This window comes from Pinus tabuliformis, chromosome 7 (assembly GCF_031772625.1).
Source record: "Pinus tabuliformis cultivar Carrire ecotype Pingquan chromosome 7, CPIR1, whole genome shotgun sequence".
Classification (NCBI taxonomy): domain Eukaryota; kingdom Viridiplantae; phylum Streptophyta; class Pinopsida; order Pinales; family Pinaceae; genus Pinus; species Pinus tabuliformis.
In genome coordinates, this window is record NC_142293.1 from 1,898,002,605 (window position 1) to 1,898,074,693 (window position 72,089).

The following is a 72,089-nucleotide window of genomic DNA, read 5'->3' on the forward strand; positions in this document are numbered from 1 at the left end:
ACAATCTAAACTATTTCTTCTATGATTTTAAATTCTTACAGTTTAATGTTTCATTTTCAATTTCTTCTATCTCGTAAAATTAATATAATTACTTTCTAATTTTTATATTTAATTTCTTTTTAACAAATGCAAGTTATAATTTTTTTTTACTATAATTTAAAAAATTATATTACATGAAAATGATTTAAAAATTATTAAAAATTTGTCTATGGATCTTGGATAGATAGTGGTAAGGTGTTTGTTAAAGTACTTTTTGATATGAAGTCACTGGTTCAATTCTCCACCTTAATCGGATAATATATTGGACATGATGAAGATGTAGTTCCACTATGCTTAAAAAAAATACAAAAATTAAAATACCCCACAAAACTATAAATTCAAAAATTTTAAAATTAATAAATAAAATTTTATTTTGTAAAATTTTATTTACAACATTTATTATTTTGAAAAAACACAATTTGAATTATTTAATTTTCTTTACTTTTATATTTATTTCTTCCCTTTAAAATCTAGTCAAGCTTTTTCTTTAGTATCAAAAGGAATATATATATATATATATATATATATATATATATACTTACTAAGTGTCAAAAGAAAACTAAATAAAATTATAATTATATATATAAAAATAAACTATATGTTTTTTTTTTCATTTTTTTTTTAATTTTAAATCAATTTTATTTATTAAAACTGTTGGAATTGTAAATCTTTATTGTTTAATCTGTATAATACATTTGTTTTGATAAATTTTCAAAATTCGAAATCCCTCGTATATTTAAAAATATTATGTAAATCACTAAAAACTTATACTTATATAACTAAATTTAAATAATAATTAAAAAAACTAATAAAAAAAACATAAAATATCTATATTTTTCAGCCATGTTGAGTGCAATTCCCCGATACCCCTTTTCTATATCAATATTGCACATGCTATGTAAACCACTTAAAACTTCTACTTTTTATTCTTTATTATTTCCAAAAACTGTCTAATAGTTTTCATTCCTTTATTTTATTTTATACTAATTCAATTCGACTTAATAAATTTTCTCAATATATTTTTCAAGCTCCCACTCATTTTTAAGATTTAAAAATTTGCCATAGATTACGATGTTTATACATTCTTCATACAACATTTTTTTTTAAATACTCTAGCCTCTTTATATTACAATCAATATATTATATAAATTATTTATTTTATTAGTAAATATTTTTAAAATATATTATACTAATTTTCTTTATATTATATAATAAATAAATAAAATTATTTTTACTATCATATGATTTTTATTTATTTATAAAATTTTCTTTTAAAATATACTTTTTTAAATCAAAGGTTTATTCATTTATTCATTTATCAAATAAGAGTATATTAGTTTTAATATGCAGGTAGTCTTACTTTAACCAGGTTTATTGACTAATGCGACCAACATATGAAAAAAACAAAAAAACTACTAAAGGCACAATGCACAACTTAAGAGGCCAAAAGCACCAGAAAACATATAAAACAAGTAAAACACTTGTAACCATGATCAGTCATCTGAAGTAATTGAAGCAGGATTGTCCGGAGCAGTCCTTGGAGGAGGAGGAGGGCGGAAGGAGCACTGTACATGCTCCTCGAAGTGCACCATCCATGACTCCAGCTTCTCCACCTTCTCTGTTAGCAAATTCTGAGCACGCCATACCACCACGACCCGTTCCCGAACATGACACTGGAAGTAATGCATCTTGTTCAACATAGTAATGAGCACTACATGTTCTTCTTGCCGCACCCTCTCCGGGGTTTGTAGGCGGTCTAATATAGACTTGATCAAATCTCGACTGTTATCCAAACAACAATGATGATCTACCATACCTCCACGCTTAGGCCGTCTCACTTTCCCCTGACTACTAGCACCCTTTGCCGCATCCCTCCTCCCCTCTTTGGAGTCCACAGGGTGCTCCCCCCATGACTAATCGACAAACCACGACGACCAGTCGACGAACCACCACGACCCCTGGAAGCCTCCCGACCCACTCTGCCAGCGATGTGACCACCTCGATTAGAGTTTGGAGACACTTTTTCCGCCATTGTCGCTTGCAAAGGAGACCCCCTCCCTCTCAGACTTGCTGAAATTCGCTTGGTCAAAGGGAGAGAATGAGCGTTGCATGACTCCAGACGCATCACAACAAGGTTACTGTCACCAGGGAAAGACAAAATGACAAAATGAGCAAGAAATTGCTAACCGGCACCCGAATTACGACTACAAGGAAGCCCCCCAACCACATTGGAAGAGCATTAACCAATCCGACCAGGGTAACTGCTAGACACCAAGAACCCAGACCAACTGTGAAACTATTAACCATCAATTCACCGACCCGAGCCCCTTGTAGGCATAACACTAACTAGAAGTCTTGAGAGAAGACACCCCAGCACCATGAGAGACTATTATAGATGCAGAACCCCAGGGGAAAGTCGCTCAGAAGAAGAAACCTGCTACCCTGAAGATACAGAAGAGAGCCAAAAGCTCGAATACCCAACCACCCACTACCCAAATTGCGGATCGACCCAATTACTATGTGTCAAGCCCTTATCCTACTTAGAGAAGCCAAAGGCCACCCACAAGAAAAGAAAACAACCAATTTAGTAACCCTGACGCTAAAGAGAGGACACCGACGACGAAAACGCCAATAGTCCAAGTCAAGATGCCAAACACAAAAGTTCACACTGCTATCTGAACTCAAGCCTCGACCAACAAACCACCACAATAACCAAATCACTTGTTATAACGGAGGTTCGCCACCTTCCATATACCTTTGACGATCGTCTGCTCCCTCTCCCAACAAAAATGATAGGCAATTCACACGCCTCGCATTAACGTTACTTGTACTGAAATCACCTTGAAAGGATAAGGAAGTTGGTCCCACACCATCGGCCAAGTATCTGCCATCATCATATACGCATAGGAGTGATTACCTATTTCTCACCCATGGGAGATCCTTAAAAATATTATTAAATAAATATTAAATTTTGTTTTTATCCAGTTAAGGATAAATATATTTATGTGTATCACTTCATTTCTTCTTCCATTTACTCAAATTCGTTGCATTTAGAAGCTAAATGGCAGGTCTCTAGATATGGCCTCCCTCATCTGTACCCTCGAAAGAAAGAAAAGACAACTTCTATTAAAAGAGGAAGCTACTTGGAGGTTAAAAAGTCGCGCTACTTGGCTCAGGGAGGGGGACAGGAATACCAGATTTTTCCATAATTATGCAAATGGCCGCAGATCAAAAAACGCCATATGGAAAATACAGAAGGATGACGGAGAATGTATCTTCTCCCACCAGGAAATTTCAGCAGAAGCAACTAGATTCTTCAAGGAGCAATACCAGAGGCAACACAGTGATATATCTGACTCGCTATGGGCTGTGGACCCTCTGCCGATCATGTTCGACGACGCTGCCAACGACGACTTCTTCAAACCGGTTACGGAGGAGGAGCTATCTGAAACCATCAGGGGTTTTAAAAAAGAAAAGAGCCCCGGTCCTGATGGTTTGCCGGTGGAATTTTTTTCCCACTTTTACGATCTATTTAAAACCGGTCTGCTGGGTATGGTCGATGCCTCTCGCCTCTCCGGAAGTATTAATAGTGCTCTCTCGGCCTCTTTCATTGCATTGATCCCGAAACAATCAAAGTCCACATCCTTTGGTGATTACAGGCCGATTGCTTTGTGCAACTCGCTATACAAGATCATTACTAAAATAATTGCCGAAAGACTGAAGAAAGTTCTCAACTCCTTCATTACAAAGGATCAACATGCTTTTCTAAAGGACAGACTCATTATGGATGCAGTCGCCATGGCACAGGAATGCCTCTACTCCATATACTCGAAGAACATCGACGCTGCAGCACTTAAAATTGATCTTAAAAAGGCTTTTGATTGCGTCGACTGGAGCTTCCTCAGAATTCTCCTTGCCAAAATTGGATTGAGGCCCTTGGCTGTCAGCTGGATCATGTCATGCGTCGAAACTGCCCACTTCTCAGTGATTATAAATGGGATCCCATCCTCTTTCTTTCAAGCAGAGAGAGGGCTCCGTCAGGGATGCCCTCTCTCTCCCCTCCTTTTTATTTTGGTGATGAACTGTCTTAGCGCACACATCAACCTTGCTGTAGCGGACGGTAGATGTAAGCCTGTTAAAATCTGCAGAGAAGTCCTCCTCTCCCACAACCTCTTCGTCGATGACATCTTAATTTTTGCAATTCTGTGTAAATCTTCTTGGATCTGCCTCTATATGCTTTTTAAGAGGTTTCAAGGCGCTACTGGACTCAAGATCAACTGTGGCAAATCTGTTTTATACCACAACGACTCAAACCCGGCTTTGGCTCTCTGGATCGCTGAACGTTTTCAGATCAATCTTCGTCAGATAAAGCAAGGTTTCTCTTATCTGGGGTTCCGATTAAAACCCACGAGATATAGATGCCAGGACTGGGCCTGGTTAGTTGACCGCTTCTATAGCAAGATCTCATCATGGGAATTTCGCTTTCTGTCCCTTGCTGGTCGATATATTTTGGTCCGAGCGGTTCTCTCCCAACTTGCGGTATATTGGTGCCACCTTTTTTTCCTCCCTGCTTCTGTTATCAAGAAAATGAAATCCATAGCTTCAAATTTTCTGTGGGGTGGACGATCCTTCCACTCAAAGCTTCACCTTGTCAGGATGGACACCATTACTCGTCCTAAAGAAAAGGGCGGCTGGGGACTTCTAAATATGTATCTTTTTGGAGAAGCGCTCATCTGCAAATCTCTGCACAGGGGCATTTTTGGGAACAGCCCGTGGAGTACCTTGATCAACAAAAAGTACCTGAAAGGAAGGAATCTGGCGTTCTGGCACAGAAGGTCCTCTCTCGGAATCAGGAGTGGTTCCCCTATCTGGCATAGCTTCAAAAAGATCCTTCCCTTCTTCCTTTCCAACTTAAAATGGACTCTTTCTACTGGCTCGGCTGTCTTCATTGGTATCGATCCTACCCTACACAACCTTGAGTCTATGATCCCTCCGCCTTTACTCTCCTTTTTTCACTCTAGGGGCCTCTTTACCTGGAACCATCTCATTCACTCTTGGTCCTCTCTTGAGCCAATCTGGAAATCTGACCTTCAGCTTGACATTCCCCCCCCCTCCGTCAATTATGGCTCTCCTTCATATCCAGATTCACTCACCGCGGGGTTCTCCAAATTGGCACCAAGGATGAACTAATCTGGTCCACCAGCAGCTCTATTCACCCCATCACTGTCCGGAACATTTACTCTGTTTTTTCTGCTGCTTTACCTTCTCTTCCTTCTGTCTTTCCTATCATTCTCTGGAAAGCCCCCTGCCCTCTCAAATCCATTCTCTTTTCTTGGCTCCTCTTCTCCAACAAGAATCTCTCCTGGGATGTTCTACAAAAGAAAGGATGGTCTGGGCCCGGTAGATGTCATCTTTGTCAAGTGGCTTTGGAATCGAACTTCCACATGTTCTTTCAGTGCTCAGCATCCACAGCTCTCTGGTATGAACTCTCCTGCATCTTCGGTTTTCCTCACAAGCTGTTTTCTTCTGTACAGGATGCTTTCTCCTGGTGGGGCACACAATGCCCAATCTGGCAGGCTCTTTTCATTACAACTTGTTGGAATATCTGGAAGTGGCGATGCCGGCGCATCTTTCAGGACTGCCCCCTTCCACTTTTCTCCATTCTTCCTATTATTCGGGGGTCTTTGCCTGATCCGTCCTAGGATGGGCTCTTTTGGCGTCTACTATTCTGCTACATTTCTCATACAGCCTTTTCTATATATATATCTGTTTGTTTTTGAATTTTCTCTGCCTCATCCTGGGCAGTTCTTTTAGTGCTATCGGACTTCTTCGGGGCACTATCTTCCTCTGCATGCACCTTTGGTTCAGCAGTTTTGGTCGACTATATATGCTTCTAATTCTCACGATTGTCATATTTTGGCTTTGTTCAAAATGCTTTGGTTCCTGGCTGAGGCTTTGCCTCCATTGTATATCTGGATCAATACTTCATCTTGCCTGTGGCATCTCGCCCTATGTATCCACGATCTTTATATCATCTTAATATAATACATACAACTTTTCCTTCTGGAAAAAAAAATATCCTATTAAAGCACTCGGATTCATTGCATTTAGAATTGGTTTATTGGAGATGGGGAGAATAAATAAACCAGTTATAAATATATCTGTAGGTATAAATTAGTTAATATGCATAGCGTTTACAATTAAATCCAAATGCACACCTTCCCAATTCATTGCTTACCATTAATATTCAAATTTAAAATGAATGCACACCTTCCCAATTCATTGCTTACCATTAATATTCAAATTTAAAATGAATGCACACCTTCCCAATTCATTGCTTACCATTAATATTCAAATTTAAAATTAAGGATGACCCAACTCCGGGGAAAAATACAAGAATTGAGGCAGCAACATCTCTCACATGTGTAATTATTTGGCTCAAGCGAGTGCCTTGAGCTTCAATGACATGCGTAATTTATGTGGAGCCAGGCAATTCCGTCGGCTTCAAAGACTTTCATGGTTATTCTACCGTCTCATCTGGTGCTTGGACGAAGTGAGTACCATGCATTATACTTCGAAGATATTTCTTTTTATAATAAAAGATTTTTTAGAATGATTAAACTAGCATTTGCACCTAATGTTGCAAAGGAAACGCCGTAAGGCATAGTGTGTGGAAGAATATTGAAATGTGAATGGGCTTTTTTGAAAGCAAGTGTCGATGATAATGAGTTTGAATTGAGGAATCCATGCCGAAAACCCTATTCAGGGGTTAAAGTGGCTATGAAATAGAATAAAAGTAGTCATAAATATCCATTGAACTTGTTTAGACACCTTAAAGATTGCCTAGTTGAAGGTGAAGTTAAACAAATGAATTCATTTGAACAACAACTAGGTATCCATATCGATATACAAGGCCACCAGACATGCTTTGAAACATGGGGATAAACAATGGGACCAGGTAAAACTTTCTATTTCCCTTTTCCTTTTAGTTTCATTGTTTAATATAGCCTCTCCTCTGGATATGTAGAGAAGTCTTATTCACTGAAATGCTATAAACCACCTTACCTCAGGGTTTCGGAATGCCAAACATGCTCTGAAACACGGGGATAAAGAATGGGACCAGGTAAAACTTTCTATTTCCCTTTTCCTTTTAGTTTCATTGTTTAATATAGCCTCTCCTCTGGATATGTAGAGAAGTCTTATTCACTGCAATGCTATAAACCACCTTAACTCAGGGTTTCGGAATGCCAGGGTCTTGGGCATTATGGGTTGCAACAGAGTTGTTTACAACGGTGGTCCCCTAATCCATAGTTTTTGTTGAATGTTTTTGAACAGATATACTTGGCAGATTATAATCATGACAAGGCAGAGCAGTCTGTTCTGTGGACCTTAAGTGCAGATGTTGGAAATAGGTATCAATGTCTGAGGCCTATGAACAACATTAATTTGAATATGGATGCGAAAGCTGCAGATAGCCATGTTGGAGGAATACGTGATGGAAATGAACTCATCCTCTTTGAGTGGAAGAAACAGAGCAACTAGAAATGGAAGCTCCAGCCCATCTATTGTAAGCAATCTAACAATAACAAGTTGTCTTTCAAGCTCTTTATTGAAATTAGCATCATTTCTGTAAGTTTATCAATAGAAAGGACGGAGGGTTCATGCTACTTGAAATTTTATCATTTCTGACATTTTCTGTAAGTTTTTCTGGCATCATTTTCCACATTCTTTTGTTTGCAGGTTTGGGTGTTCATCATAAGTTTGCTTGGCCTTGCACCTCTTGCTGAACGTATAGCCTTTGTCACCGAGTAAGTGAAAAATTGCATGGTATATGTATATAGGTTATGTGTAATCTATACCTTGTACTACAATTGTTTATACACTTGGAATGGTCACTGCAGTGCAGTGACTTCATAAAATATTATGTTTGTTGGTTTTACAATCTGATGTTTTGTTGTAAATTGCTGCAGACAAATTGCATTCTACACTGGACCAACAAGTGAGATTCTTATATGTATATGGACTATGTACTCATATTTGTGGATACAAGATATCAGCTAATTGATATATATGAGAAAGTGTTTGACATTTCAAAGTAACTGATGCAAATATATTGTTAATTAATTCTCCTATAGTTGGCGGGCTGCTCAAAGCCACATGTGGAAATGCAACAGAGATGCTCATTGCAGTGTTCGCACTTTACCATGGCAAGACCAATGTGGTCAAGTATTCTCTACTAGGCTCTGTGCTTTCCAACTTACTTTTTGTGCTTGGCACATCTCTATTTTGTGGAGGAATTGCCAACATGAAAAAAGAACAACGGTTTGACAAGGCATGTGATATATTTTTAGTTTTTCTTTAACAACCTAGGCCACCAAAACAAGTCCGACCTGCTCATGATATTCATTCATTAGGGCCTAACCATGGGTGTTTTATTGCTACATGACGTAGGTTATTTCTGGAATCGACTCCAGTCTTCTCATGATGGCTTCACTGTGTCTCATGCACCCTTGGCCCTTCAACAATCTATGGCATATAGTGAAGAAGCTGTATCAACATTACAACTGTCTAGAGTCAGTAGCATCATCATGCTGATAGCTTATGCTGCATATTTGTTCTTCCAATTAAGGACACAGACAATTGTTTGAAGAAGGCCCAGAAACAAAGGAGCTTTTTCTCTGAATCCTCAGCAGCAATAATTCTTTGTCTTGGGTGGTTCCACTCCATCCCCATCTCCATATACATCCATAATATTAACTCTGTTGAGAGACAATTGAGACTTATAGGAATCTGAATTCAGCATTTTCTTGCTCACATTAGTGTAAATCTCCTTGACCACAATTTGGAATGCAGGCAATACATTTGTCTTATCCAGAGCCAATTCATAGTCAAATGAATCCATGCATGATTGACTACAAGCAATGGCTTATCTAATCATGATTCAGTGTTTGAAGGCTGCCAAATTTGACTCAGAGGAAGAGGTAAGTGACGCTCCAATGGTAATTGGGGATCTCCTTCTAGATTTGCATGACACTGGCTTGGAGCTTGCAGCTCTGGATGAATCTATGTCAAATGGCAAAATTTTGTATTGTCTCATATCGAAACTAGAATGTGTCTTGGAAAGGAGAGGCAAAAATGGTGATTTTTGGCACTCTAAATTTCTCGATTTCTTAGTGGCATTGTCTGATAGACGGCGTATCGTGTTGAAAAGTGGCTTCACTGCAACACTGCAGAATTTTTTGGGAATGCTAATGTACACAAGTTGCAACTGGAGGCAATTTTATCACTTGCAGAACTGAAACAGGGACTCTCTGTATGTGTTTGTAAATGTTCTGTATGTTTTTGGTAGTGTGTTCTAGAGAAGGGCCATTCCTCTGATCACTCTTGTATGGGTAACCATTGTTGTGATGAAAGGTGCACATATTGCTCTCTTGAATCACACCAAGGAAATGAATTGGAGGAATGCCGAAATTTGGCAGGTCATGATGGGAGTCATGATTGCAAAAAGAAAAATCATACATGTATGAAGCTCTGTTCTTTATTTGATAAATCATCTAATTGTAACAAATTTTGTTGCTTGAAGGTTGGCCATGAAGGTTACAAATTGCTACAAATTGGCAAATGCCTACAAATTGTTCATTCTAATAAAATGAAAAGTTATTTGCAGGTGGGATGTTGTCTTTTAACAAGTAGACTTCCAAGGATTGCCAAACTAAAGTCCCCATATGGATTATTAAGCAATGATGCATTTGAGATTAGGACAAATTCTATATCAGCGTATTATTATACAACCTTAACTAATGCATTGACTAGCTTTTCCACTAGGCAATCAACTAGTGTAACAGATTTCACTTCGAGTGGATCTTTTCCATATAATTGACTACAAGCAATGGCTTATCTAATCATTTGACTATGAATTCTCATGGTGAATCTAATACAAAAATTCCATCTATAAGGGACATTTGTCTTCTCCAATGGTTGACTAAGACATTGAAGTTGTCGATGTTAATGTAGGTATGATAAATGACTCAAGAAAGACTTGATAGAAATAGTGTGTTAGTGTTGCTTTCATGGCATGTATCCTAAAGGAATTGATCTCAATAGACATTCAGATGCACAAGTTTAATCTAAATGGGAGAATGATATGACTAAAGAGTGCAATTCCTTTGATGAAAAATAAAAGTTGACTTAGTTCCCCAGGCATAAAGAAAGAATGTGATGAAATGTCTAATGGTCTACAAGACTAAATTTACCATCTGCATAAAGAAAGAATGTGATGAAATGTCTAATGGTCTACAAGACTAAATTTACCATCTACAAATGTTATTGAGAAACATAAATTTACTTGTGACAAAAATCTTCTCTCAACAAGATCATATTCATATTGGCTACATTGAAATCTTTGCACCTATTGCAAATATGAACTCTTATCTACTTATTCTTTCACACATTATTCATTCTGTATAAGAGTTATAACATACATCCTACTAAAGAAATCCTTTTACACTTTGAAGCAAGCCTCCATAGTGTGGTATAAGAAGATTGATTGATTATTAGTTTTGGTTTCAAGCATCATGAATTTGATTGTAGTGTTTATATTTTTCAAATGATGATACTTACATGTTGGTGACTTAATCATAAATGTGCAAGCGATGATACTTACATGTTGGTGACTTAATCATAAATTGAAGTAGTGTCAACCTAATTTTGGGTTTGAAAAAACAATAAATAGAGATATTTAGAATTACAAACCTGAGTGTGTTGTATTTTTCCTTATGGAAGCCAAGTTTTGCAAATGGATAACAATATATTTATTTACCTAAATATAAATCGCCATTCATTAAACATTTTTAGGATGGAATAATATAAACCATTTTTGGCACCATATAAATCAAGAGAGACATTGACTGAGTGTGCCTTTGAAAATTCACTGAGTGTGCCTTTGAAAATTAATGGTACTCTCTACAAGAAGACTACTGGAGCCTCATTTACTTGATTCATAGCAGATTTGATATATTATTTGATGTTAGTGTGGTCTACAAATCCATGTAGGATATGAAAGAGAGCTGCTTAGAGGCCACAAAAAGGATTGTTTATGAAAGATACATATTAGCACAGTATGAAGTACTGCATTGAGAATATGAAACTAGTCAGTTACTTTGGTCTTGTAAGAAGCAGGCAGAACTATTGACCACTAAAATTGAATATAAGGGTGCATTTAATGTTGACAAAATCAATGAATCCACATAATGGATGAGGTTAGCTTCTCGTTTGAGCAATAGATTCCAATGTGTTATGCAATACAAAATCTTCTTGTTCATAGTAAAATAGTGTATGTGGAGTCTTCATGCCCATTATTTGACAAAATAAAGATATTGTGAATCTTCTTGTTCATAGTAAAATAGTGTATGTGGAGGCTTCATGCCCATTATTTGACAAAATAAAGATATTGTGAATCTTATTTATTGCAAGATAAGTGATCACATCATTAGTATTTTTGCAGAGTCATTAACAAAAGACAAGTTTACGAAACTTTGAACTATGTTTTGGATTTAAAAAATTGCAATCATGGTAGAGTGTACATAAGACAATTTCACCTCTAAAAAGTTTCAGATAGTTGTGTTGACAAATGAGCTTTGAAACATCAATTTCATCATACAATTTGACCTTTTATGGATATTGTTGATTCACAATGGAAGGTCAAATTACTAATTGGTTAGATTCATCCAAGGTCCCCAAGTTATGCAAGTCAAAGTATCTAAGATAGGTCCCCAAGCTTTGCAAGTCAAACTATCTAAGATAGGTCCCCAAGCTTTGCAAATCAAAGTATCTGAGATGAAGATCCAAATGCATTTAAGATGATTAACGTTTATTGTTTTTCCTATTTTAGATGAGTTACTTTTAATTTTAAACCATATATAAATCATACCGATTGTCTTATCATTAAAATTATTTAGTTATCCATTTTATGTCAGGCAATGCTTACTTGTACTTCAACACTGTAAAGATATCTTTGAACACAACATTTTCTTGAAATTCATTATTCTTCGTTCCTGTAAGTCCACGGCTCTCTAACAACCATTACCATTGACTTGAGTACATTTAAAGAACATTGTGATATACTTAAAACCCTAGTTTTAAAAATAAGACATAAATTCCTTGAGAATTCACTTTCTTTAGATCCTTTGAAAGCTCATTTACCATAGGAGTTCACAATTTATTGTTAACTATCCTCGGCTGCACTTGGAGATGATATAGCGCATAGCAACCTCCCGTGAAATAACAACAGAAATCTTATAAATCAGACAAAGCAAATCAACATTGCCAGGAAATACCTTAAGTATCATCATCGCGGTTACTTCATAAAAAGTGCCAAACATAATACAAAGAAAAATAGCACAAACAAGCACCACACACATTTGTAATAAACTTTTATTATTATGGGCTGATAAAGAAACAGAGGATACAGAGCTATACAGAGGCCAACCCCCAGTCAAGTCGATCACAAACAATGAACTATGATCATCCAAAGGCCAACTCCATTGAATTTGTTGTACAATTATTTACATATTTTACATCATCAATACAACGGTATAAGAAGTGCAAGTGATCAGAAGTGCCAGTGGATTCAAATGATTTAAGAAAGAAGGGGGAAGCACTGTATTAGCTGATCCAACGAAAACATACCACTGACCAGGAATCTCTAAACAGAAAGGTGGGGTGCAGTTCCTATTCGATGAAGGAAAGAAAAAAATACGAGAAATTTCCCCAAATTGTCACCTTGTGCTGTACCAATCTCCTACCAAATCAAACTCCTTTCAAATTCAGATGTTTAGCAAGAAGTCCAGAATCCAACACCTTCTCCATCAATATGCCCAATTCTTGCAGATAGACTTGGGATCGTGCCTTCTACTTTTCAAAGGAAACCTCCAGTGGCTAAAAGGAGTATTTTACTTCCTACAAGGCCAAGAAGTGCTAAGAATCTATGTCAAGCACTAGAATCTATGTTAACACTGTGATTCATCAATGGTCTTTACCTGTGTAGTTTGAAGAGTTGTCATTTTGTAGAACAAAGACTATTTATCAGCTTGTAATTTGTACAACTTGTATAAGCAATTCTAGATTAGGTGGATTTAGTTCCTTTCTCCTACCACCACTGTAATTAGTGTTGTCTTCTTTGAGATCTATCAATTTTGCACACTTCTCTATGATGAGGTCAATTTCGCAATTCCTGGGTCATCAAATGACAGGGCCATGTTCGGCCAGTGTGGTGAATAGTTCTCCATTGCTGGTCTTCTGTTCGATGATCAACAAATCATATTTGGCAAATCCCAGTGGTATTGTGCTTTCCAGATCCTGGCATTGCTGTACCTAATTTCTGTCTTTAGCAAGGTAATTGTCACAGTGGAAAACAGATGAACGACGATGGTTTTTAGAGAACCATCATCCATACATACAACCTTCAAAGGCAATTACTTAATTCCATTGCAAGAGGCCCAAAACAATGTTGCACGAAGCGGGAGCGAAGCGGAAGCGTTTTTTGGAAGCGGGGACGCCGAAGCGTCATTTTCCAAAAATCTAGGAAGCGAAGCATCCACGGAAGCGTCTGCTATATATATATATATATATATATATTTTTATTTTTTTTTTATTTTTATTTTTTTGCATTTATACTCAAAACAAACATCCCAAATACCAAATTAATTGTAGAAGACATGAAAACATGCATATTTTTGCATAAATCAAGATAGATATGGCATCCATGATTCCATTGTAGTTACTAGTATGTACAACAATCATCTATATTCTAGCTATTACAAACATACATCAAATTTTTAAGCATATTATAAAACATAAAACATTTAAGCATATTATAAAACATAAAACATAGAGCATATTATGATTTATCTAGCAAGTGAGCAACTGTCAACATTTGTCATGTCCAAAATTCAAATAATAATGTTTACAAAATATGTCACTTGGTCACCGCCAAGCCAAAAAGGTTCAAAATTCAAATTCACAAGTCTACAAGTCTAATGAGTAATCTATGACAAAAAGTAGTAGATTGTGAATATATATACTAATCTCTCCTCCTTCCACCACGAATAGAACGTGGTGGCGGGCCTCCACGTGGTGGCAATGAAGAAGATGGTGCCTGTGGAAGTCGTGGCACTGAAACTGATGAAGAAGAACCCCCTGCTGTTGGTGTTGAACCATGGAACCTAGGAACCAAGGGACCAGATGGGGGTGGGGGTGGTGGCATATCAACACGGTCATCATCATCCTAGAATCGCTCAAAAAATTCATGCAAAAAAAAAAACACTAGTTAACAAAAAAATCAAAAACATGAATTGGAGAAATGCTTTATAAGGGAAAATTGGAAAATTCATACCACAATGGACATACGTGGATAAGAGCATCCTCTAATTGCTCTAGTCGCAACACTCCATCCTCCAAATTGGGCTCCTCTGGATTCTTGTCCCAAATCAACAAGTCTTTATTAGACTTTGCATCTTCACAGTAATGGGACAACAATCACAAGTTGTAATGAACATAAACCAAGCTCTCTGCCCGATCTAAATTCAACCTGTTCCTTTTAACACTGTGGATGAAAGAATAAGAGCTCCAACACCTCTCTGCAGAAGAAGTGTTTACCACCTGTGATAGCACCCGCAATGCCAAACTCTGTAGAAGTGGAGTACCCCCTCCATGCATGTTCCACCACTCAAGAGCAGAAAAAGTCTCTCGATCTTTAATTGCAGGCATGCTCCAAAATGGACCAGTGTTGAGCGTATAGTTGCTCACCTGTCTCCGTACCAATGCAGCCTCCTCCTCATCAGGGATTAATTTACTCAATTCAGCCATATATTTTTTGTGAACCTCTTGATCTTGGTGTGGTTTTCTCCTACTCCCCCCCCAGGTGCTGGTGTTGAAAGCCATGATGGATGATAGTATTTAGGTGTCAAAACATATGCTAATGCATGCAATGGAACATTTAGCATTTCCCATCGGTTTTCCACCTCTACACGAATATAATTGTACAAGGTGATATCTCTAGGCTCAACAATGTCTTTAATCTGCCCCAACATGCTATCCATTTGCTCATACACCTCCCCAATTACTGGTCGATCTGAATCTGCAAACTTGATCATGTAATAAATTGGTTTGGTGAATTGCAAAACATATTTAACCTGTCCCCAAAAGTAAATTTCAAGAACAGTGTCCTTGACTGCATTAGCACCATCTATGTCAGTGTTAATTTCATCCCATGTTTCAGCACACACCAGATTAGTTAAAGCTTGTCTCACCTTCACTAGCCGCCTAAAGGTGAGGTAATAACTAGCAAATCTTGTCTTTGCAATTTTAAGCAATTGCAACTTGGAGTAAGTGCCATAGAAGTAGTTTACCCTTGTATGCCCTGTGATGAATTTAATGAGCTGCTTCCCTCTCCTGTAAGCCTCAGCGATCCACCCACATTCTTTGTGTTTCACAATATCATGCATCAAAAGGTTCAATGTGTGAACCAGGCACCCAAACCAAAAGATGTGTGGATGAGTACGCTCAATAATTTTTCCTGCTGCCTTACAATTTGCTGCATTATCTGTGATCACTTGAACCACATTATTCGGACCAACATCTTTGATTGATTTAAATAGGAGATCTGCAATGTTTTGTGCAGATGCAGTGATGGAGGAGGAGTCATGACATGCAATAAATACTGCACCACTAGAAGAAACACCAAGAACATTTATCAAATGTTGGTTTCTAATATTTGTCCACCCATCTGATACAATGGATACCCCAGAATCTACCCACTCATTTGTAAAACGTGACAAAGCTCTTTGAACCTTAGCTTTTTCTCTTTCTAATAACACTGTTCTAGCTTTCTCATAGTTGGGGGCCTTGTATCCTTTTGGGGCTTCATTGATGGCCTTTACCATTTCATGCCAATAGGGAGAGCGAAGCACATTGAATGGTACACCGCAAGCACAAAGAAAACGGACTATCTTTCCATCCACATCATCCCTCCCAGCAACATTAAGGAAATCCCCTATTGTTCTTCTACCTCCAGAGCTTGCAGAAGTACCATGAGGAGATGAGAAACTACCAAATTTAGAGGTTGCACTTGATTCAGAATGAGTTATTTGTTTCTTGTTTTTTTGTTGTGCAACCATCTCTATTTGAATGTATTTTCTTCTTTCTTCAGCTGAAATGTTTGGGCAGATTTGTACCCCCACAGAACCCTTTTTTTCATCACTTTCCAGCACCCCACAAAGATGCCTCCTCAGACGGGTATATGAACCACAATATGGTTTTCCTCCATGACAACCATGAGGGCACACAAATTTGTAAGATCCACCACCCTTTCCCCCATCAAGTTTGGTCACATAGTTCCACAAGGGTGTTGATGTAGCTTTCCCATCTTGTGTTTCAGTGTCCCCTTCAGGTTCATCCCCTTCCTCTTCAAACCCTTCCTCCTCATCATACATTGGGTCACTCCTATTAGGACCATCACCAATGTCCTCTTCTGTTTCTTCCCTTCTATTCCTCACCTTTGCCATCATTAAAACCAAGAGTGGAATGATACATAGAAGCCAAAAGAACACCATCTTGGAATATGGATATAGGTGGTGGAAAACCTGTAAATAAAGGAGCAAGTAGAAACAATGGGAAAGAGTAGGAGAGGGAGGAGAAAAATACAAAAAAATTGTCAAAAAAACAAGGGAGTTTGGGGTTTGAACTTACCTCTTTAGCTCTTGTAGATGAAGTCCTCCAAGCTCCTCCTCCTTCTCCTAGCTCCTCCTTCTTCACTCCTCCAAGCTCTCCTCTCTTCTCCTCTCCTTTCCTCTCTTCTCTTCTCCTCTCCTCTCTTCTCTTCTCCAACTCTCATAAACTCAAAGTGAGAAAATGAGGAATGAATGGGGGCTTTATTATTTTCATTCCTCACCTTAACCTCACTCTAACCTCACCCTAACCCACCCCCTTAATGTTGAGTGAACATAACTTAAAAAAAAAATTAAAAAAAGAGTGTTTTTTTTCCCTTGGGCGCGCCCCTTTTCGCCGAAGCGTACGGAAGCGTGCGCGAAGCGGCAGCTTCCTGCTTCGAATCGCCGTGCTTCGGAGGCCCGAAGCGCCGTACGAAGCGCGCTTCGGAGGCATGGAAGCGGCGCTTCCGGCCGGCGCTTCGGAAATTCCAGGAAGCGTCTTAAAATGCCGAAGCGCTGCTTCCGAATTCGGAAGCGCCGCTTCCGAGGAAGCTTCCTAGGCGCTTCCGTACGGGACGCGCTTCGGAGCTTCGATCCGGGGGGGGGGGGGGCGCTTCGTGCAACACTGGCCCAAAATACAACATCTAAGAATAGGATTTTATCAATCCAAGACTGTAGAGAAAACGCTTTGACTTTGATTTGAAGAGATCACCAAGGGAGAATCGGATGGCAGGTTCCCTTGGAGGAGATTTTGTATGCATACAGTCGTCTTTTACTTGCAAGATTGTTAGTCCAATTTCTTGGCGAACAACTTCTACTGTCTTGGCATCAACGAGGTTTCCAGCTGTATCAGTCACATAGAACACATCAGCTACCTTATCACCCCGCGTTGACACCTCTGCTTTTGTAACTGACATCCCATTTTCTCTAAATATGCGAGTCACCTCCGACAGAAGCCCAACACGGTCGTTGGTGCAGAGTTCCAGTCACATACCCTGAATTCATAAAATATCATCAACAAAACTCACACTAAGCTGACTAAAATTTAAAAAGGATGAAATTTGAATGCACTGGGAATCCCAAGTCTTAGGGTTTTGAATAAATTTCCACCATGGATTCGATCCTTGGACTCATACCTTTGATGTTCTTCGTCTAATGGCAGCCTCGAAACACTGAATCACACGCTGCTTCTCTGCTTCTGAATACACGGGGCAACCATCAGTATGCCTGATGTAGTACTCCTGTATCACAAAAGAGAAGAATGGAAATAAATACCCCAACTCTTCTTTAACCTAATTTAGATTCAATATTAACCCCATTAGGGATGTGATCTGAAACCACCTATACCTGGTTTAACAAAATCAAATTAGGAAATAAACATTTGAAAAAAAACAAAGATCCTATGAAAAATCAAGTCCCTTGTAGTTGCTGGAGCTATACCTGAAAAGTTTGTGGGCCTTGAGAGTCTATAGTGGCATGAAAGACAACATACTCCATATCTGTCAAGCTGCAAACAATATCAAAGAGAAGCTTAGGTCTGTCTTTACACTGAACAGTCACCACAGAATACCCCCTCTCCAAACAGTTGTCAACAGTCACAAGAGGCTTGGCGTTGTCGTTGTCGAAGTATTTAAGATAGGTCCCCAAGCTTTGCAAGTCAAATTATCTAAGATAGGTCCCCAAGATTTGCAAATCAAAGTATCTGAGATGAAGATCCAAATGCATTTAAGATGATTAACGTTGATTGTTTTCCTATTTTAGATGAGTTACTTTTAATTTTAAGCCATGTATAAATCATACCGATTGTCTTATCACTAAAATTATTTAGTTATCCATTTTATGTCAGGCAATGCTTACTTGTACTTCAACACTGTAAAGATATCTTTGAACACAACATTTTCTTGAAATTCATTATTCTTCGTTCCTGTAAGTCCACGGCTCTCTAACAACCATTACCATTGACTTGAGGACATTTAAAGGGCATTGTGATATACTTAAAACCCTAGTTTTAAAAATAAGACATAAATTCCTTGAGAATGCACTTTCTTTAGATCCTTTGAAAGCTCATTTTCCATAGGAGTTCATGATTTGTTGTTAACTATCCTCGGCTGCACATGGAGATGATACAACGCATAGCAACCTCCCGTGAAATAACAACATAAATCTTATAAATCAGACAGCGCAAATCAACATTGCCACGAAATACTTGAAGTACCATCATCGTGGTTACTTCATAAAAAGTGCCAAACATAATACAAAGAACAATAGCACAAACAAGCACCACACACATTTGTAATAAACTTTTATTATTATGGGCTGATAAAGAAACAGAGGATACAGAGCTATACAGAGGCCAACCCCCAGTCAAGTCGATCACAAACAATGAACTATGATCATCCAGAGGCCAACTCCATTGAATTTGCTATACAATTATTTACATATTTTACATCATCAATACAACGGTATAAGAAGTGCAAGTGATCAGAAGTGCCAGTGGATTCAAATGATTTAAGAAAGAAGGGGGAAGCACTGTATTAGCTGATCCAGCGAAAACATACCACTGACCAGGAATCTCTAAACAGAAAGGTGGGGTGCAGTTCCTATTCGATGAAGGAAAGCAAAAAATACCAGCAATTGCCCCAAATTGTCACCTCGTGCTGTACCAATCTCCTACCAAATCACACACCTTTCAAATTCAGATGTTCAGCAAGAAGTCCAGAATCCAACGCCTTCTCCTTCAGTCTGCCCAATTCTTGCAGATAGACTTGGGATCGTGACTTCTACTTTTCAAAGGAAACCTCCAGTGGCTAAAAGGAGTATTTTACTTCCTACAAGGCCAAGAAGTGCTAAGAATCTATGTCAAGCACTAGAATCTATGTTAACACTGTGATTCACCAACTGTGATTCACCAAGGAAAAAACTAAACCTGAAGAGGTGTTGTTTTCACCAACTGTCAAAACAACAAAGAAAGAAACCATAAGGTCTCACAAAAAGTAAAAAAATGGTAATTTTTGAAGAGAAAATGGGGTTTGATGCAGAATCGTACGTTTAGAGCAACCGCTGACAGAAGCATTGAGGCCGACCTCCTAGCCCACATGTATGCATCCAACTTCTCCCAAATCTCTATTGCTGCAGCTTTATCTTGATGCCGCTTATGTTTGCTAATCTGCAGGTAAATTACACGAGCTAAACAATAAGCAGACAAAATTAATGGCAAAATAAATGAGCGTACATGATACAATAAGCTCTAATAGACTGAAATTTATCCCATCATGTGGAACAAGACAAATCCATAAGCAGCGTGTTATAGAAGCAGAGCTTGGAAACTTGACAATACTCGAAACAATAACAGAAAAGTCTAAATCTCATACTGAAACTATCTTCACATTCCACTGCCTCACAGATTTAGCAGACTCCACACTGTCATCTTCAAAGCGAATGTAAAACCCCAAGACTGTAAACATCCATCCGCATGACATTACAATTGAAAAGAAAATCTGATAAATCTTGATCACCTTACAGCTTCTAAAAGAATCCCCACTTTATCAATGCTACAACATGCTTATGCTAATCTTAATTAAGTGATAACAGGATAGGAAGTTCACATAATTTGTGCATTATATAGCAGACTAAACTCTGTAAAATCAAGTAGTAAAAGATGTCTTCGGTGAGAATATTTATGCTTGTCAGATGGAAGCTGACACACCCTACAAAAGCAAAAGGAATTTGGACAAGACGTAGTCAGGCACTTTTGAATAGTATTTTTTGGAATGTACTGGATACAAGCCAAAGCAATCAAGTATAAGATAACCCTGGAAAATAGGGCATATAAAGATTTCAGCCAACATAACCATCTTATCAGAAACTCTAAATTTATAGCAAGTTCGTATGTAAATTTTTCAGCCAACAGAACCATCTTACCAAAAAAACTCTCAATTTACAACGAATTCGCATGTAAAAGTTTCAGCCAATAGAACCATCTTACCAAAAACTTTCTCACAATTTATAGCGAGATAGAGACTTAACCATCTCACCAAAAAACTCTCAATTTATAGCGATGAAGCCTCTAACTTGCCTATGACAATTGTTTCAGGACTTTAGTGCATAGAACTTCAAATTTTACATCATTCTAAACAACATTATGAGGTAAGTAAGCCCTCAAAAGCCTTTACCTGACATTTACATGCACCAAATGTAGGCCCCACCTAACAAGGGCCTTTTAGTGGATACAATTCAACAAGCAGGATGTATAGAGCAAATTCCAAATAGTGTCTAATACTATACCGTATTTTGTTGCCAGGAAAAAAGGGTATATTCTACCTTTACCTAGTGATGTAAACAACGTTCAGTTGCATATGACCATTCCAATCTGCTTTGAGCTGAGCAGCTCAAGAGTATCTGTGAATTGGAATTTGCAACATTATAATAATAGGATAGAAAACTACCTAATCCATGTGCTTCAAAGCTAGCTCTTTGATACATAATACTAATTAATTAGATCGAGATTGACATAGAACCAGGTCTACAAGGCATTTCAAAGCTAGCTCTTTGATACATAATACTAATTAATTAGATCGCAATCCTTTTGTAGTCTCCATCTGCCAAAGTAGTTGCTTATGCTATTGTCTTACTGGGATCTCGTAAGAGAATTTTTTGTTTCCCTCACTGAACACTCACATACCAGTTGAAGCAGGGCACTCAGAGCTAGTTTATTGAGTTACAAGGTCAAAGGCAGGAGGAGGATAAGAGGTTCTTTCTTTCTTCCTTATTTTCCTCACACAAGGCGACATCTATTGTCTTACTAGGATCTGGTAAGTGTTTTCCACATCGAACACTCAGGTAGCAATTGAAGGAGGGCACTTAGAGCTAGTTGCTTTAGTTACAAAATCAAAGCCAGGAGCAGGGTAGGAGGTTTTTTCTTTCTTCCTTCATTCCCTCACACAAGGCCACATCCCCATTCTTCGTTCTTCTACTGTTACATTCATTTTCTTAAATGACTGATATAAATTATAATTAAGAGACATCTATACACACATCATAAATATTATTTGTCCAATATTTCTCCCAAAGCTATCTAATTATAAAGACCAAAACAGATCCCTACACAATCAAACCTAAACAAATGAAATCCTAAAAGATTCTTTTCTGATAGGACCAAGACAGGTCCCTACAAAATCAAACCTAAACAAATGAAATCCTAGGCGATTCTTTTATATTTTATTGAAATTGGAAAACATAACGTGAGAATGTTAGGAAAACCAGGCCATCTATAGGACAATATGAGGTGTAGAGCACAATAATTCAATTCCAAAACCAGGCCATCTATCTGACTTATAAAATGAAGATAAAACTTGACCTTTTATTGCTAACACTGAATATCCAAGTAAGACAAGGAATTGCAGCTCTACTACTCACTGAACCAAGTAAACACCTAAGTCCTTCCAAATAGCAGAAATTATATTCTGAAACTGCTACTGGTATACTTGGGCAGCCAGTCCAAGCAGAAGGAGAGCCAGCAGATGCAATATCTCATAAATAGTCTGCAAAGATACTGCTCTCTTTTTACTGCTGGCAGAAGAAGTGTTAGCGTTAGGAGCTGAAGCAGATCCTGCATGCCCACAACCACAAATCACATTATATAACAGATTCCGATCCAAGTGTCTTTGTAGCTAACTCTCACATCTGATTCATTCAAGCCCCTAACAACAAAATCGGAAATAAAAAATATCTATGTTTATGCCAAGAGAACAAACAAAAACTTTATTAGTAAAGAGGAGAAGAAAAAAACTAAACCTGAAGAGGTGCTGTTTTCACTAACTGTCAAAACAACAAAGAAGGAAACCATAAGGTCTCACAAAAAGTAAAAAAATGGTAATTTTTGAAGAGAAAATGGGGTTTGATGCAGAACCGTACGTTTAGAGCAACCGCTGGCAGAAGCATTGAGGCCGACCTCCTAGCCCGCATGTATGCATCTAGCTTCTCCCAAATCTCTATTGCTGCATCTTTATCTTGATGCCGCTTATGTTTGCTAATCTGCGGGTAAATTACACGAGCTAAACAATAAGCAAACAAAATTAATGGCAAAAGAAATGAGCGTACATGATACAATAAACTCTAATAGACTGAAATTTATCCCATCATGTGGAACAAGACAAATCCATAAGCAGCGTGTTATAGAAGCAGAGCTCGGAAACTTGACAATACTCGAAACAGTAACAGAAAAGTCTAAATCTCTTACCGAAACTATCTTCACATTCTACTGCCTCGCAGATTTAGCAGACTCCACACTGTCATCTTCAAAGCGAATGTAAAACCCCAGGACTGTAAACATCCATCCGCATGACATTACAATTGAAAAAAAATTCCGATAAATCTTGATCACCTTACCTCCTGCAACAAAGCATTAAGTTTGAGAATTCCACCCATAGTGTTTGTGGGGTCAGATGGACGCAGGAAAATTAAATAGGAAAAGGAAAACTTACTTTTATTGAATATCTCTGCATGGTCCTTGCTCTTCCTCTCGATAGTAATACACTCTGGCTTCTTGAGCATCTCCTTCACCTTGGCATCAGGGGTATGGTAAACCACAGAAATTTTGATCAGACCTTGGCTTCTTACGGCGTAATTATTGAATGATTTCTGTTTTTTTTAACGGCAAAAGGGTATACGAATAAAAAGAAGAATCAGTAACCAGCATACCTCAACGAATGAATGAGCCGCAAGAACGTACGAAACCAACCATCAAATTGCACATTCGAATTCTTCCTATCTCATCGCACGTGTCATCTAATTTCCAAATTCACTGAACCATTTAAACATAGCTAAAAAAAATTGAAAAAGAACATGGTGTCCTTTCATTGGTCTAAGAATCAAAATGCATGCAAAGAGAATTCAATATATGAATATCTTTGTTCAATCCCTATGTAAAGACTTGCAAACTCTATCGAATGCCATGGTGCGTGACCAACATACCTTATAGCTGGGCCTCGTGCAGGTATCAGTCTTTAGACTTAAACCTAGTTAATGATATCAATTACTGTGGCAAATTCAATTTTCGAATCGTCTGGAATTTATCACTTTACTGCTGAAACATACTTTCATGTGACTACGTACCAGTGATGTTCTGCCTTGGGCGGATTCTTTTTCAACGGTCTTACCAATTTATCGTCAACTAATTGCAAGTGGGTTGCGCATAATTGTTTTCAGGTATAAAATAAAACAATTTTGTTTCTCTTTTGATAAATCCTCACAAAAAAATATCTAGACGTATAGAAATTAATCATAATATTAACAAAAGTTTTGAGTAAAACATCAATAATCTCTATCATAATATAGCATTCATAATTTTCTCAAATATTGGCTTTAAACACCAATTTCCCATTCATAAAAGAAGGAAGATTAGCTAACCATTTATACTCATTACATTTGATTCATATTTGTTTCTAATCCAACCAACTTCCTGAAATAATTACACGAGATAGATAAAACCAAAAGTCTGCAATAGATCTTAACAATGAAAGCAGCTTTGAAAGCAATCAATTTACCTGCAGAGCTCCATTCTAGAAGTAAATTAATTGTCATGGTCACTAAAAAAGAAGTCAACCAGTTTGTCAAAGTTGCAATACTACCACCAACGCCCTTTACATTAACAGGAAGGATCTGCAGTGAAGGAGCCAAAGAATTAGCTGCAAGTCGTAATAGACATTCCTAGTGCTGAGAGAGTTTCGTAACACACCACAACCTGATATTTGTGCATACACATTTAGCTTGAACTTACAGAGGAAAAATTACCTCTGACATTATAATCCATGGAATAGCTCCTATACCAAGAGAGAAGGAAATTATGTAAACCTGCAATAAACCAAGGCCTTCAGCTCTGAAGGAATTTGGACAAAGGAAATATGCCACTGGTTGCTAACATAAAACTAATTTTGACTCTTACCAAAACACCAGTTAAGGCCAAAACACTGTAGCCTGTTTCATCAGAAGCTCCTGACACATGAGTCTGAAAGGTACATTGATACAATAGAAGTCATATTAAGCTTCCAATTTCCAATGTTACTTTCACATGGTTCAGAACGATTAAATTTCAGTCTTAAGCTTCCTTCTCCTCTTTGATCTCAATATTCAAAACACGCCTTTAAATTTGTCTCCCCTGAACAAAACTCAAGGACTAGTGCATGACAAATAACTGGGACATATTACCTCCAAGAAGAATGCAAGACCGACAAGAAAAAGGCATACAGCCATTCCCCCAGATGAGATCTGTTGAATTTAAACCATCTCACTGTAAGTTTCTCCAAATGAATTCATGTTACTCATACACAAAATTTCTTGGTGGCCATAAAAGTACACATCCTTTGCAGCAGCAGGCAACTTACCATGAGGAGGAGACGTCTTCCAGCTTTGTCCATCAACCATGCAGTGAAAGCAGTCATGACAACCTGTATAACAGCCATCAGGATAGAACCTAAAGGATTATCATTAAAAACTTTGATGAGAAACAGAAAAATTAATATTTGAAACCATACAAGCAACAAATTACTAAACAAGTCAAACACCTGAATAGCACCGAGTCCTAGAGTTGCAACTTTGCTTGATGAAACTCCTGTGAGATAGACAAATGTTGAAATCAATACCCATTGTAAGAGGATATTTATGTTCCATATTTCTTGTGTATAAATACAGACATCACAAAGCTACAGTCCCTACTATTATCAAGACCATCATTTTGAAAAATTCATCTCAACTTCCATACATTGGCAACGACAATTTAAAGGTACTATATCTATGTGCAGAAATCTCAACGAATCTGTTATCTTAAAGTTCAGAGCACTGAAATTTGCTAAGATTGTTAAGAAAATTTCGAATTTTGGTATCATTATATGTTTTATGAAAAAAATTGGTTACTCCAATATATTAACTTTATATTCTATAGATTGGAGCACATCTTCTGTTTGCATTGGCAACCCCTTTAGAATTTTTTTAATTTTTTTAGTTATATCCAACTTGCAAATATTAGGCCCTAAAAAATTCCCTGATAATCGGACTAGAAAAGGTAAAATAAGGGTCATCTAACTGATTGGTCTATAAAAGGTTATAGGGGCATTCATCTAACTGATTGGTCAATAAAGCTCATACAGGTATCAGTGAGCACTCACCAGCAGACTTGAAAATGTATGTGCTATAGAACATAATTCCATTAATTCCACTCAACTGCTGCAATAGAAGCAAACCAATGCCAATCTGCAGAAATTATTGTCTGAAATGGTCAAAAGCAATCCCAAATTGTCGATTCACATTGTTCTTAGTAATAGACTATCAAGGTACTTATGTAGTTAAACAAAGAAAAAAGCATGTAGCATGCTTTGCTTTTATACTACCAGGGGGGAACCCAAAACTTACAGTCAAAGGGAGTGCATATCTTTTCTGAAGAAGGTCAGAGGCTTTGACACCTCTTTGCTTATAGTTTGTCTTCACTGCAATCTGTATTAAAGCATTATTTTTTTTAGTTGCAACATAGCCCCCTTATAGAGATGAATTGCCAATCCCCTATTGCAATGTAAGCTTGATATGCAGTGGTAAGTTTAAAAGAGGTAAAATGACAAACTAAAGGTATAAAACTGAAAGGCTTCTCTAGGATTGCACTGAAAAGACAAGTGTAAAATTTTTATTAGTAATATTAAAGATTGACCAAGGGCACAAAAACCCAGAAAAGTTGCTGACCAGACGAAACAAATGGCCATGGCATTAGAATATTCCCAAATGAGCATTAATACAGAATCAGATTATTATTACAAGAAAGAAACAAAAGGATGTCAAAGCTTAAGAACCAAAGGCTCTCTACCTTAATTTCAGATTCTTCAACTGAAACATCAGCATCGGGGCCACGCAGAGCACGTAATGAAGATTCAAAATCTGATTCCTTGCCTATTTTAGCCTGCTCCCAGCATGAAAATATGTTAGATAAGAATTTGCAACATTATAATAATAGGATAGAAAACTACCTAATCCATGTGCTTCAAAGCTAGCTCTTTGATACATAATACTAATTAATTAGATCGAGATTGACATAGAACCAGGTCTACAAGGCATTTCAAAGCTAGCTCTTTGATACATAATACTAATTAATTAGATCGCAATCCTTTTGTAGTCTCCATCTGCCAAAGTAGTTGCTTATGCTATTGTCTTACTGGGATCTCGTAAGAGAATTTTTTGTTTCCCTCACCGAACACTCACATACCAGTTGAAGCAGGGCACTCAGAGCTAGTTTATTGAGTTACAAGGTCAAAGGCAGGAGGAGGATAAGAGGTTCTTTCTTTCTTATTTTCCTCACACAAGGCGACATCTATTGTCTTACTAGGATCTGGTAAGTGTTTTCCACATCGAACACTCAGGTAGCAATTGAAGGAGGGCACTTAGAGCTAGTTGCTTTAGTTACAAAATCAAAGCTAGGAGCAGGGTAGGAGGTTTTTTCTTTCTTCCTTCATTCCCTCACACAAGGCCACATCCCCATTCTTCGTTCTTCTACTGTTACATTCATTTTCTTAAATGACTGATATAAATTATAATTAAGAGACATCTATACACACATCATAAATATTATTTGTCCAATATTTCTCCCAAAGCTATCTAATTATAAAGACCAAAACAGATCCCTACTCAATCAAACCTAAACAAATGAAATCCAAAAAGATTCTTTTCTAATAGGACCAAGACAGGTCCCTACAAAATCAAACCTAAACAAATGAAATCCTAGGCGATTCTTTTATATTTTATTGAAATTGGAAAACATAACGTGAGAATGTTAGGAAAACCAGGCCATCTATAGGACAATATGAGGTGTAGAGCACAATAATTCAATTCCAAAACCAGGCCATCTATCTGACTTATAAAATGAAGATAAAACTTGACCTTTTATTGCTAACACTGAATATCCAAGTAAGACAAGGAATTGCAGCTCTACTACTCACTGAACCAAGTAAACACCTAAGTCCTTCCAAATAGCAGAAATTATATTCTGAAACTGCTACTGGTATACTTGAGCAGCCAGTCCAAGCAGAAGGAGAGCCAGCAGATGCAATATCTCATAAATAGTCTGCAAAGATACTGCTCTCTTTTTACTGCTGGCAGAAGAAGTGTTAGCGTTAGGAGCTGAAGCAGATCCTGCATGCCCACAACCACAAATCACATTATATAACAGATTCCGATCCAAGTGTCTTTGTAGCTAACTCTCACATCTGATTCATTCAAGCCCCTAACAACAAAATCGGAAATAAAAAATATCTTGTTTATGCCAAGAGAACAAACAAAAACTTTATTAGTAAAGAGGAGAAGAAAAAAACTAAACCTGAAGAGGTGCTGTTTTCACTAACTGTCAAAACAACAAAGAAGGAAACCATAAGGTCTCACAAAAAGTAAAAAAATGGTAATTTTTGAAGAGAAAATGGGGTTTGATGCAGAACCGTACGTTTAGAGCAACCGCTGGCAGAAGCATTGAGGCCGACCTCCTAGCCTGCATGTATGCATCTAGCTTCTCCCAAATCTCTATTGCTGCATCTTTATCTTGATGCCGCTTATGTTTGCTAATCTGCGGGTAAATTACACGAGCTAAACAATAAGCAAACAAAATTAATGCAAAAGAAATGAGCGTACATGATACAATAAACTCTAATAGACTGAAATTTATCCCATCATGTGGAACAAGACAAATCCATAAGCAGCGTGTTATAGAAGCAGAGCTCGGAAACTTGACAATACTCGAAACAGTAACAGAAAAGTCTAAATCTCTTACCGAACTATCTTCACATTCTACTGCCTCGCAGATTTAGCAGACTCCACACTGTCATCTTCAAAGTGAATGTAAAACTAAACATCCATCCGCATGACATTACAATTGAAAAAAAATTCCGATAAATCTTGATCACCTTACCTCCTGCAACAAAGCATTAAGTTTGAGAATTCCACCCATAGTGTTTGTGGGGTCAGATGGACGCAGGAAAATTAAATAGGAAAAGGAAAACTTACTTTTATTGAATATCTCTGCATGGTCCTTGCTCTTCCTCTCGATAGTAATACACTCTGGCTTCTTGAGCATCTCCTTCACCTTGGCATCAGGGGTATGGTAAACCACAGAAATTTTGATCAGACCTTGGCTTCTTACGGCGTAATTATTGAATGATTTCTGTTTTTTTTAACGGCAAAAGGGTATACGAATAAAAAGAAGAATCAGTAACCAGCATACCTCAACGAATGAATGAGCCGCAAGAACGTACGAAACCAACCATCAAATTGCACATTCGAATTCTTCCTATCTCATCGCACGTGTCATCTAATTTCCAAATTCACTGAACCATTTAAACATAGCTAAAAAAAATTGAAAAAGAACATGGTGTCCTATTGATTCGCATGGACATATGGGAAGGTAAATCACATGGACATATACGAAGGTAAATCAGACAGAGAAAAAAAAACACAGAAACCAAAGCTTCCCGTCTCATCTTTCTCATTGCCGAGCCGTACTCGTCACCTGTTCCAAAATCAACCAACAAGAACTGCCCAAGAAAATAAAAGCATCATCTCTAAAGGTAAAGCTGTTGCGATTTCGAACAGCTGCACTGAAGAAAAGGGGTTTTGATGAAAATTCACTGTACAAATTTATTACAATAACATATCTGAATATATTATAAATTGAAAAACAAATTCATATCTTCACCTCCATTCACAATGGGCTACACAGAATTTATCTCTAACGACTCTTCTGCCCTCCATACAGCCACAAAATACAAAATAAAATCGCAAGGGCAAAACAAGCATGCCTTCAGAATATGTAACTGCAGAGACTGAGAAATCGAATTAGAATGTTTTCTCCTTTCGAGGCTGTCGAAGAGCGCGCAGAACCAGTAAGTAGCATACCTTAAAAAAAATGAATATACCATTCACCAATCAGTACATTGCACGTCCTTATTCTTCGTCCTCGTCACGTGTATCATGTAACCTTTTACTAAATTTCGTGCAAAGGCTTTGACAGAGAAGCACAGTGTCTGCAGCACATTGATACGGATAAAAATCGCGTCAAAACCAAACAAGCAAGAACCGCCCAAAAAAAAAAAAGCATTATCTCTACGGTTAAAGCCCTTACAATCTTGCACAGTGACACGGTGAATAAAAATGGTTGAATGATGAGGGCTCTATCCACAGCCAACCATCTTCTATGCATCTAGCGTCTCCCAAATCTCTATTGCTGCAGGTTTATCTTGATGCCGCTTATGTTCGCTAATCTGCAGGTAAATTACACGAGCTAAACAATAAGCCGCTTATGTTCGCTAATCTGCAGGTAAATTACACGAGCTAAACAATAAGCAGACAAAATTAATGGCAAAAGAAATGAGCGTACATGATACAGTAAACTCTAATAGACTGAAATTTATCCCATCATGTGGAATAAGACAAATCCATAAGCAGCGTGTTATAGAAGCAGAGCTCGGAAACTTGACAATACTCGAAACAGTAACAGAAAAGTCTAAATCTCTTACCGAAACCATCTTCACATTCTACTGCCTCGCAGATTTAGCAGACTCCACACTGTCATCTTCAAAGCGAATGTAAAACCCCAGGACTGTAAACATCCATCCGCATGACATTACAATTGAAAAGAAAATCCGAGGTAGTAGAACAATTTACCCAGACCATTGGCAACCCCTGGTACAGGAGTTGAATGGATGTCTTCCTATAATTTTCCTTGCATATTCCGATACAGAGTGAGCCAGAGAGACGAAACATCGTGGAATGTTGAACGACCCAGTAACAAGCGTCACGGCTGGCATGGTTCAATTCAGATCAACGGTTAACGATTACCTAATCGTCTAACAACAAAATCGAATGGCACATATTTTTACACGTAAACAGTTTGGGTAGTTCATTTCATAAGGGAACGCCTTACGGCGTAAATATTTTTACACGTAAACAGTTTGGGTAGTTCATTTCATAAGGGAACGCCTTACGGCGTAATTAATATATAAAATCTTCCCATGATTGTTATTATTTATTTGTCTTATCACAAACCAATTGAATTTTAAAAGTGACAGATTTCTTATAAATATTAGGAACCTCCATCCCAGAGTTGAAGTATTTAGGATATTTTGTAGATTGTAATGTGAATTTGATATAACTTTTAAATATATATAAATGTATGTGGAAAAGGTATATTTAAATGTGCATTTAATTTAACATTTTAATAGACATATAAGTATCTCGGAAAGGTATATCTAAACACGGTTGGTTATAGATTTGTTTTTTTAAGTAGTAGTTAATTGTTAGACGTTGTTGTTTGTTTTTGGAGAATTTCTTGTCTGGTTAATTTTCTTAAAATTTAGTTGGGATTATAGATTTGTTTTTTAAGTAGTAGTTAATTGTTAGACGTTGTTGTTTGTTTTTGGAGAATTTCTTTTTTAGTTAATTTTCTTAAAATTTAGTTGGGATTTTTTTAAGTTTGAAATTTTAACATTATAATTTATATGAATTAAGTATTTTAAATTATTTTATTTTATTTGTATTTTTTATTATATATAGACGTTGAAAAATATAAGAATAATTTTTTTTGAGAAATGGTGTGAAATGTTTCCAACTATTTTTAATATTGTTTTTCTAAAGACATTTTTTCTCATTAAACGGTAGAAATTTGTATTTCAAAATTGAAGATACATTTTAAATAAAATAGTTTTTCTAAAAACATTTTTTCTCATTATAATAATTTATAACAGTAGAAATTTGTATTTGAAAATTGAAGATACATTTTAAATAAATTTATGATAGGATCAAAATTCTATTACCAAATCTGATTATGAATAAATAAGCAATTATATTAATGGAATAAGTCACTCTTTTAAGTGTTGATTAAAAATTTGGTTTATTATGATATATCATTAAAAAAAAATTAATGATACCAATATAATTTCAGGTCGAAGCTTATCAGTAATCCTTATGATACGTTGATATGGGAATTCCAAGTAGATGAGAGAGGTGTTCGCATCAAAACGATGAGAATCGAATCTCGATGTTGGCTTAGAGGGTCTTGACCCAAGTTTAGAGTTAGTTGTGGCAACGAACAAAAACCTACACTACTAGCTCTTTCAGCAACAACCCGCGTAGCGCAGGCTGCAGTCTCACTCAAAGCAATATGGGGGGATGCAAGAACCAAGTTTATGCATCCAAGGACTAATGTGATGTCTTCCAGCGCCTCAGATTTGTCTTCGTATAGATCGATACACTCTAGGGTACCCCGTTGCAACTTTGTCAAAATGGCCTTTAGACCCTCGCGAAGTTCGACGATCAGTCTTTGCGGACCTTTAGCAGTCAATCTAAGTACTTACGTGCATGAGAGAGTAGTCCTAAATTAGGGTTCGTGCAAATTTACTTAAGTTATTAGTAAACATTAGAGAATTCATTAGATTCTTTGTACTTTACATGCATTGCGCACATCATTAACACTTATTCAACAGAATCGCACAACATTCAATCAATATTTCATAAAACACATCATTCTTCAACACCATATAACATTAACATAAATAACAGAAATGTGCAAGAATTCTTCAGAAACTGTCTTTATTGATCTTCAATTCAAGGTTACAGACTCAAAACTACCCAGTGCACACAACTGTAGGGGTCCGCACACTCAGTTGCGAACTCTACCTAGGCCTCTGCGCACTCAGCTGCAGAGCCTTTTATCTTCTATATAACTCACTTCTTCTTGCTATCACTACTCGTCCATTATAAGTTATCCTCCAAAAACATGCCTTAGACTCTCTAAGACACACCTATTTATAGCATTTTTCATACAATGCCATGGTTCACGGACCATGGGTGAATCTCAAAACCGACTCAAACTTTACATAAAACAAGGGGCTAAACCCCTTTGACTCCTATTCATCTACGCGCTCCGTATCCATAAATCACAGAAACTTTACATTAATTACAAAATTGTAGCAAAACTTGGGTTATCTTAAACCCAAAATTGAGCCAGGGGACCCCATCCCAACAGGCCCCCAACACAAATATTGTGACTCACCCTCGAGTCACTCTGCTAGCGCTACGATCTTATTGCAAAGATCTCCCAACTCCACCTGGATCACTGCAACTTCAGCAGCGCTCTGCATTGCTGCCTTCTTGACTTCCTCAACCAATTTTTCTGTGGCTGGTCCTTCTACGACCAACCTCATCATCTGTTGTTTTTGCTGTAACCCTTTAAGCTTATCCTGAATGGTAGTCATGACTTGATAAGCCTCTTCCAACCATGGCTGCAACCTGGCCTTTAGCAAGGCCTCCTTCTTCTGTGCTTCCTCTACCTATGCTAGGAGTTGCTTTCCTTCCTGCAATTTAGTAAGGTGCTGCACTTGTGCTATAAAGCACGCAGTCACCTTGACTTCATCATATTGCTGCTGCAGCTCCCTTACTTCAGTGTTCAGTGTCTGCAGGTTTGGATGATCCTGCAGATTGATCACGAGCTCCATAGCTTGTTCAAACAATGTCACACAGTTAGTGACTGTGGCATCCAAGGTAGCCATGCCTTCCTTTATTGTGGCTCCACGCTGCTCCCAAACCTCAGGCGGAGTCGTGGGCTACAACTTTAACTGCAACTTTGTAATCTTCATGTTGAGCTCAAAGGCTACCCGTCCAACCTCTGCTTTAGCCTCACGCACACCAACGACTAGTTTTCTGATCTTTGCTTCTGGCTGTGCATCCTCCGGGATGTGAAGTTCAGGCACTGTCTTGCATGTCTCTGCTATTGCTGACTCTAGACTTGAACTATGCATTTGAAGTGCCTCCTTTTCCTTCAAAGTCTGCATCTTTTTAACAAACATTTGCTCATTATTCACTTTGTACTCACTGATAAGGTTGAAGGCGTGCTTCTCCGTAGTTCTCAATTCATCTGCCACCCTTGTATGCAGCGCATGGAGGGTCTCGTTGGAGAGCGTCGATATATTCAGTCCGATGTTCCTAGTTGTACTCAAGATAATGCGATCGTCGGCGAACTTTGTGCGAAGGGACCCATCTGGCAATGCTACAGTTCTGAGGTCTAGGGTCCTTACTAGCTTTGCTGCTTGGCTTGTCCCAGTTTCCAAGCTCGCTTGCTCCATGCTCGCTTGTCCGGTGCCCACCTGTATTTTGTTTGCTTGGATCTTCATCTCACGTAGATCCCTTTGGATTCTCCCCAGCGTCTGCATATAGTGCTTCTCAAACTATTGCAACAATTCGGTTGTTGTATCCCCGATTTTGTTGCCGATCTCATCTAGATCGCCTTTCGTTAACACCATGGGATCAACTTGTGACTTATCCGATTTTTTCTTCTTCCTTTTACCTCCCTGTTGCTCCTTGCCATGTCTCTTTAGAAAAAATGGGGTGCTCTGCCCCTCATCACCTCCGCCGCTTTTCCCTGAAATTTCTTCCTCCTCTGTCTCGGGCGAAGGTGATTTGTCACCTTTTTGTGACTTGTGTTGTTCCTATTCCGCTTTCTCCTTGGCAACATGTTCTTGCTTCACATAAGCCTTTTCATCAACTTCCTTCTTTTTCTGTGCTGCTAGGTTACGCGCAGCCTGCTTAGATTCCTCCTTTCTTTTCTGTGCGAAAGAACTCTTCGCACCTGTGCTTGGTCCCGCAGCTAATTCTGACGAGGCGTGCCATTCTGCAGGCCATTTTGCTACAACCTCTTGCACATCTGTTTTTTTCACCAAATATGGCAATGTGTACCATTTTCGCTTTGGATCCTTCCGTGCTGGAATGTATACTTTGTGGAAGTCAACCTAGAATGTCGCGTAGGCTGACAGCTACCTGAACAAGGTTGGGGACAACCTCAGATGTTGATTGATGGCCATGCAGATACTCATTTCAATAAGAATCCAAAATATCTTTGTCTCTGTAATTCGCGCGACATCCTTTGTAGCCCATAAGGAAGTGAATTGTACTGCTTCCGGCAGTCCTTCCTCGAGCAGAGGAATTTGGCTATCCTTTGGAAATTCCCATGCAACAAGCACAATCGATAGAAACAACCAAGTGTAGTGGAACGAATTGGTCTCGTCCTGGGCTTTGCGGCAGTTCGCTAGGAACTCTTGACAAAGGTATCTTGTCCAATTAAACTTTACACCCTTCATGCACTGTGTAGCCAGGGAAACTACAGGCACCGAAACTTCGTCTGCGTGACATTTCCTCATCACCTTCCCTGCTAAGATCTAGGCAGCCAATTGCACTGTCAGGTCTATTATAGAGAGAATTGAATATCCTTGCGACTTCTTGAGGAGGCCATAATCCCTCTTCATCCTTTCTGCAAGGTATTTTTCCCCAGTCTTTCCACCGAACTCCTTAGCTAGGTTCACACCCTGTTTCGGGGAAAACTAGTGTCTTGTCAAATGACTAACCCTATAGGTTTGGCAGCTACCCTAGAAACAACAGCTTAAAGCAATTCAACGATTTCTTCTATGTGTAACAGATAAGATAAAGATAAAGGAACCAACCTGGAAATTCCGCTTAATCCCTTGTTTGATCTCTCTCCCTCTTGACCGAGCTTGCAACTCCTCTCCGAACTTAACCCGCTTGGAGAGTACCTGCACAAGTACCACAACAAATAACCGTCAAAGCATCTTGATCTACTACAACATATACATTACAAAATCAGATATATAATGAACAAATGATAGCATTCACAAATGATAACATTCACAATTGCACAATCATATGCAAGAAAACTTGAAGAACTTTATTAAATAGAAGGGAGAATTATAACCCAGTTGTCTGATCCAGCATCATCCTCCCAACTTCAATCCCTCTTCACCTCATGAAATAGCAAGATCACACCAACAATACAATGCTCTTTCCTCAATTACAAACTATCAACACTTCCTTGCAATTCACAATCTTCCAGCCTCTGGATCTCTTAGATGACGGATCCATTTATAGATGTGTGCAAGGGTGTGAGTCATCTCTGGGTTTTGATTAGTGTCATTCCACTTGTTACAATTGGTTCCACTTGGAGATTTCTTGGATCTCTTACTCATCCCTGGGCGAATTCAGAGAGGCAAGTGGCATAGGAGAAGTTTCTAGAAGATTCCATGAGCAACCACCTAGCAAACTGTCTTGGAAATTTGTCCATCCTCGCCCATCACACCCTATAGAAGGCCTAATTAGTATGCATCGCACCTGGGTAGTGTACCACTTAGTATGCATCGTACTCTGCTAGTGGAGCAGTCAGTATGGTTCAGTTTAGGCCATTTTTGGATGGTTTCTCAGGTGGAACTTTTGGGGAATGATGTAATCAGATGACTATGTTCTTTTAGGGTATGAAACAACTCTTTTAGGGGTCAAAGAGCCCTAGTTTATCGACATATAAGTTTGGGGTTGATGTGCCAAAATATGTCTATAACAGTTGCCCCCTAAAGCATGAAGTCGTAAATTTTGATGTCGGGTGAAATGCTTTATCATGAGGATCCGAGGTTTCGAACTAGAAGGTGACTTGCATAAGTTACAATGCAATACATCATCATAATATAATTTTCATGATCTAGCTGAGGGAGGCATTCCCATTCTCAGCTTTATAAATTCATTTTATGTACATAGATCAGATAGTCGTCTGTAGATGCAAACTGATGATTCTTCAGATGTAGAGTCATCATCCTTGGTTCGGATGACTATCTGTGCAGCGCCTTTGTACATTTGATGTTTTTATATCCCTGAATATATTGCAGCTTGGATGGATGAAACTAGATCTGGGGTCTTCAAACTCGTTCAATCTTCGCCCGATGTACAAGTCAATCCATGTGAAGAGATGTTCTGAAGTCGAACATGGAAAGACATCCCCTGATTACCAGCCAATAATGTGAGCTGTTAATAGACGCGAGAGGAATCACCGATAATGATAATGACCCTCAAGGTACTACAGTATAATTCACGTGGTGTGAATATATGATTCGATGTCAAACACCACGCAAAATCTTTTGGTCGAAGGCCATTGATGTCAACCTGTCGTCGGAAGTGAGAAACTTGCCATTGATGCATGCAAGCTTCAAAGCACTCAAAGGGGTGTTTCTAAGTCAACTTCTTGGATAATGAGCTGATGTCGACAAGAAGTGACTCGTTGTAGGAGGGACTTAATGTATCCCACATCTACGACACGAAACGAAGCAAATGATTTTTGGAGGTGAAATGAGCTGACGACACAAGGTTCAGGAATGGCGGTCATGAAAAAATGAAGGTTGGAGGTATTGCAGTGGATGAGACATTAATTGGTTTGTGGTTTCTCAACTGAATGACTTCTCTTGAACGTGTCGGCGACACTGAGATGGATTGGTAGCATTAACCCCAAAAGATGGATGGTATGAAAGACCAATGGTGAGATGACCGGTGAACGAAATAACCCAACCCTACTCAATAATGGTGATGGAGTGAAAGTGTCATGTTCAAGAGTGACATGCTACCATAAGTTCTTCAAGTTTCTTCCCTTTTTCCCCAGTCATTTCTGACCAGTACCTCTTTATTTTTGTCAAGCTTGAGGAGGATGAAAACGTGCCAATGACGTAAGAGGGAGGGTGGTAACAGGGGTGGCGGTAAGCGGGTTCCCCGCACCACCTTTGGGCAAAGGCGGTAACGGGGAGGGGGGCTCCGAACAACCCCACCGCCTGCCACGCGTCCCCTGTACGGGACGGCCAAAACCACTTTCCCCGGACGCTAAAGGTCGGCAGGTCGGGGAGTGAAAATGACCGCCCACCTTTGGATCTGGGCGACGGAGATCGGACGGCTGGCGGGCCCTCCGACGGATCAAGCAGGTTGGGGGGGTCCCGCCGGCACAATATAATATTCAATTTAATATTTTGGCGGAGGACTATAGAAAAATGGGTTTTTCGTAGTGTTTTGGGTTTTCTGGGTTTTTCGCAAGGGTTTATACAAGAAAAAGGGGTTTTGTGTGTTTTTTAGCAGAGGGACGGTGAGGGTTGAGGGGAAAGATTTCTGCTCATAACCAGAGGTTAGAGCACATCCAAGACAAGGTTGACCACAGTCCCAGATGGACTGAAGTCCCCTTAGACCATTTACTTGGCTATAATGCCAAAAGGAGAATATGTAGATAATGCTGGGATTTATACACCATGGTGTTTAATACTAGTAGGGGAAATGTAAGATAGGGGAGTTATATAGTAGAATTAGAGGTTAATATGGATGAGGAGGGCAAATGAAGGGGATATCACTAAGTTTGTTTGAAACTCACTTAGTTTAGAGGGTAGATCAAAATGAAAAGAAGTTTACATAGGAAATGTGGCTTTCACAACCATAAGAACCACCATGAAACCATGAATTCTTCCAGGAATCCCAACTGGTGAGGGGATATTAGTAAATGACATGAAAGGGGGAAGTGGGAGGTTAGACATGCTTCTTTGCTTTTCTTCTCTTATCTTGATCATCCAATCTGAAATTGATACCGTTTCTGCAACCTCATCTACTTACCCACCTACTTTGCCTAGCATTTTTTGTTTCTTCTTGGAGGGTGCATTTAGGCTTGCAAACCCTTACTTGCCTTTTCTTTTCTTTGGCTTTTCTTTTGTGTTTCTGTCTATTTCTATCCTTATTACTTCCAAGGTCCCAGATTAAGCAGTTGGGAACCTTAACTTCTCTACCTGATCTACTTGTCTGCCAAGATTACATAGTTTGGACAGACTTCTTTCTCTAATCTATAACTACAATTTAAAGCATGGCATGATCTAGATTGAACTGTTGGATCATCCATCAAAATTGAAACAAGGCCATCAAAATTGAAACAAGGAGAAGCTCTTAACACACCTTGTCTTCTCTAGGAAATATGGGATCTTTGGATAATCAAAGCTGAGCATATTTGGACTTTCCCTTGTCAATCATGAAATATGAAACCTATTGGTATAAGTATCCAACAGTGGCTCCACATGGGGATGGTTTTTCATTTGAAAGACCAAGAACAACAGGTCAGATTGCCTTGGCCATTGGCTGTTTTTACCAATCTTTGAAGTTTGCTGTTTTTGAAATGTCAAAATTGTATGCTTCTCTTCTTGGTAGACCTTCTGATTCTATTCACCTTTTGCTGATAGTCAATAACCTTTTTAAAAAACTGCATTTTTACAATCTAAACAGAAAATGAAATATACATCTGCCTATATACAAGGGAACCTCAAGCTGCACTTATGGGAAATAGTCAAAATAGTGCTTCAGCATCCTGCCATTCACAGGACCTTCATCCAAGTCAGTTTCATTAAGACTTTTTAGGAAGTAAGTGTTGTTACCTTGCACTGCTTGGACAGCAAATGGTCCTCTCCAAAGGGAATCAAATTTTCCATGTTTTCCCTTCTCCTCTCTTCTTGCATCCCACTTAAGGACCTTGTCTCCCACACTGAAATCTTCTGCTTTGGTTCTTCTGTCAAAAGCCTTCTTTAATTTTTCTTGTAATACCTGAGCTCTGCTGAAAACTTGATCTCTGGTTTGCTGCAGGCATATGATTTGATTTATCCTTCTTTGCATATCATTTGGTTCAGCTTGGCTTTCTTGAAGAAGTTTCATAACAGGCACTCCTAGTGACGAGGGAAATTTGGCTTCTAGTCCATAAACCAACTCATAAGGGCTGGTCCCAATTGATCTTTTGGTTGTCAGTCTATCTGCCCATAAGGCATTGACTAGCTTCTTATGCCAATTCTTTTTATTTTCTTCCAACACCTTCTTTATGATGTTTACTAGGCTTTTGTTTGATGATTCAGCAAGGCCATTTCCTTGGGGATAGTATGTAGTAGAATGACCCAGGGTAATGTGAAATTTGTGGCAGAAATTCACCATCTTTTTGGATCTGAACGCAGCAGCATTGTCTGTAATTATCTTATCAGGGCAGCCAAATCTAGCAAGTATGTTGTTCTCCAAGAACTGAATGATTATTGAATCATTTGCTTGCCTACATGGGGCAGCTTCAATCCACTTAGTGAAGTAGTCTGTGGCTGTTAAGATCCATCTATGTTGGCCTGAAGATGAGGGATGAATTTCCCCAATGAAGTCCAAGCCCCATTGTTGAAAAGGTCTTTCCGTTGCAATGGGCCTTAAGGGAAGTGGCAGCAATTGTCTTTTGCCCTCAAACAGTTGGCATTTGTGACATGAGGTTGTGAATTTCTTGACATTAGAGAACATGGTGAGCCAGTAGTAACCAGCCCTCAGTATTTTGTCCACGGTGGACTTCCAGTATAAGTGTCCACCACAGTCACCTGCATGAAAGTCTTGCATGATATTGTTAGTTTCATTTTCAATTAAGCAGTGCAATAATATACCTTCATGGTTTTTCCAAAGCAAATTGCCATCCATTACACAAAATTTTGATGTTTTCATTTTTAAGAACCTACACTTAGTTTTGGACAGTCCTGGGGGAGCACACAGGTTTTGTAATACATAACAGATATCAGAGTACCAGGGGGATTGTTCAAAGGCTACATTGATCTTTGGAGTCGCCAGCTCTGTTTCACTGTCCAGCTGATTGATGTCTAAGGCTTGAAAATTTGTTTCTGTCATTAATTTGGCTAGACCTTGCCCTTTTATTAGTTTTGTAGGTTTTATCTCAATGTCAAATTCCAAAATGCTGGCAATCCATTTTCCTCTTCTGCCTTCTAAATTTTCTTGGGTGAGAATGTCTTTGACAATAGGACTTGGCACATATGCTTTGACATGGGAATAAAGGATATAAATCCTGAAGTCTTTAATTGCTTTGACCAAAGTATAAGCTTGTTTTTCCATGATTTGGTACTTCAAAGGTGCATCTCTGAGGGCTTTGCTAAAGAAAGCAATTGGCTTCTCATTTCCTTGGTCATCCTTTTGTAATAAAACAGCAGCAATAGTATGTTGGGAGGCAAAAGAGAAAATGATAAATTCTCTGTCAAACTGTGGATTAGTCAACACTGGGGTTTGGGTAAGGGCCAGTTTTATACCTTCAAAGGCTTGCCTGGCTTCAACAGTCCATTTGACCTTTGAATCCTTTTTTAGCATGTTGTTTAATAATCTTCTTAGCTCTGCTAAGTTTGGGATGAACCTTCTCAAGAAATTGATTTTTCCCAAGAATCCTTGCAATTCTTTGACATTTCTTGGGTGAGGCATTTGTAAGATGGCTTGGATTCTATCTGGATCAATCCTAATACCATCCTTTGAGATAATGTGACCCAGCAGCTTGCCTTCCTCCAGTCCGAACAGGGATTTCTTGGGATTTAAAGAAATTCCATATTTTCTGCATTTTAGGAAGATCTGTCTCAAATGTTTGAGATGTTCTTGGTCTGATTTTGAAAAAGGTGTTAGGTCATCCAAGTAAATGACTAAGAAGTCATGAATCTCTTTAGAAAAAGCAATGTCCATTGCTCTTTGAAAAGTTGCCCCTGCGTTTTTCAATCCAAAAGGCATTTTTACATATTTGAAGGTTCCCCATGGGGTTGTAAATGCAGTTTTATCTTGGTCATCAGGGTGTACCAGGATTTGATTGAAGCCTGAGAATCCATCTAGCAGTGAGATCCTTGAGGCCCCTACCACCCTTTGAAGAATGTGATCCATCTTGGGTAAGGGGTAGTTGTCTTTGAGGGATACTTGGTTCAGATTCCTTAAGTCCACACACAGCCTAATTTCACCGGTCTTCTTTCTTGTAGGGACCAAGTTGGAGATCCATTCAGAGAATCTGATTGGTGCTATGATGCCTGCCTTAAACATCTTCTGTACTTCTTGTTCCATTGCTGGGAGAAGCATAGGATTGATTCTCCTCAATTTTTGTTTAAAGGGCTTTTGATCAGGTTTGAGGGGGATAGTGTGCTGGATAACAGAGGTATCATAGGACTTTAGATCCTCATAACCCCATGCGAAGACATCCTGGAACTCTTTAAAAAGGTCAATGTATTTTGGCTTTTGGTCAGGAGGTAAAGAAGCAGACAATTTAATTACCTTGGGCTTTTCCACAGTCCCAATGTTGCACTCTTCTATGGCATTGTTGATGGGTTGCATTTTTGGCTTGCTGGGAACATCATTTGAATCAAAAATGTCTTCTAAAGGAGCTAAGCCAGTGGGTAAAAAGTTGTCTTTCAGCTCTATGATTTCAGCCTCAACATTGGTCATTTCTTCACAATTGATTGATTGGATTTGCTGAATGTTCTCTTTGTTGAAAATGGTTGGGTTTAGCATTTGTTTTGCTGTTCTAGGTGATATTGGGTGAACAACCTGTTGTAACTGTAGTTGTGATTGACTTGCTGTCTCAAGTATTTGTGATTGACTTGCTCTGTCAGTGTCAATATTTAATCCTGCAAATTCTTGTTGTAAAGTTAAAAAATTGTTTATTTGCATATCATCCTCAAATACTTGCCAATCTTTGACATTGTTTGGAACAGAGGGTCTGTGTTTAATTTCAGCTGTAAAACAGTTGTTGGGTTCCAGCGGCAATTTGCAAGTGCTAGCAAATGTTGCCAAACTATGTGCATGGAGATTGTGGGTTCTGGAAATTTTGGTGATTTGGGATTCAGAGAAGGGTTTTAGTATCTCAGTCACAGCAGACCTATAAGTCCTTAGTATTTTGTCATTAGTGACAAAGTTTCCTTTCACTTGTTGGATAACTAAATCTGAATCACCCATGATTGAAACCCTGGCAGCTTGTAAGAATTTGACTAACTTGAGGCCTAGTAAAAGAGCTTCATATTCTGCCATGTTGTTAGTACATCTGAAATTCAATCTATAGGCTCGGCCTTCTGCATGACTATTTTCTTTATTGTGTACCCAAACTCCAGCTCCAGCCCCTAACTTGTTGCTTGAGCCATCAAATTCAAGGAACCATAGAATATCTTCTTGGGGAGGAGGTTTTATGATCCGTTCATGGGCTGGTAATGTAAGTAGCAATTGTGGTTTTTTCTCTAGCTTGTTTTCTAGGACAGTTTCATCATTTAATTGGATGTTCTTGACAATTAAGGCAACAGTACTATCAAATGTTTGATTGACTGTTGTTTCATGAGTGATACTACTCTCATTTGCATCTTCCTCCTGTATTAATATCTTGGTTTCAACTTCACCTTTTGAGGGAGTGGTTGTATCATTGAAGAGAATGTATGAGTCTATGTCTGAATGAACAGCATATATAGGAAAATTTTGAGGTTTTTCTTCACTGCTGACCATGTATTTCATTAGTGTTTCTCTATACAGTCTTTTTGGTTGCCCGAACACAGAGATGGTGGCATATGACATGTCTAATTGTAGGGAACCTTGGAGTTTGGCTTCCCATGATCTTGATAACAGCATTCCATACTTAGGTGGGATATCAGCAACTACCACGTCCATTAGGATTGTCTTGTTTGGGTATTGAACTAGAGAGACACATAAGTCTTTTATGAGACCTAGACACTTGACTTGGCTGGAATCAAAGGAAAACAGATCCTTGTATGGTCTTGTAATGTCTAAATTTAATCTCTCCATGACTGCTTTTGGCATAAGATTGTGAGAGGCCCCTGAATCAAACATAGCATTATGTAGTATTTTGTCATGAATATGTAAACTGACATAAAAAGGCAACACCCCTACGACTACTGTTTTTCCATCCACTTCTGGACCGAACAGGAGTTCCGGGGTGTCATCTAGCACATTGACATCATCTTTGTTGCTGGTGAGTTGAAGAGACCTTTTGATTTGCAATTTGTAGCTGTCATGCTTGGCTAATTCCAAAAGAGGAATAGCTATTTTTATTTTACCAATTTCTGTTTCAAGATCAAAAGGTTTCTCAGATTGGGTCTTGGAGTTATAGGTGACAGTTCTTTCCTTGCTCATTAGATCTTCTTCTTGATTTTTGTTTTGATTTTGAGATTTATCCTTCTTATTCATCTCTTGAGGAGTAAGGTTGCGATGAGAAGGTAAAGTGTCTAAAGACTGCTGTCTTAAGGACAGTGGCTTAGTGATTTCTTCAACAATCACTTCTTCCGTAGGTGAATTCAGTTTGTCACTAGGTTGTGTGACTTTAACCTTTTCAGGCTGTTGATTATCCTTTTTCTTCTCAGGCTGGTTAACATTCACAGTTCTGCTCCTTAGCTTGTATTGTTTATGGACTTCATAAACAACAGTATCATAGCCTTGCTTAAAGTCAAAGGATTCACCTGATTTAGTTTGGAACAGTTTGATTTCATCATCCTCATGATCCTCTTGTGTTAAGAACACTTGACTCTCACCATCTAGACCCATCAAGTTAATTTCAGGGTCCTCATTGGGTTCTGCTGATGTAGAAGTTTCTGCATAATTTTCTTGGAAAGGAGGTCTTATGTCCTGCTCAGCACTGGTTCTACCCATGCCTGGGTTTTGAGTTTCCTAAAATTTGGATTCCTAGGAGGGTTGTTTTGAGGTGGTTCCCATGATGATTTTCTTTCAACCGATTCCACTCTTTCACCCAATCTCTTCATGCTATTTAGTATTGCATCCAACTTTTGATCAAAGCCTGAGGGTTCTTCTTTATATATGCTTCTCTTTTCTAACCTTGCCCTGTTTCTTTTGGCAATCAGGTTTGCTTCCACTGTGACAGCAGCCTTTTGAGCGTCTTCAAGGGTTTTAGGTTCTCTTTCCTTCAACTGATATGCCATGTCAGGATCAAATCCATCAGGGAATTTGTACAAGGCCAAATCAGGAGGAGGTCTTAGATTTTGTGGTATCGGCTTGTACACATTGTTGAATCTAGCACAATACTCCAGAACGGTCTCTTGAGGACCTCTCTTGATTGTTTCATATTCAGCAAGTATGTGTAGGGGATCTTTCTTCTTCTCCCATCTGGTAGTAAAGGCTTGATAAAGCTCATCAGGGGTTGCAATAGAATTTGCATTCAAGGATCTAAACCAGGTCCTAACATCCCCAGTTAGGCTTTGAACAAACATCCTCATTCTGACACTGTCATCATCTATTTCATAAGTTTCAAAGTGGTCTTGCATTTTCTTAGCATGTTGAACAGCTGTCAGGGGGCCATTGGAGTCAAAATATGAGATTTTGGTTTGGTAGTCTTGGGGTAAAGCTGCAGCATTAGCCGGTATCTGCAAGGGTGCATATCTGTTAGCCATATTCACAAGGTTTAGGGGATTGACAGGGGCGAATGGGACAGCAGGGATGACAGGTATAACAGGGTTAATGGAAGGGGTAGAACCTAGGATGTTGGTTAAAGGGGTATGTGCAGTGGATAAAGGTGTGAAAGGAGGGCTCTGAGATGTAGAGGGGGAGCTAGGAGAATCAAGGGTAGATCGAAATAAAACCTTGATTGGAGTAGGAACAGGGTTTGGATGAGCTGTCTCAGGACTCAAATCAGCAGGCTGCTCATGCCTTTGCTGCCCCCTAATGTTTCTTGGGATGGTATTTGGATTATCAACAATGATAGGTGGATTAGGGTCAGGATTCGCCCTAGTGTGCCGTGGATTTTTCTTAGGAGCCAGCTTCCAACTGTTTTTTAGGATTTTGTAGGAGATTTTCTTTCTTTATATCTGAAAGGATTGGATGAAGATTCCCTATCTAGCTCTTCCCTAAAGCTGTCACTGTGGTACAGAAACAGTTCTAAGGCCTCTTGGCTGGTTTCAGGCTTGATGGTAGCTTTGGAAGATAGATAGTAATTGAAAAAACCTAAGAAGTCCCCAGCGGAGTCGCCATTTATGTTAACACCCAGGTTGTTCCCTATGACTCCCAAGGGAATACGGCCGGGGTAACCACTAACCAATCTTTGGATTACAGCTTCTAGCCAAGCTGAAATCAGAGAGGGCTCTCTCTTTATGATCTGTCTCTGTTATGATGGTGTTTTAGGCTAGGTGTGAAGTTTAATTTTGTTTCAATTGTTTGGTTGGAAAAGGTTCAGTCAAACGTGTATGCTCTTACCAGCATATTATATAACATTGGGCAATGGAGTCAGTGGTCCTTTGGTTTGGTGTGCTATGGTGATACAGTAATGAAAGCTGCAGAGCAGGGTAATTGTCTGGGAAACAATGCTTTGGAATTGAGTTTGGGTGTGATATGGTCAGGATAAGAAAGGCAATTAAGGATCTTTCTATAAACTGGTATGAAAGAAAAAGCAACTGTTACCTGGAAGCATTTAAGAATTTCTAGATAACATTCACAGCATGGAATTAAATGTAACATGAGCATTTAAGAATTCATGTCTGCTTTAATCCTGAAGAAAACATTTACAACAATATAAGGTTGAGCACAGGGTGTTAAGAAACATGTCCTGAACTATTCTTTTTCTTTATTGCTAGATATGATGAAAATATGAACATGAAATAACATAGGGAAACGAAACAGAGTTTAAAGAAGACATATCATTCCACCAGACAACGCAAGGATTCTGCAACAGCACTTAGATTATCAACAAGACACCAGAGTTCCAGGAAATCACTGAGCTGAGATTGCTCTTTGTATTAAACTTTTCTGAAAGTACATAGTATACATGCCTCAGAGTAAAATTTAACAACCCCTTATGCGTTACTAAGGGGGGTATATATACAAATTTACATTTGGAAAATATCTGAATGAAGAGTAAATGCTCCATAAATGTCCTACCAACTGCTGGAGTGCAGCAGCTGAAAGAGTAAAGGTTGTAATAACTTTTAGTCCCTTAGCTGTCAAAAATGGTCAGAGACTGTTGACTTGGTGGCAATTGGAGTCGGTTGGAGACGCGCTATTCAAACATGGCTAGCTGTCATTGTCTATGTGATGAGTCACCTTTGGCCGCTCTTTAAACGCTAACCCTTTTGCTGTCTGTCTTCTGGTGACCTGGAGCTGTCAGTGGCCGAATGACTTGAAGCTATCGTGGCAAAATTTGGAGCATGGCCTGCCACCAGTCCTCCTTAGGCATTTGATGCCTCCGAATTTTTATTAGAGTCTCATCGGCCTCTGTATACCGCCAAAAGTTAGGAGGAGTTTCAAACAAATGATTTGCCTCACTTTCAATGAAGAATAGGCCTTCAAGCTTAGTGTACAAGCTCTGTCCTGTTGGAGGCCCTGTTTCCTCAGGAGTACTGCCAGATGCAGTGATTTGATTTTCAATGTAAGTAGCCATCTTGTTGGTGAATTGATCTCTGGTAATCAATTTCCCTGTACTGTTCAGCAGGCCAGGCAGTCCCCTTGCTTGTAGCATTCCTATTTTGAGTTTATACTCCTCCACCTCAGCCTGTATTTCATAGCATTTTCTTTCTACAGTCTGTACATAATTTCTGAGAGTTAGCACCTTTTTAGTTGTGAGGATGGCTTCTGTTCTGTTAACGATGCCAATGGCTGCCAGCTCCTCTTTGTCTTGCCTCTTCAAAAAATCTATCAGTTGGTTTGCCTGCTCAGGTCTGTTTCCCAGCACTGTTTTGGCCCTCTGGATTTCTGTCTGTGCTTGGTTAATTAAATCCATGTACTCATGGATTGTTTTGATGGATTTCCATTGCTTGGTGATAGCTTGGGTAATCTTACCCCACAAAATTCTTTTTATTTCTGCCATGGTATTTTCCAGATTGAGCTCCTTCTCTAGGGCCTTTATTTTGTCCTTCAGGGCCTTAATTTCTCTGCCCTGCTCTGCTACTGTTACCTTTGATTTATCATATTTGGCATCTATCTCTGCCAATTTTTCTTTTGCTTTCTTTATCTCATCTGCCTGGAGCTCCATTGCCTTGACAGCCTTGGTCAATTCTTCTACACTTGGGTGGGCATCTGGAGTTGCTGTTGTGCCTGCTGCTTCTGTTGTAGGGGCTACTGCTGCCCCTGAAGTTGTTGCTGTTGTTGAAGCTGTTGGAGGAGCCTGGAGTGTAGTTTCTCCCTGTTTGTTTTGTAGCGTTCCTTCCAGCTCTTTCTCCAATTCTTTGATCCTCTGATCTTGCTGTAGCAGGAGGTCAAGCTGTTCATTAAGCTGTTTTTCTTTTTGTAGTTCTGCTGTCTGAGGGTGTTCTGTAGGTAACAGCCCCAACCTCTTCTTCATTGCATTCAGATCATCATCTTTCTTCTTTATGAGGGCCTTTACACCTGTTGGATCACTAGGATCATGCCCTAGATCAATAATAATCTCCTCAAGAGACTTTATTCTATTGTCCTTGGCCTTAGAGGACATCCTCTCGAAATCCAGCTGAGTATTGGTGTTCTTTAGGGATTCCTTCAGCTCATGGGCCAATGTGGCTTTCTCCACCAAGGTGGCATAGACCATCTCCCCAGTCTGCTTGTGGAGTTCAATCTGGTCCATAGGATGTATGTCTTTAGCTAGGACCTCCACCCTTGTTTTGATGAAATCTGCAGTTGTCATTGGCTGTGGCCCCTTGGGCTTGAAATGACTGAATATCATCTTTTCTTCCTTAAAGTCATAAACAGACATTAATCTCTCCTGCTGGGCTGGTGTAGCATCTATGAACTGCTTGTAGACCTCAGCCCTTAATAGCTCATTTGCTGCCTTGATTTGCTTAAAAGAAGCCTTAGTGCCTTTAGGCTTCTTGCTTTGCTGAGAAGAGGATGACACCTCCAAACCAAGCTGTAAAGTTTGCTCCTGCTGAAAGGAGCTTGTCCCTGTATGTTGGCTTCCCTCCCTGTCTTTTCCTGTGCTGTTTAAGACATCTTCAGTAATGTCTTCCACCTCAGGGGAATCTGCCCTTTGTCTTTTGGCCTCTGGCTGATGGGAAGGTCCACTAATAGGAGTGGACTCTTCTCTTTCTCTTTTAGTACCCCTCTCCTCATGGGCTGGGGTCTGCAAAATAGGTGCTATTGGAGGTTCAGTTTGTGGGGGAGGAGTTTGCATTATGGGGGTCTCTGGCAGCCCAGTTTGTGCTTGTTGCTGCTCTGTTTGCTGATCTGTTTGTTCCTTTCCTGCTTCATCCTCTGCATCCATTATGCCTTTGCCTTTATCTATTGCTGCTGCCGATGTAGAGGGTGCCTGTGGTGCTGTCCTTGTCACTGAGGTCCCTTCTCCCACTGAGTGAGGTGGCCTGAAAGGTACCTGCTGCACATAGTCCAGGTCAATAGTCTTCTCAAGCTCTTTCATGTTTTTAAGCATTCTTTCTTCTTCAGTTAAACTCTCCACTAGAGTGTCCAGCTGCCATCCTTGCAAGTTGGCATACTTTTCTATGTGTGGGTAGTGGCAGTGCTTAATACCTAGGAGTCTGTACTTATTTCTCCTAGCAGTCATGAAACCTTGAGGGTCATAAGGGACCCATCGAAAACTATAGGACAACTTATATTTGTCTTTGAGGATCAAGTCTGCAGATTCCCATCCTTCCTTCTTGTTCATAATGAAGGGGCCCAACTCATTTTTGAAATTAAGGTGGGCCTTTTTCTTGGAGCTGTGGAAATGGGTGAGGTCTGACTGAATTAATTGCCTGTAATACTCCAAGGCAAATAATCTCATAGGTACATACTTGGGGAGCCTGTATGGACAGAGCTCACAGCCATATACTCTGAACACAGTATGGTGTTCATATAGGTACCAGTCACCTATTTTGTACTTCTTAGATAGCTGCATAGCTTTCTTGATCTCATTAGATATTCTAGGTGGAGGGGACCTCATCAGCATGCAAGAGACTGGGTACACAAATTGGTCAACAAATTCACAGTAGGTATAGGGTGAATTTGTGACTTTATGATAAACTGAGGTCCAGAAGATGACAGATCTTCTCTCCCCTTTATTATCCAGCCTTCTGATGTAGCATGGGAAGGCTTCAGAATGATGAAACATGAACAGATGGTAGATGTAAGCTGAGTATCTGAAGACCCCCTGTCTGTCCACTTTGCTTAATTGATCATGAATCTTGTTGGCTATAAACTTAGCAAAGTTATACTTTCGGGCAGGGGGTTGACGCGGGCTGTAAACAGACAGCAACACTAGCATGGATTTATCCACATGCTCACTGTTTTGGTATCCCAATACATAGGCTATCATGTCTAGTAATAGCCTGCCTATATCATCGAAATGCTCCCTCAGATAGGGAGGTCGCCCTGTAGGTTGGCATTCAGGTCTCATGAAGTTCAGGGTGACCTTTTGCAGCTCCTCACTGGTCATTTTATCACCAGCTTCCAGCAAATAACTCATGGAGAATGGGATCAGCAACTCTGTCTGATCAAATTGCAACATCTTGTTGATGGAGTCAGCATTTATATAGAAGAGGATCCTCCCTGATGGAGTACTGACAGCTCTGTGCTGCACATCATAGTGTTCAGCACATAGGTGAATGATTTCAGGGAAAACATTCACAGCTGGGAGACAGTAATAGGGCAGGTTTGACTCCCATATCCCATGTGTACCATGCCCATCCTTATAATATTCCCTTAGTTGAGTGAAGATCTTCAAGAAGTCCCTGTCTCCCTCAAAGTCCTCAATGAGACAATCCTTGTCAATAAATGGCAAGGCCTCCAGCTCCTTGTTGGTTTGATTTAATGGAGCTACACTGAGGGAAGAGGATGTAGAGGCTGCCATGATATAATCTGAATTTGTGCAGGTGGAGGTACTGGCTTGACAAGTCTATAAAGACTTAAGTAGCATGTGAACTGTAAACACAGTCTGGTGTCCTCTTTTAGTGAATAAAGGTAAACAGGTTTGTAAGTTGCTGCAAATTCACAGGGATGTGAATTGCTAATAGATAAGTTGCAGAGATATTGATGTTTCTTTTTATAAAGAATGCAAGTGGCCTGTACTCGGCAAAAGGGAACAATGCCGAGCACCTTGGGGGCAATTTTACAGTTTTAGCCCACGGACTGATCGCTCCAAGGTCGAATTGTGGTTTAGGGATAGTGCAGATTGCTTGGGTTTAGTTTAGGTAATCAGGTAGAACTGAATTAAGTAGTTTTACCAGTCCTTTAATGGTGATTTTTACAGATAATTGGAATGCAGGGGCAGAGTGGGAAAACTGGCAAAATACCTGGAAAAACCGACTTGGAAGCTCGCGGGTCGGGCTGTGGAGACTTAGTGCCGTCGAATTCCGAACTTTCAGCGGTTGAATTGTCGAATTTGATGGCTGGCTGAGAAAATTCGCGGCAGCTGTTGGCAACGGCTAGTTCTCTTTTGCATGAAAATGACCGAAAACGGCTTGTTTAGTCGTTTAAAACGTTAATTTTGGTAAAAGTGTGCATTTGGCGCTTTTCCGCCGATGACGTCAGCATGACGTCATGGCGGGACCCGGGTACGGAGGTGACGTGGCAGCGGAGGTGTCTGCCAGGGTGGCAGGACATGGTGGCGGGCGGATGCGATGGCAGGTCCGCGTGGAGGGCCACGGGACGCTGGGGCGGGCACTGGTGAGGTGACGTCAGGGTGACGTGCCAATGACGTAAGAGGGAGGGTGGTAACAGGGGTGGCGGTAAGCGGGTTCCCCGCACCACCTTTGGGCAAAGGCGGTAACGGGGAGGGGGGTTCCGAACAACCCCACCGCCTGCCACGCGTCGCCTGTACGGGACGGCCAAAACCACTTTCCCTGGACGCTAAAGGTCGGCAGGTCGGGGAGTGAAAATGACCGCCCACCTTTGGATCTGGGCGACGGAGATCGGACGGCTGGCGGGCCCTCCGACGGATCGAGCAGGTTGGGGGGGGTCCCGCCGGCACAATATAATATTCAATTTAATATTTGGGGCGGAGGACTATAGAAAAATGGGTTTTTCGTAGTGTTTTGGGTTTTCTGGGTTTTTCGCAAGGGTTTATACAAGAAAAAGGGGTTTTGTGTGTTTTTTAGCAGAGGGACGGTGAGGGTTGAGGGGAAAGATTTCTGCTCATAACCAGAGGTTAGAGCACATCCAAGACAAGGTTGACCACAGTCCCAGATGGACTGAAGTCCCCTTAGACCATTTACTTGGCTATAATGCCAAAAGGAGAATATGTAGATAATGCTGGGATTTATACACCATGGTGTTTAATACTAGTAGGGGAAAGGTAAGATAGGGGAGTTATATAGTAGAATTAGAGGTTAATATGGATGAGGAGGGCAAATGAAGGGGATATCACTAAGTTTGTTTGAAACTCACTTAGTTTAGAGGGTAGATCAAAATGAAAAGAAGTTTACATAGGAAATGTGGCTTTCACAACCATAAGAACCACCATGAAACCATGAATTCTTCCAGGAATCCCAACTGGTGAGGGGATATTAGTAAATGACATGAAAGGGGGAAGTGGGAGGTTAGACATGCTTCTTTGCTTTTCTTCTCTTATCTTGATCATCCAATCTGAAATTGATACCGTTTCTGCAACCTCATCTACTTACCCACCTACTTTGCCTAGCATTTTTTGTTTCTTCTTGGAGGGTGCATTTAGGCTTGCAAACCCTTACTTGCCTTTTCTTTTCTTTGGCTTTTCTTTTGTGTTTCTGTCTATTTCTATCCTTGTTACTTCCAAGGTCCCAGATTAAGCAGTTGGGAACCTTAACTTCTCTACCTGAGCTACTTGTCTGCCAAGATTACATAGTTTGGACAGACTTCTTTCTCTAATCTATAACTGCAATTTAAAGCATGGCATGATCCAGATTGAACTGTTGGATCATCCATCAAAATTGAAACAAGGCCATCAAAATTGAAACAAGGAGAAGCTCTTAACACACCTTGTCTTCTCTAGGAAATATGGGATCTTTGGATAATCAAAGCTGAGCATATTTGGACTTTCCCTTGTCAATCATGAAATATGAAACCTATTGGTATAGGTATCCAACAGGGCCCATCCATAATGGTTCGAATTTACCTGCTCTTAATTTGTCAGAGTCCTGATCATAAAGCAAGACCAGGTCACCTTCTAAGAAGACACGAGGCTTGACATTTTTTTTCATATTGCGCCTTGACGCGTTTCTTATGTGCTTCGTTAGCCAACGTGGCATCACGACGGGTTTCATCCAGATGGATTAGTTCCAAGAAACGAGCCTCTTCTTTAGAAGTTTCGGGAAGCAGATCAATTGCAAGCTTGAGGGATGAGATTTCGCACTGAATTGGTAAGACTGCTTCCAGACCATACACCAATTGAAAGGGCGTAAATCCAGTCGCATTTCTCACCGAAGTCCTATATGCCCACAGAGCTGAGTACAGGATTAAATGCCAATTCCGTTTGTGGACTCCAATCATTCTCTGCAGCATGCGCTTAAGGACTTTTTTGATTGCCTCAACTTGTCCATTAGCCTGTGGATAATATGGAGTAGAACTATCATGGGACAGTCCTAATTTGGCAGTCAATTCGATCATCATGTGATTGCGAAAATGTGACCCATGATCTATGACTATAGCCTGTGGTACACCAAATCTAGAAACTACATGATTGAAAAAGAAAAGAGCAGTCGTTTCACCACTGTTGTTTAATGTAAGCATCACCTCGGCCCATGTTGTAAAATAGTAGATAGTGACTATAATATACCAATGCCCCCCGGCCGAGGTGGGGTTACATGTCATGAAATCAATGCCCCATTTAGTGAATGGCCCAACAACAACTATTGGATGCAGTGGTGTAGGTGGTAATCTAGTTTTGCGATAAAAAATCTGACAAGCATGACAACTTTTGACTGCAATTATGCAATATTTGAATATGGTTGGCCAGAAGTAACCAAATTGTAAGATATTTTGTGCAATAGCATAACCAAATAGATGCCCCCCACAAGCACCTGAATGAAAATCATTCAAAACGTTTTCGGCCTCCTCATGCATGAGGCACCTTCGTAGAACTGTATCGACACCACGACGGTAAAGTGTATCACCAACAATCAGATAGTCTTTGGCTTGGTATCGAGTACGTCGTTGTTCCGAGCGAGAGGTGTTAGGCCTAAAATTTTGGGTTTGGAGATAGACCAGAATATCCCTGTACCACGGATCACTTGACGATATCAAAAACAGAGTCTCATCCATGATTGATGCTTTGGATGTTAAATTGTTGGATGACGAGGGAAGGTCACAAAGTAACTCTACGAAGATGAGAGACTTCTTTGATTTGGATTCGGTGAATCCCAGATCAAACTCTTGCAAAATGGCTATCCATTTGGAATATTTTCCCCCCAATAATTGATGCGACAAAATGTAGGTCATAGGGTTGCAATCTGACACAATGGTAGTTTTGCGAAAGAGAACATAGTGTCAAAATCTCTGTACTGCTTGAACGAATGCTAAAGCCAACTTTTCAACATAAGAGTACTTGCTTTCTGTATCATTAAGATTGTGACTTAAATAATATATAGGATGTTCAATTCCATTATCTTCTTGCACTAAAACCATGGTGATGGTTGTATCTGCAGCGACGAGATATATGTTAAAGTCTTTTTGATAGTCAGGAGCGTACATTAATGATGCTTTTATCAGGGAATCTTGTAAAGCATCAAAGGAAGCTTGAGCAACCTGATCCCAGTGAAAGGGTACTCCTTTTTTCAAAAGACGTGTATAACCTTTAGTGAGCTCAGCATAATGTGGAATGAACCTCCTCAGAAAGTTAGCTTTCCCTTGGAGTCTCTGAATCTGAAGCAAATTTGAAGGTGGAGGCATGTCAAGGATTGCCTGAACCTTAAAAGGGTCGAGTCGAATTCCGTCCTTAGTGTTACAAGGAAAAGTGTCTATATAGAACTGCTCTATCCCACTAAGGTGTGACAGCTGCCTTAGAAACAAACAGAGAAAAGCTACTTTTGTTTTTCCTTTATGAATTATAGATAGAGAGGAACAGAAAGACCAACCTCTGTCTTGCGCTAATCTCCTGATTTGATTCCTCTCTTCTTTGATAGTCTTTAGCTACCTGCTCCCTTGCACGCCCAGCTTCACAAAGTACCTGTAAGATCACAGTAGCATAGCACTATACAAAGACATGGATCTATAATCATAAACAATCTAGGATCAAATGTAAATTGACCATACAAATGTAGCAAGCATCAATGACACAAGAGCATGGAGGAAAACTTGAATAGCTTTTATTGATAAACAAGAAAGAGCCAAGAGGAGTTACAACCAGTTGTTCTGACCCAGCATCAACCTCCCAGCAAAGAAGCCCCTATTCACCCAAAACAAAGCTTAGACCACCCAACAATCTGATGTTTTTCTCAAGAAACCAACAACAATTCCTTACAATATGCAAAATTCCAGCCTCTGGATCTCTGGGATGAGGGATCCATATATAGATATCTGTAATGGAGATGAGTCAGCTCATGATTTGATTAGTGTCTTCCCTCTGATAGTTCTTGCTTCCACTTGGAGATTGATGATCTCTTACTCATCCTTGGTCGAATTCAGTGAGGTAAGTGTCACAGGAGAAGATTCTGGAAGCTTCCATTGCCTCTCCACCTCGCGGAATGACACTGCCATTTGTCATTTCTCGCCCATCGCACCCCATAGAAGGGATTTTTGAAATGCAACGCACCCACACTGTGTATTTAGGTGAGATGCAATGCACTTGCCCAGTGGAGCAGCTGAAATGATCCTGTTTTGACCAATTCTGAGCAGTTTTTCATGGAGAACTTCTGGGAGAAGCTGTAATTTGTTGACCTTGTTCCTTTAGGGGTTAGAACAACACTTTTAGGGACTTAGGAGCCCTTGATTTATGGACATTTCATGCTTGGGGTTGTAGGGCCCAAAAATGTCTATAACAATTGCCCCTTAAAGCATGAGGTCGTTAATCTTTTGATGTCGGGTGAAATGCTTTATTATGAGGATCCGAAGTTCTTTCAAGCTGGGAGGATACCTGTAATAAGATACAATACAATACATTATCTTCATAATATTTTCATGATCTAGTTGAGGCGGGCATTCCCATGCTCAACTTTATAAATTCATTTTCATGTACATAGGACAGACAATCGTCTGAGTGTAGACTGATGATTCTGATAGAGCCATCATCCTTTTGATTGGATGACTATCTGTGCGGCAATGATGTACATTTGATGTCTTTATTTCCCTGAATATATATCGCAGCCCAGATGGATGAAACTAGATTCGGGGTCTTCAATCTCGTTCGATCTTCACTCGAAGTACAAGTCGATCCATGTGAGAAATGTTTTGAAGTCGAACATGGAAAGACATCGCTTGATTACCAGCCAATGATGTAAACTGTTAACAAGCGCGAGAGGAATCACCGATAATGATAATGACCCTCAAGGTACTGCAGTACAATTCACGTGGTGTGAATAAAGGACTTGGCGTCGAACACCACGCAAAATCTTTCGGTCGAAGGCCATTGATGTAAACCTGTCGCCGGAAGTGAGAAACTTGCCATTGAGGCATGCAAGCTTCAAAGTACTGAATGGGGTGTTCCTAGATCAAATTCTTGGATAATGAGCTGATGTCGACAAGAAGTGATTCGTCACAGAAGGGCCTTAATGAATCCCACATCAATGACATGGAACAGAGCAAATGGAGGTGAAAACGATCTGGTGATATAAGGTTCAGGGTGGCGGTCATGAAAGAATGGAGTATAAATGTATGGTAGTGGGTGAGACACAGGTGAATTCTCTGAATGACTTCTCTTGAAGATATCGGCGACACTGATGTGATGGATTGGTAGCATTAACCCCAAATGTGGATGGTATGATGGGACCATGGTGATGTGACCGGTGAATGAAACAACCCAACCCGACTTGGACACGAAGTGGAAGTGTCATGTTCAAGAGCGACTTGCTACCAACAAAGTTTCTTCAAGTTTTCTTCCCAATTTTCCCCAGTCATTGCTGATCAGTACCTCTTTATTTTTGTCAAGCTTGAGGAGGATAACATATGCTTGTTCTACAATTTTCCCTTCGGGCAAACCCATCGCTATGTTTTAACGAGCCTAGCGATAGTGAAACTCGTTCTCGTCTATAGACAAGTTTGTCGCTATTTAAACTTTTAACGAGTTTAACGACAAAGATAACTCGGTCCTTTTCAATTTTAGAGAGTATGAAAAGGAACGTAAAGGTAACTCCAAAATTCCTTTTTCGTCATCTAATCCCTTAAGTCCGAAAAAGTATAAAACAATACAGAAGGGATGAATTTTCGATACTTTTAACGAGCCAAACAAAACAAGCGCTCGATCTTTTTGTGTAATAATCTCTCAGGTCCAAAAAGATTAAAATCTAGAGCAGAGATAGCACTTCCGGTCCTTTTAACGAGCTGGAGAGGCCAATGGCTCGGAAATCTTTTCATATTTTACGAGTCAGTTGAAAAGAGCTTAAAGGAGACTCGTCTTTTGAGGAACGAGTGATAAAATGGGTAGCAACTGATTCCAGGTAAGGTTTGGAATTTTCCAATCATGGCAGTGTTACAAGGATGGCTAGTGAGATCACTCTTCGCAGCTGTTCCTCAAAATGGGTAAACAATCAAATGGAGGTGAATGATCGGCCAATGCAAAAGTGGAGGTGATGGTGTAAACACGACCAAGGCTTTAATGGCTGAAGTACTACATTCACGATGGTTATTTACCGGTGAATAGTTCATTTTTTAACGAGCTTAAACGCGGGGGGAAACATTTGCTCATGTCTTATGTTTATTTTTTAACGAGCTTGAACCTTGCGGTAACATTGCTCGATTAATCCAATCGTGTGATAAGAATGTCTCATATATAAAAATGGAAATTTTTAGAGTTTTGCCCCACATCCTTTCTTTATGCAAGTTAGGAAACGACCAATCCTACGAGTTTAAAGGGTTAGAGGACCTACAAATTTAAAAAATAAATAGTCGCTCTTCGCTTGCACGCCAAAAGGCTTGCATGCCCCCAGGTATAAAACAGAGTTTCAAGGTTACCCCTTCTTTATTCCGTTAAAACATTTGTTTTACCGAGAGAGGCCTACCTCTTACAGGTTACCCAAAGATTGTTTTATTCACAGCGCAAACAAAACACTTCTTCGGCGATGTTTACCGAAATAGACAAAGGTGAGTGAAGGAGGCTACTCCACTCACGTAAATTTGACAAGAGAATCTTGTTCTAAAATAACCCCCTCTTCCAATCACGGACGGGAGTACAGACTAGTCATATTCTCTCGTGGAAACCTACCCTATACCCGAAGTTTTTTTTCCGAAGCAGACCAGGGTGCATGCCCCCTGGGTTTCAGTCATGTCCCCCCGAATCACTCGCGCTCATCGGGTGGACGGACTGGGGATTGAGACATTTCTTGCGTGAAAAGACCATTTAGGGATGGTATATGACTATTTGCTCTGTATGATCCGGGAAATGAAAGTTAGTCTACGAGCTTGACCACTCTTCCTTCGTGCGGAAAACACATTACTCTAAAGAGTGAGGAGACAATTGCTCCCATGCAATAAATATAGTCTCGTCCAAGGAGTAGATTGTAATCCAGGGGTCCTTGAACTACCATTACGTTCATGTGAACTGTTTTCCCTCTCAATGTTATGGGCACATTGGGAAGGATCCCTAACGGTCGACTGGTTCCTTTATCAAAACCTATTAGATTTCTCATCTCAGGCAAAAGCGATGGTGAACCAAGCGCTTTCCAAGCAGCTGAGGAAAGGATACTCACAGAAGCCCCCTCATCTATGATGGTACCAGCCATAACCATTCTATATATTTGAACAATGATTCAGAATGGTACACTAGCTGGTAAACGGGGTCTGCCTAGTTGATTCCAGTCGAAGGAGACAACTAGGTTGCTTGGAGGTGGGACCGAATAGACAACCGGGTACGACTCTGACGAACTTCCTTCCTGCGGTAAAGGAACGGGTAAATTGCCCCCATGTTCGTTGGAGTCTGTGATTATGAAAAGAATTTGGACGGTGTCATCCTTGTTCTCTTCAGTGACTGTATCATCTGAAGATGGAATCTCTGAAGGCAAGACCGGGTCAACTGCCGCCTCGACCTTTTGACTTTCATCTGGTATGGGTTCATATGGTTTATCTTCAATGATAGATGCTTCAGCCGACCACTTGAGCGGGCCAGCCGGATTTTCAACCAGTGACGGACTCGGCAATATTTTTTTATATCGAGGAGGAAGTCGTAACGGTGAAACCAGACGATCGTCCAAAACTCTTTTAGCTTCGTCTAAGAAGGGACAACGGTGGACGACATGATCACCTTCGCACAGTTTACAAGGAAATCTATATTTTCCTTTTTGTCCTGGGGCTTCACTTTCACTAGTTGACGGTGTGTTTTCAACATGACCATCAGAGGTTGACGACACCAGGTTGTGCAAACAAGGAGACCAGTCCCTTAAGATCCGAGGGATGCAAGGACAATCTCTGTGATAGTGGTCTCCTTTGCAAATGACACATGGCGATTTAGGCCTGGTCAGTGCAGTGTGTGGATTTTCGCTAGACGACGCTCGTTTGCCCCCATTCGCTTTTGGATCCTTCTTCTTCTTCTCTTTCTTCTTCTTTTCCTTCTTCTTCTCGGGTACTTGACTTTTGGCTTTACCAGCCCCGTCAAGCGAAGAGGAAGGAGGAGAGGAAGAATTAGAGGAAGTAGAAGGTTGATGGGTAACTATGGACTCGTCTAGTTGCTGATTCGATTGTTCAAGAATTGTGGTGTTCTGAACGATAGAGGTTGAGAAGAGCCATACAGGAAAACCAATTGTCAGTCCTGGAAGTGACAATGTGGCCATATGGGGTGCACCAACATCTCCCCAAGAGGAGAAGGGACTAGAATTTCCTCCAAGGGGAATTCCTTGGTTGGTGGATTCCATTTTCTCAACCCAAGATCAACATAGGAAAGGGTAATGAATATTCCATTTAAAATAAATTTTAGACGCTTTGACACAACTTGTTTTTTCAGTTTTTAAGAGTCGAGAAAAAACAAAAGATGACTCTAGTCTCCTTCGATTTTTAATGAGCCTGAAGTGACAAGTGCTCAGATGGACCTTTTCTGTTAAGGAGTCTGAAAAGGAACGAAAGGGACTGCTCTGGAAATCTAGGTAGAGGGATTACCAAACCAATCGCAAAACTGCAGAATACTTTTTACGGTACGACAGTCAATCTTCCCGAATGCTGTGTTCAGTGCATTGCGATCGATAGGGCGGCAGACACGGATTCCTATGGATAAAAGATTAAGCCTATTGGTGTCTCCCAAAATATACTCGACGGTATGTGGGAGCACAAGTCCGTACTGGCACTTATTGTCTCAAAGTGGAGGAATCACCCAACCTTCAGTGAGAACAACAGTTACCAGGCTTTACGATGCCGGAATACGTCTCTAGCCTAGACTTCTAAATGTTGTGCGTTAAGTTCCAAAGTGTTGTTAGATTCATTGAATTTATTTTAAGTTGATCTTGCTTATGAAGTTTTCCTTTCAGGTTCACCATGAGATGTAGATGTAATGCCTAAAATGCAATCTAAGATGATAAACAAACTTTTTATCTTCTTTTTGCATTGAAAATCCTAGCTACTAAGGAAAAGAAAGACAGAATCTTTTCACAAAGAGCAAAGAGTACACTCTAAATGCACTTTCCTAAATCAAGCCAATCAGACTGTCTATATGCAAATGCACATGCATGTATTTGTTTTCGACTTTCTTAGTATATGAATGCTAAAAAAGTTGATGCACAAATCTGAATTTCTTTTCAAGCGACAAATATCAACAAGTTTCTTTTCGAAATAAAAAATGGAGACGATCACAACACCTTACGATTTTGAAATGAATACTTGTTCTTGACACTAGAAAATTACAAATTCAGACCAAAAGCAATAGTAACAGGATAATCGACCATCAACAACAATCAAACTCTTTCCTACGATTGAAATCGACACTTGCGACAGTTTCAAATCAAAGGACGAAAGTACGATTATGCTACTTTTGCAAAGGAGAACTGAAAATGACTCAACAAACACACAAAAAAATCTACAGTTCTTTTGTACAAAGGAGGTGGAATAACAGAAAGGAAAAGGGGTTTCAAACAGACATATATTGATCACGGGCAGCAAAATTCAGGAATAGAACTGGAAAGAATGAATCACAGAAACCAAAACTACACAGAGCCTAGTCTGATCAGCGCACCTGTAACACAGAGAATTTGAAATGCAGCGCACCTTGTCCACTCGGGAAGTGCGCTGAAGTTCAGATTCTCTGAACAGTACCTGCGCTGGGCCAGAAATGAGACTCTGTTTGGGTTCCGGGTCACAGTTTGCAGTTCAGTTCTTGGGTTTTGGCCAAGCAAAAAGCAATCAGTAATGCAACAATCAGGGGTAGATCTAAGGAGGATCTAAGAGCTATCACAAGGGCAATCAGATAGTTTGTGAATCAGTTGTTTAAATCATAAACAAATCCAGTAGACAGATTGAAGTAGCATTTATCTACTTTGCATTTGTTATAGCAAATGCAGTTCGAATACTACCTGTAAGTTTATGAAATAGACAACAAGGAATGATAAACAAACAAACTAATTCGTCCCCAGCGGAGTTGCCATTTTGTTACAGGGAAAGTGTCTATATAGAACTGCTCTATCCCACTAAGGTGTGACAGCTACCTTAGAAACAAACAGAGAAAAGCTACTTTCGTTTTTCCTTTGTGAATTATAGTTAGAGAGGAACAAAAAGACCAACCTCTGTCTTACGCTAATCTCCTGATTTGATTCCTCTCTTCTTTGGTAGTCTTTAGCTACCTGCTCCCTTGCACGCCTAGCTTCACAAAGTACCTGTAAGATCACAGTAGCATAGCACTATACAAATACATGGATCTATAATCATAAACAATCTAGGATCAGATGTAAATTGACCATACAAATGTAGCAAGCATCAATGACACAAGAGCATGGAGGAAAACTTGAATAGCTTTTATTGATAAACAAGAAAGAGCCAAGAGGAGTTACAACTAGTTGTTCTGAGCCAACATCAACCTCCCAGCAAAGAAGCCCCTCTTCACCTCAAAAAAAGCTTAGATCACCCAACAATCTGATGTTTGTCTCAAGAAACCAACAACAATTCCTTACAATATGCAAAATTCCAGCCTCTGGATCTCTGGGATGAGGGATCCATATATAGATATCTGTAATGGAGATGAGTCAGCTCATGATTTGATTAGTGTCTTCCCTCTGATATTTCTTGCTTCCACTTGGAGATTGATGATCTCTTACTCATCCTTGGTCGAATTCAGTGAGGTAAGTGTCACAGGAGAAGATTCTGGAAGCTTCCATTGCCTCTCCACCTCGTGGAATGACACTGCCATTTGTCATTTCTCGCCCATCGCACCCCATAGAAGGGATTTTTGAAATGAAACACACCCACACAGTGTATTTAGGTGAGATGCAACGCACTTGGCCAGTGGAGCAGCTGAAATGATCCTGTTTTGACTAATTATGAGCCGTTTTTCATGGAGAACTTCTGGGAGAAGCTGTAATCTGTTGACCTTGTTCCTTTAGGGGTTAGAACAACACTTTTAGGGACTTAGGAGCCCTTGATTTATGGACATTTCATGCTTGGGGTTGTAGGGCCCAAAAATGTCTATAACACTTAGAAACTACAAAACCAAGCAATCGACCAGAACCAACACAAAACACACATTTGTGCATATTGATTCGTATATTGTAGTGTCAGAAACGTAGAAATATGGCTCTCAAATGTTGCGGATGATCAGTTTGTTTTCGCGAATGAGCTGGTAGATCGTTGAGATATGGTTGAACGATGTGTTTGATGTCATGGAAGGTGTAATGCATTTCCCTCTGAAATGTTGCCCCTGCGTTCTTCAAACCAAAGGTAATATACGATATGCGAATGTGCCCCACGGACATATAAATGCAGTTTTTGACTGGTCCTGTGGGCGAATATTGATTTGATTATATCCGGAAAATCCATCCACGAATGAAAAGATTTCACATCCAGCACATTCATCAATAATCTGGTCGATGAAGGGTGTAGGATAGTTGTCCTTTGGACATGCTTGATTTACATCCCTATAATTGACGCACACTCTAATCGTTCCTTTTTTTTCATTACAGGAACAATATTCGATACCCAATCAGTGAGAGGAACAGGGTAAATGAAGCCAACATGCAAAAGTTTTTCAACTTCTGCTTTAATGGCAGCGACTTTCTTCGAATGGACAAGTCGAAGCCGTTTTCGTACTGGTTTGACATCTGGATACATCTTTATTTCATGTTCAACAATTCTCGAGTCAATTCTTGGCATTTCCTCGTATGACCATGCAAAGACATCTCTGAATTCACGAAATAGAGCGCAGTAAGTTTCTAGTTATGATGGAGAACAAGATTTTCCAATGTGAATATTCTCTACAATATTAGGTTTGGTCGAAATACTAATGGCAATAGTTTCTTCAATGCTGGATAGATTTCATTCAGAATCTACTGTATCTATAGAATTTAATAAAAAATAAAAAACTGAAGGATGATTGAGGTCGTTTGAATAATCTTCCTTGTCATCTCGAAGGTGGGAACGATGGTGGTAATCTTCCCACGGTGTCTCTCCTATCATCATTGATTGGATGATTCCTTCGTTTGTAGAATGTATATGAGACCAAGGATCGGAAGAGGTACCATATTCTAAAGACCTATCTACCCAAACACTCATCGAGTGCTGATTCGAGTTTGCCACCCAAGCCCAAAAAATTGGTTGCTACAGAGATTCGATGGGGCTAGGTGGCAATGCCTTGCGATGATCCGTAACTCTTCTTAAACTTAGATGATGTAGAAGAGATCGTTTAACAGGTTTCCACTGTGGCCACTTCTGCACATTAAGGAAGGGTCTTTTAGGAGACCTACTCCAACATTTTGAAGCAATTGTGAACTTCCATGGATCAATGGAATGCTTCCAGTAGTTTGTGAACTGTTAGGAAAAAAGGTCAGTTGGTCAACGATTTTTATTCCACCTTGGAAGGGAAATGCAATCTTTCTAAAATATGTAGACACAACGGCAGCCATAACATAAACCTAGGGCCTTCCCAGTAAGATATTGTAATCAAGGTTTCCATCAATGACCTCGACTTCAATCTCTACTGTCTTGCCCCCTAGTTCAACTTGCAAGTTACTTAAAATCCCATACGGAGTGTATGTTCTTCCATCGAACGCTTTTAACATTGTTGATGATCGTGAAAAGGGTGGTGAAGCAAGAGTTTTCCAGCAACTCATTGACATAATACAGGTAGATGCCCCCTCATCAATGATGGTTTGGTGAACATTTTTATTGAGGGCTTTTACATGTATAAGGAAAGCGAGTTGGGCTGGTAACTGAGGTGTATATCCTTTATGATTAAAGGCCACAAGATTGGAATCCGTTGGATTAATCCCACTTATTGCTGATAACAAAGCCTACTTTTGGGAGGGACAATTTTGCAATACCTCAAGTGTCGACATAGCGGATGGCGATTGAGCCAGATCCTCCACTATATTATAATTCTAAACAGCTCGAGCGCGAGGATTAAATTTCAATTTATGTACGATTCCCTTTGGCGGCTTTATAGTTAATTCATGGATAATGGGTGGAACAACTTCTGGCGAAGTCGTTGTTGAACCACTAGGTTGATCTGTAGCCTGGTTGTTTGACGACGATGGATTCCCATAATCTTTATTCCTTGTCGATATCAAAGCATCATTTTGCTTGTTTGAGATGGATAGCATAAGCACTTGGGACGTGGAAGCATGATCGATGGAAACCAGATTAGTTTCTGGGTTTGGAAACAGATCAGTCAACACTGCTGAGGTATTCGAAGCCTTCAAAAGTTTTGAAATCTCAGATCGATGTGGAAAATCTCTCGTATAATGCTCCTTGTTACATATCAAACATGGAAAACGAGGAGTTTTCTTTAGCCCAGTAGGGTTCTTAGATGATTTTCCAGGAGTTGAATTCTCCTGTTTCTTCTTATTATTTTTCCCTTTCTTCTTGCCCCCTAGTTGCTTTGGATTTTTTCCCTTGTCAGATGACACGACATTAATCTTTGAAGCAAGAGGTTTATAATTTGCATTCTAACTAGAAACAACAAGAGCTTTACCAGATGGACCCCTTGTGGTTTGCGTGCTTGAGGCACCGATCACGTCGTAACCAGCATGAGAGTCCCTATTCGATTTAGGAGGAGGTGGAACAGAAAATTTTGGTATAGGAGCGTTAGGAATTTTGTCGTAGAGTGTGCTATGTAGGTTTTAACCCCATACAGAAATTACTTGCATATGAATTCTAAAACATAGAAAATAAATAATGCGAGAGCAGAACACATAAAACACATATACACAGAGATTTTCCCCTGGATCCCAAAACCGGGATAACCAACTTGATTTTTCATTATGTTCCTTTCAATGTTACAATACATATTTATACAAGCCGAAGCATCCAATACCATGGACTGAAAATCATCGCGTCCAAAACCATGGACCGAAAACCATAGGTAGGTTCGCCCAACCTAATATAGGGTCCAAAAAAAATTTTCACGGGGCGCTGCCCCGGACCCCGTAGAGGGGGGCTACCTGCCGCCCTCAAACCCCCCGGACAGGGGGGACTACCGCCCCCCCTATGACCCCCCCGCTACACAATCGGCGCAACGAAGGGGGGGCTTCACCAAGAGAACTTCTCAGAGCTCACAGATTTTGTCAATGCATCTGCAGTATTCTTCAAAGTGTCCACCTTTACCAGCAACACCTTTTTGTCTTCTATCATATCCCTCACAAAGTGATATTGAACATCAATGTGCTTTGTCTTTGAATGGTAAGCAGGGTTCTTTGCCAAGAAAATTGCACTTTGGCTGTCACAGTCTATCCTTATAGCTCCCTATACCAACCCCATATTTGAACACAATCTCTGCAACCAAACTGCTTCCTTGCTTGCATGAGTGGCTGCCATGTATTCTGCCTCTGTAGTTGATAGTGCCACTATAGATTGTTTCTTACTCATCCAACTGACTGCACCTCCAAACAGGTAACACATACCCTCTTGTAGATCTTCTCTAATCCAGATCTCCAGCCCAGTTTTCATCAACAAAGCCACGAATATCCAACACTCTGTCCAATCCTGGTCTTCCTTGGTAGTAGAAACCATAATCACTAGTGCCACACAAATACCTGAAAACTCGCTTCACTGCTGTCCAGTGCTCCTTCCCTGGTTTTCACATAAATCTGCTCAATACTCCCACTGCATGTGCAATGTCTAGTCTAGTACAGACCATTGCATACATCAGGCTACCGACTGCACTTGCATATGGAACACGGGACATGTCCTCTTCCTCTTCTTGTGTCTTGGGACACTGTTCACTAGATAACCTCACACCTACAGGAATAGTAACCTTCACCGGTTTACTATCCTGCATATTAAACCTCTGCAGTATTGTCTCGACATACTTCCTCTGGTTTAACTAGAGCTTCCTCCTTGCTCGATCTCTTTTAATTTCCATGCCCAAAATATAGTTTGCAGCACCAAGATCTTTCATGTCGAATTTGGAGGACAATTGGGTCTTCAAATCCTAGATAATTTCTTTGTCATTTCCAACCAGCAACATATCATCCACATACAAGACCAGATAAATAACATGGTCACCAATTAATTTAAAATACACACAGTGATCTGATTTGATTCTCGTGAAGCCAAGTCCCCGTATAAATGTATCAAATTTCTGATACCACATCCTTGGTGACTGTTTTAACCCATACAGAGACTTCTTTAACTTGCATACCAGTTCTTTCTTACCCTTCACCGCAAAGCCTTCAGGTTGCTTCATGTATATTTCCTCTTCCAAATCCCTGTGAAGAAATGTTGTCTTCACATCCATCTGTTCTACCTCAAAATCAAAAGCAACAGCAACAGATAAAAGTAATCTAATAGAAGTTACCTTGGCAACAAGAGAAAAAATATCACCAAAATCAATTCCTGGCACTTGGGAATATCCTTTTGCTACCAACTGAGCTTTGTATTTCTCCACCTTCCCTTCTGCATTTGTCTTCTTTTTAAACACCCATTTGCTGCCAATGGGTTTCCTTCCAGTCGGCAACTCCACCAGATCCCAAGCCTCATTTTTGTGCAAAGATGCCATTTCATCAACCATGGCCTCTTTCCAGAGTTTTCCATCCTCTGAATCCACTGCTTCCTTCACAGTTCTAGGATCATCATCAGTAACAGACAAAGCAAAATTTGAACAGAAAGCAGATGGACTATACCTTTCTGGCTACCTTCTTTCTCGAATTGATCTTCTCACAGCCGGAGTTTGTGGCTCTTCATCTTCTGATTCCTCCTCTGCTGCAGAGTCTGATTCTTCCTCCTTTAGTTCAAACTCTATCTTCTCAGGTTCCTTTGCTTGGACTTCATTTTCAATAACATCTTTCACCTCTCTGAACACCACATTTCGACTGTACACAACCTTCCTTGTTACTGGGTTCCAAAGCTTATAACCCTTTAAACCATCCTTATACCCAATAAAGATGCACTTTTCAGATTTACTATCCAACTTGGTTCATTTCTCCTTTGGAACATGTACATATGCATCACATCCAAATACCCTCAGATGTGAAAGAGAGGGTTTCTTACCAGTCTATACTTCTTGTGGAGTCTTATCCTCCAACATTGATGAAGGTGACCTATTGACCAAGTAACATGCAGTATCCACCGCCTCTGCCCAGAATTCTTGTCCTAACCCGACACCACTGAGCATGATTCTTGCCCTTTCCATCAACGTCTTGTTCATTCTTTCTGCAACTCCATTTTGCTGAGGTGTATATGGAGTAGTCTTCTGCCGTGCTATACCACACTTCTTACAGAATTCTTCAAATTCCTTGCTGCAAAACTCTCCACCATTATCTATCCTCAGCACCTTTATCTTCTTCTCTGTCTGATTTTCCACCAGAACCTTAAATTCTTTAAACCTGTCAAAGACTTCATATTTCTTCTTAAGGAAATATATCAATGTATTCCTTGAGAAGTCATCTATAAATGATACATAATACACAGACTTACCCAATGATAGAACCTTCACAGGTCCAAACACATCACTGTGCACAAGCTCTAATATCTATTTTGCCCTCTTACCTCCAGAGGGGAAACTCACCCGATTCTGCTTCCCATATACACAATTTTCACAGAAATCAAAATCCAGAGAGCTATTACTCATACCTTCTACCATACCTTTACCATGAAGTATTCGAAGGCCCTTCTCTCCAATATGTCCAAGCCTTTGATGCCACAACATGGTCTTCTCTCCAGAGACCACTAGATTTTCAGCTCCACTTTCAGGAACCATAGAATTGTTGCACCCATCAACAACAGTGCTACCTTGCAGCTTGTACAGAGTTCCAGTCCGAACTCCCCGCATCAATACCAGTGCTCCCCGAACCATCTTGCAGGTATCCTTCTCGAACACTGTTTTTACACCTGCATCATCCAAATTGCTTACAGAAATCAGATTTCTGGCCAATGCAGGAATATGCAGAACACCCGGAAGTGTTTTAACCCTTCCACCTTGCAACTTCAACTTTACTTTTCCGCGACCAACGATTCTAGCCTTCCCGTCATCCCCCAAGAAGACATCACCACCATCGTATTTCTCATACTCGCAGAACCACTCTCTATGGGGAGTGAAGTGAAAGGATGCACCTGAGTCAATCAACCATGCCTGATGATCTACATGTGTACTTGAAGAAGCCAAGTACACATCCCCACCTTCATCTGAGGTGGTTTTTGCCTCTACAGAAGGAGCATCATCAGATCCCTTTCCTTTATTAGGAGCTTTAGATTTACAGTCCCTTTTGAAGTGCCCTTCCTTTCCTTATTTCCAGCACACCACCTTTACAGGTTTTCCTGGAGATTTAGATCTCCCTCTAGATTTAGATCTCCCACTCGATGACTTATTTTTATTTCTATTTTGGGACCGTCCTCGTATAGACAAGGCATCACCATTCTGGCTCTCCATATTTTTCCGTCTCATCTCCTCCGTCAGCAAGGATGAGACTATTTCATCAAACTGCAAGGCAGTTGCATTGCTACCTATTGCAATAACCAGACCATCCCACGAATCTGGTAGAGAACACAACAAACTGATGCACTTATCTTCATCTGAAATTTTAATATTTGTGCTAACTGACTTACCATAGTATTAAATGCGTTCAGATGCTCTGTCACCGAGTCTCCATCTTTCATCCTCAGGTTATACAGCTTTTTTCGCAGGAACAGTTTATTCACCAGAGACTTATATTGGTACAAAGTCCCTAACTTGTCCCACAAAGCCTTCGCCGTAGCTTTCCCTGATACATTCAACAATACTAAATCTGAGACACACAATCGTATTGTTCTCTTTGCCTTCCGATCCAACTTCTTCCATTCTTCATCGGTCACTCCCGTTGGTTTAGTACCCAGATCTACTGCGATCCACTGATCTTTATCCACCAACAGATCCTCCATCTTGAGTTTGCAAAACTCAAAACTTTGACCATTAAACTTCTCAATCTCTATCTTTCCACTGCTCGTCGTCTTCTTTCACCACCAGAATCGATCTCGCAGATCTCCCACTGAACAGGTTCTACCACAGGCCCGAGTAAAACCCCTCACCAACAAAGGTGTTCCCTTGAAGCCAAAACAGCTCTGATACCAAATGTAGGTTTTAATCCCATACAGAAATTACTTGCATACGAATTCTAAAACATAGAAAATAAATTATGTGAGAGCAGAACACATAAAACACATATACATAGAGATTTTCCCCTGGATCCCAAAACCGGGACTACCAGCTTGATTTTTCATTATGTTCCTTTCAATGTTACATAACATATTTATACATGCCGAAGCATCCAATACCATGGACCGAAAATCATTGCGTCCAAAACCATGGATCGAAAACCATAGGTAGGTTCGCCCAACCTAATATAGGGTCCAAAAAAAATTTTCCCGGGGCGTTGCCCCGGACCCCGTAGAGGGGGGCTACCTGTCCCCCTCAAACCCCTCGGACAAGGGGGGCTGCTGCCCCCCGTGTGACCCCCCCGCTGCGCAATCAACACAACAAAGGGGGGGCTTCGCCCCCCCTCTAACCCCCCGGTTCACTACATAGGTTAATCGTGGAAAGAATATAACACAACCCAACATGCTAGAATGAGTATAGATCAAGTCTAAATATTGGGCACGAGTAATGACTTGCTCTTCAATGACAACTCCTCCTTTCGCCATGTCCTCAATGATAGATGGCAATAAGCATTTAATAAACCACTCAGCTAAAAGCTGATCATAAACATACGTCTTTACCATTCGACAACGACGCCGCCACTCATGAATATGATCAAATATGTGAGTGGCCGTGGTCTGTTTAAAGTTGGTAAGGAGTCTGTTCTCGTTTCATACCTGATGGGTAACTGAAAGTGGGTTAGAAAAGTAGTGGCAAGGGTGCCGAAGTTATCAAATGAAGCTCTAGGCAATTCAATATACCATTTTGCTGTTGGACCAGTAAGCGTTCTCTGAAAAAGGCGAAGCCTAATCAAATCATCATTCAGGGTGTTAGATGAGCACCACAAATGAAAAGTCATTACGTGATTTGATGGATCTTCACCTGGATTCGCATTGAATTTAGGAGTATCGGAGGGAAGTTTATGAGGAATCGCTGGCCACCAAGGGGCGTATGCAATTGGATCATTCGTCAACCGGTTCAAATATGGTAATTCTAGAGTTGCTACAAAAGGCAACTGCTGATTCAGGTTAGGTGAAGCGTACCCAGGATAAGATGGAATTGCCTGAGCAATAGATCTTTTGATACCAGCATAATGTATCTGATGTTGGTAACTTTGATAATGTTGCTAGACATAACCAGTATAGTGTGGTTGTTGATAACCGTTTTGAAAATGCGGCTATCCATTACCTACAAAGCCTTGTTGCTCAGGTCCTCGGTAGGCTTGATATTGACCAAATCCAATTTGAGCTTGTAAACCAAGCCCAAACTGAGGTTGGGTTTGCTGGAATTACGGTTGTTGGTATTGTACCAACCATGGTTGTTGGACCATTTGCTGTTGCCCAATACTAGAAGATTGACCAAGATGCGGATTGACAATACCCATTTGTGCCTGAGTCGTTCCAGATAAGGAAGCACTAACCTGAGGTTGCGATTGAGCCGTAGAGACAAGTGGCTATTGTATCGCAACCTGAGAGACTTGAGGTTGAGACACAACAGGCAATGCTTGTACTTGTGACACAGTCATAATAGCAGGTGTAGTGGGAATATTCGACACAGGTTGGATCAGTTGCATTGAATATACAACCCTTGGTTGTTGTGGCAGTATTGGTACCCAACCGCTGGATGTAATTCTAGTTTGACCTGAATTTTGTTGGAAACTCTCACATGGTTGTTCCCTAGGAGGGAACAATGAAAAGGCATACTGCCCTCCATATGGTGGCAGTCCAGTGTTCAAAGGATATATTGGTCTTTGAAGACTGGTCTGCCTAAATTGATATTGGCATGCAGGATCAAATTGTTGAGTTTCAACATAAGAAATACCAGATGGGACTCCAGATGAATAAATAGGAGCAAACCATGTTGTCGAAGCAGCTCCTCAGTGGACTCTAGCTAGTGATTGATAACTAGCCAGAACAGATGGTATACCAACAAACATTGTAGGAATGGTAGCGGGAAGTTCTGCCGTAGCTGCATCAGATGACACATTCCTAGATGTTGATGGTTTCTCATACATGTTCAGTCTATCCAAAATATTTCCTAGCGATTCGACAGGAACTTGAGATGAAGAAGGATTAAAAGAACCAAACTCAGGAGTAGAAGGATACAAATGAATCCCAGATCCAAAATGTAACAGGGTACTAGATGGAGGATCCTCTACTATCTCCTCTATAGCAATCAGACCAAGTGGAAGAGGTAGACCATCAGGTCCGTAAAATATTTTTGGAGCCGATGAAGGTATAGCTTCTGCAGTGACAGATACTGGAGGGGTGACACCTTCTGAATTCTGAAACTCAACTTCCAGATGTTCAGGTAAGTGAACTTCAGTCTCAAAGGGAGGTTCTTGAACAACCACTGGATCGAATGTAGCCTCGATTTGAATTGAGATGGGTTTTGGATCAACTCTAGATGGATTTGTTTTAGGTATAGAAGTGTCTACCATTACAGTAGGATCAGTTCTAATGTCCTCTTGTAATTGCGGAACTTCTTCTCTAAAGGCAGATGTACCGGAAATGATCGTAGTAACTATAGTCTCTGACGATGTTGAAACAAAAGTTTCAAATAAACTAGATGAATTGGGCTCAGTTAAATAAGACCATTTTTCTTGGATTGGCTTCGCTTCCGGAGTCAAAGACGGTTGACTCACTAGTCTCCGCGAACAATGGGGTTTTGATTGACTTTCTTCCATGATTGTGGATTACTTGATCAACTCAAAATTAAGGGGAAAATTATGTTATTCTGAATTCAATTAATTTTAATGACGCTTTGACACAACTTTGACTTTTTAGTTTTTAAGAGTCGAGAAAAAGCTAAAGATGACTCTGGTCTCCTTCGATTTTTAATGAGCCTGAAGTGACAAGTGCTCAGATGGACCTTTTCTTTTAAAGAGTTGAAAAGGAATG

General features: G+C 39.9%; 1 protein-coding gene, 1 long non-coding RNA gene and 1 pseudogene across 4 annotated transcripts; 1 reads left to right on the forward strand and 2 right to left on the reverse strand.

Moving 5' to 3' along the window:
- The first annotated feature begins 6,987 nt into the window (after positions 1–6,987).
- On the forward strand, positions 6,988–7,581 carry LOC149256057 (ricin B-like lectin R40G3 pseudogene; annotated as a pseudogene).
- A 14,503-nt stretch (positions 7,582–22,084) lies between these two features.
- LOC149256058 (sugar transporter ERD6-like 6) lies at positions 22,085–29,455 on the reverse strand. Of its 3 annotated transcripts, XM_089460655.1 has the most exons (16): positions 28,990–29,451; positions 28,773–28,851; positions 26,593–26,685; positions 26,151–26,231; positions 25,907–25,991; positions 25,307–25,353; positions 25,127–25,189; positions 24,951–25,010; positions 24,688–24,750; positions 24,537–24,596; positions 24,290–24,404; positions 23,445–23,531; positions 22,984–23,306; positions 22,659–22,778; positions 22,539–22,562; positions 22,085–22,353 (listed from the first exon to the last, which is right to left on the reverse strand). In XM_089460655.1, exons 2-12 carry the CDS (start codon positions 28,791–28,793, stop codon positions 23,446–23,448), a joined length of 774 nt encoding a protein of 257 aa, XP_089316781.1. In that variant the 5' UTR covers positions 28,794–28,851; positions 28,990–29,451; the 3' UTR covers positions 22,085–22,353; positions 22,539–22,562; positions 22,659–22,778; positions 22,984–23,306; position 23,445. The 3 variants fall into 3 exon arrangements, with proteins under 3 accessions (XP_089316781.1, XP_089316779.1, XP_089316780.1); XM_089460653.1 differs by lacking the exons at positions 22,085–22,353; positions 22,539–22,562; positions 22,659–22,778; positions 22,984–23,306; positions 23,445–23,531 and having other exon boundaries at positions 24,125–24,404; positions 28,990–29,455; XM_089460654.1 differs by lacking the exons at positions 22,085–22,353; positions 22,539–22,562; positions 22,659–22,778; ... (1 more) ...; positions 23,445–23,531; positions 28,990–29,451 and having other exon boundaries at positions 24,125–24,404; positions 28,773–28,857.
- Positions 27,643–28,674, reverse strand: LOC149256059 (uncharacterized). Its single transcript, XR_016266444.1, has 4 exons — positions 28,540–28,674; positions 28,216–28,335; positions 28,096–28,119; positions 27,643–27,911 (listed from the first exon to the last, which is right to left on the reverse strand). It is a non-coding gene; the product is annotated as an uncharacterized LOC149256059 (long non-coding RNA).
- Positions 29,456–72,089: the final 42,634 nt, after the last annotated feature.

Coding starts and splice junctions, on each gene's coding strand:
- LOC149256058 (XM_089460653.1), bottom strand. CDS start 28,793: ATGCAGAGATATTCAATAAAA. Junction 26,686..28,772: donor TGCAGAGATATTCAATAAAA/GTAAGTTTTCCT, acceptor TGCTGGGAGCAG/GCTAAAATAGGCAAGGAATC. Junction 24,405..24,536: donor CATGGATTATAATGTCAGAG/GTAATTTTTCCT, acceptor CCTTCACTGCAG/ATCCTTCCTGTTAATGTAAA.